The 68,854-nt window shown below is 60.7% G+C and overlaps 2 protein-coding genes across 5 annotated transcripts in view; both read right to left on the reverse strand.

The window, feature by feature from the left end:
- Positions 1-2,767, reverse strand: part of Cdh15 (cadherin 15) — a 19,323-nt gene extending 16,556 nt beyond the window's left edge. For all 3 annotated transcript variants that reach the window (XR_007212250.1, XM_048354817.1, XM_048354816.1), the window contains exon 1: positions 2,671-2,767. Coding sequence is in view for 2 of the 3 variants with exons in the window: in XM_048354817.1 (XP_048210774.1) it covers positions 2,671-2,712 (42 nt within the window). In the remaining variant the exon portion in view is untranslated. The remainder of the gene's footprint in view (positions 1-2,670) is intronic.
- Positions 2,768-23,210: 20,443 nt separating this feature from the next.
- Positions 23,211-54,885, reverse strand: LOC125358078 (malonate--CoA ligase ACSF3, mitochondrial-like). 2 transcript variants are annotated; one of them, XM_048354936.1, is made up of 10 exons: positions 54,808-54,885; positions 52,223-52,930; positions 50,763-50,918; positions 48,344-48,498; positions 45,879-46,024; positions 42,471-42,583; positions 36,952-37,078; positions 26,319-26,453; positions 25,926-26,037; positions 23,211-23,394 (listed from the first exon to the last, which is right to left on the reverse strand). In XM_048354936.1, exons 2-10 carry the CDS (start codon positions 52,886-52,888, stop codon positions 23,262-23,264), a joined length of 1,743 nt encoding a protein of 580 aa, XP_048210893.1. In that variant the 5' UTR covers positions 52,889-52,930; positions 54,808-54,885; the 3' UTR covers positions 23,211-23,261. The 2 variants fall into 2 exon arrangements, with proteins under 2 accessions (XP_048210893.1, XP_048210894.1); XM_048354937.1 differs by lacking the exon at positions 54,808-54,885 and having other exon boundaries at positions 23,212-23,376; positions 52,223-52,952.
- Between the last annotated feature and the right edge of the window lie 13,969 nt (positions 54,886-68,854).

The raw sequence follows: 68,854 nt of genomic DNA on the forward strand, positions 1-68,854 counted from the left end.
GCCCCTTGACGATGCTTTGGGGATTCAAGGGGTCTCAGGTGGAGAGCAGTGGCAAGGTGAGAGCCCCCCTCCGCCCCACAGCCAGGGCCCACCCAAGGGATCCCAGGGAGGTGCAGGAAGGAGCGACCAGAAGGCCGAGAGGACGGTGCGGAGGGTGGGAAGGGTACTGACGTGTGCATTTTGCTGGGCCCAGGAGACACTCCCCTCATACCGAAGCTCATGCCCACCACACGGCTGTGCTGCAAGCTCTGGTAGCCAGGCCCCTCTAGGGGTCCCCCCCCACCCCGATCTGACTCCTGGGCCTCTGGCTGCCTGTCGGGAGGTGGGAAGAGGAGTCCTAGCTGTCTCCACACACCCTCAGCAGGGCCCACTGGGGCCTGTGGCAGGCAGACACCCCACACCCAGAGAAGTAGGCCCTCCAGGAATGTCGGACAAGGACCCAGCCTTAGGGTGCTGCCAGGAATACCACCCATGCAGCAGGAGGACTGCAAATCCTGGCTGGGGTGTGGGAGTTTTGGGGTGTCCCTGCATGGGCGACAGGAGTGCAGGTCTTGGGCAGCTTGGCTGTGTAGAGCCACTGTTTCTACATGGGTGGGGGTTGAGGGCCCAAGGCCAGGGGTGGAGGTGGCTGGAGCTCCCCCGAGGCAGCTGCTCCGGGGTCTGGCAGGCCAGCACCTGGTCAGCTGCCAGGGACTGAAACCTGAGCCCACCAGCCAGCACGGCAGGAGATTTGTGGGAACTCAAGGGGACCGGGAAAATGCTGTGCGAGTGCTGGGAAAGGACGGACTGCCCCAGCACTGCCCGAGGGGCACCCCACGTGCTCCAGCACTGCCCGAGGGGCACCCCATGTGGTCCAGCACTGCCCGGCCACCCGAGGAGCACCCCACAGGCCCCCGCACTGCCCGAGGGGCACCCCACATGCTCCAGCACTGCCCGAGGGGCACCCCATGTGCTCCAGCACTGCCCGAGGGGCACCCCACAGGCCCCAGCACTGCCTGAGGGGCACCCCAAGTGCTCCAGCACTGCCCTGCCACCCGAGGGGCACCCCACAGGCCCCAGCACTGCCCGTGGGGCACCCCACATGCCCCAGCACTGCCCGAGGGGCACCCCACAGGCCCCCGCACTGCCCGAGGGGCACCCCACATGCTCCAGCACTGCCCGTGGGGCACCCCACAGGCCCCAGCACTGCCCAAGGGGCACCCCACAGGGACCCGCACTGCCCAAGGGGCACCCCACAGGCCCCCGCACTGCCCGAGGGGCACCCCACGTGCCCCAGCACTGCCCGAGGGGCACCCCACATGCCCCAGCACTGCCCGAGGGGCACCCCACATGCTCCAGCACTGCCCGTGGGGCACCCCACATGCCCCAGCACTGCCCGAGGGGCACCCCACAGGCCCCAGCACTGCCCGAGGGGCACCCCAAGTGCCCCAGCACTGCCCGGCCACCCGAGGGGCACCCAGCGACCAAGTATGACAAGCTCACATTGGCCTGTTGTGCTTTCTACATGGAAAGCGTAAGAGGCAGAGGGCGGGCAGAGCTCATCCCTGGATCTTGGCAGGGGACCACAGAGGCCAAATCCGCCACTCCCAGCTTCGGCCTAGGGCCACCCCGCAGTCCAGAGCTGAGGGACGTGGCCTTCTTGGGGAGTGCCCAAGGTGGGAGTGGGTGGGAGTCCTCGCATCCGTCCAGCCCATCCTTTGCTCATGTGCAGAAGCCTGGGTGCCAGGGTTGAGAGAGCTGGAACCCCAGGCCCCTTCGCCCCGGCAGCTGCCGCCGGTGGTCGAGTGGGCAGGGCACGCAGCAGTTGTCCTGGGCTGGGCCCAGCCAGTGTGGACGGCGTGTGTGTGCGGGGCGGGGTGGACGGGGTGGGGGGGGGACCACCGGCGCATTCCTCAGGGAACTTGAGTTCCCGGAGCGCAGGGCCCCAAGTTGCCCCTGCGGGGCAGGCAGGTGGCGTGCGCGAGGGGAAGGGGCAGACAGCACTGGGATGCCAGGGCCCCCCGCCCCGCCGGGCCCTGGGGCTACGTCTGCACAAGACCTGGGCGCGGAGGTCCTGGGGGGGCCTCGCGGGGCACGGCGGTGGGCGCGGAGGTCCTGGGGGGCCTCGCGGGGCACGGCGGTGGGCGCGGAGGTCCTGGGGGGCCTCGCGGGGCACGGCGGTGGGCGCGGAGGTCCTGGGGGGCCTCGCGGGGCACGGCGGTGGGCGCGGAGGTCCTGGGGGGCCTCGCGGGGCACGGCGGTGGGCGCGGAGGTCCTGGGGGGCCTCGCGGGGCGCGGCGGTGGGCGCGGAGGTCCTGGGGGGCCTCGCGGGGCACGGCGGTGGGCGCGGAGGTCCTGGGGGGCCTCGCGGGGCACGGCGGTGGGCGCGGAGGTCCTGGGGGGCCTCCCGGGGCACAGCGGGGCGCGGAGGTCCTGGGGGGCCTCGCGGGGCGCGGCGGTGGGCGCGGAGGTCCTGGGGGGCCTCGCGGGGCGCGGCGGTGGGCGCGGAGGTCCTGGGGGGCCTCGCGGGGCACGGCGGCTCTGCAGCCCGGCCGAGTGTGTTCTCGGGAAGCGTCGGCGCTCGGGCACCGTCTCCCCAGCGCCTGCGGAGCGCGGCCCGCCCGGACACCCATCCCGTCCCGGCTTCCCCGACGCTGGCGGAGCCGGGCCCCGCGGGGCGCTGAGCCTTACCTGGGCGAGCAGCCCGAGGGCAAGGAGCAGAGGGGCGCCCATCCTGGCGGCGGCGGGAGCGGGGCCGCGTGGAGGCCGGCGGCGCGGGCGGCGCGCTCGGGACCCGGAGCCCCGCTGCGCTGAGTGACAGCACAAGTGCGCGGCCGGCCGGCCGGCCGGGGACTGCACGTGTGCGGAGGGGCGGGGCCGGGGCGGGGCCGAGGTTGAGTGACAGCACGTGTGCGGCGGGGCAGAGCCGGGATTGGGGGCTGAGCGACAGCACGTGTGCGGAGGGGCGGGGCCGGGGCGGGGCCGAGGTTGAGTGACAGCACGTGTGCGGCGGGGCAGAGCCGGGATTGGGGGCTGAGCGACAGCACGTGTGCGGAGGGGCGGGGCCGGGGCGGGGCCGAGGTTGAGTGACAGCACGTGTGCGGCGGGGCAGAGCCGGGATTGGGGGCTGAGCGACAGCACGTGTGCGGAGGGGCGGGGCCGGGGCGGGGCCGAGGTTGAGTGACAGCACGTGTGCGGCGGGGCAGAGCCGGGATTGGGGGCTGAGCGACAGCACGTGTGCGGAGGGGCGGGGCCGGGGCGGGGCCGGGGCGGGGCCGAGTTTGAGTGACAGCACGCGTGCGGAGGGGCGGGGCCGGGGCGGGCCTAGGGCTGGCGGAGAGGCCGGCGTGGGGCCGGGAGGCACCCGGGTGTGGAGGAACCGGAAGCTGGGCCGCGGCCTCGGGGCCCGCAGGGTGGCACCCCCGCGGGGCGGTGGGAGGTGCCTCGTGTCCGGGCTCCTGGCCGGGCCGGGCCCAGCCAGGGGCTGCAGCTCCGGGGAGAGCTGCGGTGCGGTGTGCGGGCGCACCTGCCCTCACCGGGGCGTTCTCGAGGACCCCACGTCTGTGGATGACACAAGGAATGAAAAGTCTGCCAGGCCAGAGCGGCCAAAGCTCCCAGTTCTCTGCCTATAGAAATCCTGCCGGGCCAGGGGTCCTGGGTCCCCGGGTCTCCGGTGCGGTCCCGGCCACGCTGGCTCCAGGCTCTACCTCCCCCAGCCGCCCTGCAGCCTTAGCAATGCAGGCGTCCTGCCCACCAGCCTCTTCGAATATGACCTCTAGTTCACCCACCTCCCCGCAACCCGCTCCTCCGCCAGTGTCCCCCGTTCTGTGACTTGCAGTACTGTCCTCCCACTGTTACCTGCAGAGCTCTTGCTCCAGTGCTGCCTCCTCTTTGGGAGTCCCCACCCTCACTCAGAACCCCCCCCACACACACACCTTTTGCTGGGCATGGCAGCTAATCTATGTGTCTGCTGTCCTCTGGATCTGGGGGTGTATGCCCTCAACACTGCGCTGACTGGTGCTCGGGACCCTAAAGGCAGGCGACGCTTTTTCTCTGAGCAGATAGCCGGAGGCAGTGGCTGCTGACCAGGCCAGGCGGCATCTGAGACCCTACGCCCATGAGGGGCTGTCCATTCTGTGCAGGACCTGCAGTGTCTCTGCTCCTGTCAGATGGTGGGGCGGGGCAGGTGCGGGCACCATCTGTGCCTGGCCGGCTTGAAGGAAGGCCAGGCTGCCTGCCGGCAGGACATCACTCCCACACACAGGGCGGAGGGAGGCAAGGAGCTCCAAGGCCCTGGCTGGCAAGGAACCTGCGCCTGGGAGACCCAAGGAACTAGGGCGAGGCTCTCCAAGGCCCTCTGAGGCCTGGCCTCAGAAATACAGACGCAGGGGCTGGGGATATGGCCTAGTGGCAAGAGCGCTTGCCTCGTATACATGAGGCCCTGGGTTCGATTCCCCAGCACCACGTATACAGAAAACGGCCAGAAGGGGCGCTGTGGCTCAAGTGGCAGAGTGCTAGCCTTGAGCAAGAAGAAGCCAGGGAGAGTGCTCAGGCCCTGAGTTCAAGGCCCAGGACTGGCAAAAAAAAACAAAACAAAAAATACAGACGCAGGTTAAGCAATGCTCTTCCCGTCCCACATAGACAGGATGCTTGGGGAGACTCCTCCACACTCCCCGCCTCCTTTGGACTTGCTTCACACACACGTGACAGAAACAGGCCAGTCCTTCCTTGGAGGGGTGTGTCCCACAGACATGAGCGTGTCATGGGGTGTTCTTGGGTGGGGACCCTGCAGTGTGTCTGGAGGGTAGAGGGGCCGGTCCTGAGCCCTCTGGGTCCCTTGGGTTGTCTGGGAGAGCGGTGCCCCCTTCTCAGTTCTGCCTGAGCCTCCGTGGCTGGGGTGGGGCTGGGCGTGGATGTTGAGGAATGTTTAACCTTCTCCTTGATCAAATGAGGGCTGCCGGTGGCTTTTGGTGGAGAAGTGAGGACACCCTGCTTTAGAGGGGCATGGGCCGCACATGGACTGCTGGGAGTTTGTGTTCCCTCAGCATCCTGACGGCTCACACGCGGTGTGCCTGCAGCCATGGGGGCTGGCATTCGATCCTCGCGATCTCATGGAGCAAGGCTCGCTGCCCAGCCCAGCCCAGCCCAGGAGAGGCCCAGAGACACCTGCTGCTCAGATCCACGCCAGCCAGGCCAGCAAGGTGTGGGAACCTAGCGCCCAGGTGGAGGGGGCGAGGCCAGCCCCAGCCAGGGTCCTGCAGAAGGGCTTCCCAGGGACCCAGCTGCGGATGGAGTGGCCCATCTGACCCCTGGTGGCCATGGGGGCCACAGTGCAGGAGGTCAAGTGGGGCCCCCCAGAATTGGAGGCAGAGTGCCAGCTGTCCAGAAACCCATGGCCCCCCACAAGCATAGGCAAAAGAAGTCATTTCTTCAGTCTATTTAAAAAGTATTGTGTCTGGCATGTCTCACCCCAGCAACCACAAGTTCAAGGGCTGCCTGCCCAACTTAGACCCTGGTCAAAATAAAGTATGAAGGGCTGGAAGCCAGGTACTAGAGGCTCACACCCACAATCCAGCTACTCAGAGGCTGAGATCCAGGATTGTGGGTTGAAGTCAACCTGGGCAGTGAAAGTCCGTGAGACTCTTCTCTCTAGTTAATCGACAAAAGGCTAGAGGTGGAGCTGTGAGCACAAAAACTCAGGGACAGAGCCCAGGCCCTGGGTTCAAGCCCCATGACCAACAAAAAATAAAATAAGAAGCAAAGGGAGGGTGTGCTGGAAATGTTAGTGCAGTGGGCGAATGCCTACCTCACTTGCCAGGAGCCCTGGGCTCAATCCTCAGTGCTGCAAAACAGACAGCAGCAGCCATAACCCCCAGAAGAACACAGAAGATGGGCTTCCGGTGAAGTGCTGATGGCCCCTCCTCTCCCCCCACCACCCGTGTTCCAGGCCCCTGGCAGCTGGAGGTGGGGTTTTCCTGCCTGGCAGCCCTGATGCGACCCTACAGGAATGAAGGAACCTGCCAGACACCAGCCCCAGCAAAGCCCCAGCCCTGAGCCCATGTGTGTCCCCTAATGAACCCAGCCAGGACAAGCTGCCTAGGCAACATCCCCCCCTCAGCCCTGCCACTAGGGTGTGACAGTGCATGGCACCACAGGAGCAGATGCCCAGTGGTTCCTGCCACACCAGCCTGGAGCAGCAGGGGGCAGTGTGGCTCCAGGGATGTGGAGAGGCAGGTGGAGGAGGGGACTGGCCTGGGCGGGAGCCTTCCCGGTGCAGCTGGGCAGGTAGATGGGCTGTCTGCCGGTTCCTTCCACCTTGAATACACTTGACTCCCAGACACAGACACCCGACACCGGCACCAGCCTTCCTGCCACCTCGTCCCCCAACCAAACAGGGATGGAGGGAGCCTCCGTACCCGCTTTTCCTCCCTCTGGCTGCAAGTCCTTTGGCCTGGAAAGGCTGGGCAGGAAAGGCTGTGAGACTCTTTATTTCCAATTAACCACCAGAAAAACTGGAAGCTATGGCTCAAAGTGGTAGAGTGGTAGCCTTGAGTGAAAGAGCTCAGGGACAGTGCTCAGGCCCTGAGTTCAAGCCCCAGGACCTACATAACAAAACAAACAATAACAATCAAACCTCTTACCAAGATGGGCTGGGGCCATCCGCAGACCTCAAAATCCCTTGTGCCTGGGCCAAGTGGGAGCAGACAGTGCCTGAGCCCCAAACTGCCCCGTAGACATGGGTGGCTGGGGGGACGGCCCTGACACGCAGGTGGGCCGCAGGTGGTCTCTTCCACAACGCCCTGGAGCAGTGGCCGATGAGCCTGGCACGGAAGGCGGGGAGGCCCCCTCCACAAGTCCTCCCTGTCTAGCAAACCACCTGCAGGAGCCGGGGATGCACACAGTCAGGAGCACAGGAGAGGGTACACAGGGGAGAGCGCCCAGGGCCAGACCACGCCTCCTCCTGAGAGAGAATCTGCACAGCTGGAGCCAGGCAGGGGAGGTGGAGGGGCAGGGGAAGGGGGAGCAGAAGGCAGGTGGCGCTGCCACAGACCTAGAGCAGGAGAGCTGTGTGGCCTTCACACCAGGCCAGGCTTGCCCCAGGGCTGCCACTCCACCCCCAGTGGCTGGGCATTGCCGAGGGCTGTGGTGGGAACTGGCCACCTGGCTGTGGCCATCAGACCCCTGTGGTGCTGGGGCGGGGCGCTGGGGCAGAGCTGGGGGTCACGGCCCTCAGGCCTAGCTGTGTGGAAGTTGTGATGGGGTGTGTGTTCCATAGGTGCTGTGTTGGGTGTGTTCAGTGGGTGCTGTGGTGGGTGTGTGTTCAGTGGGTGCCGTGGTGGGTGTGTTCAGTGGGTGCTGTGGTGGGTGTGTTCTCAGTGGGTGCTGTGGTGGGTGTGTGTTCAGTGGGTGCCGTGGTGGGTGTGTTCAGTGGGTGCTGTGGTGGGTGTGTTCAGTGGGTGCCGTGGTGGGTGTGTTCAGTGGGTGCTGTGGTGGGTGTGTTCAGTGGGTGCTGTGGTGGGTGTGTTCTCAGTGGGTGCTGTGGTGGGTGTGTTCAGTGGGTGCTGTGGTGGCTGTGTTCTCAGTGGGTGCTGTGGTGGGTGTGCTCAGTGGGTGCTGTGGTGGGTGTGTTCTCAGTGGGTGCTGTGGTGGGTGTGTTCAGTGGGTGCCGTGGTGGGTGTGTTCAGTGGGTGCTGTGGTGGCTGTGTTCTCAGTGGGTGCTGTGGTGGGTGTGTTCAGTGGTGCTGTGGTGGGTGTGTTCTCAGTGGTGCTGTGGTGGGTGTGTTCAGTGGGTGCTGTGGTGGGTGTGTTCTCAGTGGGTGCTGTGGTGGGTGTGTTCAGTGGCGCTGTGGTGGGTGTGTTCAGTGGGTGCTGTGGTGGGTGTGTTCAGTGGGTGCCGTGGTGGGTGTGTTCAGTGGGTGCTGTGGTGGGTGTGTTCTCAGTGGGTGCTGTGGTGGGTGTGTTCTCAGTGGGTGCTGTGGTGGGTGTGTTCTCAGTGGGTGCTGTGGTGGGTGTGTTCAGTGGTGCTGTGGTGGGTGTGTTCAGTGGGTGCTGTGGTGGGTGTGTTCAGTGGGTGCTGTGGTGGGTGTGTTTTCAGTGGGTGCTGTGGTGGGTGTGTTCTCAGTGGGTGCTGTGGTGAGTGTGTTCTCAGTGGGTGCTGTGGTGGGTGTGTTCAGTGGGTGCTGTGGTGGGTGTGTTCAGTGGGTGCTGTGGTGGATGTGTTCTCAGTGGGTGCTGTGGTGGGTGTGTTCAGTGGTGCTGTGGTGGGTGTGTTCTCAGTGGGTGCTGTGGTGGGTGTGTTCAGTGGGTGCTGTGGTGGGTGTGTTCAGTGGTGCTGTGGTGGGTGTGTTCTCAGTGGGTGCTGTGGTGGGTGTGTTCAGTGGGTGCTGTGGTGGGTGTGTTCAGTGGGTGCCGTGGTGGGTGTGTTCAGTGGGTGCTGTGGTGGGTGTGTTCAGTGGGTGCTGTGGTGGCTGTATTTTCAGTGGGTGCTGTGGTGGGTGTGTTCAGTGGGTGCTGTGGTGGGTGTGTTCTCAGTGGGTGCTGTGGTGGGTGTGTTCAGTGGGTGCTGTGGTGGGTGTGTTCTCAGTGGGTGCTGTGGTGGGTGTGTTCTCAGTGGGTGCTGTGGTGGGTGTGTTCTCGGTGGGTGCTGTGGTGGCTGTGTTCTCAGTGGGTGCTGTGGTGGGTGTGTTCTCAGTGGGTGCTGTGGTGGGTGTGTTCTCAGTGGATGCTGTGGTGGGTGTGTTCAGTGGTGCTGTGGTGGCTGTGTTCTCAGTGGGTGCTGTGGTGGCTGTGTTCTCAGTGGTGCTGTGGTGGGTGTGTTCAGTGGGTGCTGTGGTGGGTGTGTTCAGTGGGTGCTGTGGTGGGTGTGTTCAGTGGGTGCCGTGGTGGGTGTGTTCAGTGGGTGCTGTGGTGGGTGTGTTCAGTGGGTGCCGTGGTGGGTGTGTTCAGTGGGTGCTGTGGTGGGTGTGTTCAGTGGGTGCTGTGGTGGGTGTGTTTTCAGTGGGTGCTGTGGTGGGTGTGTTCAGTGGGTGCCGTGGTGGGTGTGTTCAGTGGGTGCCGTGGTGGGTGTGTTCAGTGGGTGCTGTGGTGGGTGTGTTCAGTGGGTGCCGTGGTGGGTGTGTTCAGTGGGTGCTGTGGTGGGTGTGTTCAGTGGGTGCTGTGGTGGGTGTGTTCTCAGTGGGTGCTGTGGTGGGTGTGTTCTCAGTGGGTGCTGTGGTGGGTGTGTTCTCAGTGGGTGCTGTGGTGGGTGTGTTCTTGGTGGGTGCTGTGGTGGGTGTGTTCTCAGTGGGTGCTGTGGTGGCTGTGTTCTCAGTGGGCGCTGTGGTGGGAGTGTTCTCTGTGTGTGCTGTGATTGATCAGGTCTCATAATGGCTGTCTATGTCCTTGGTCATCCCCTACAGTTCTTGTCGGGTAGCCAGAGTGTGCGTGCTAGGGAGGAGCATGCTTTGTCCAGTGCTTGCCTGCTCACCAGCCTTGGGCCTGAGGGCCTGGGAGGCCTGGAGGTGCTCCTAACCCCGCCATCAGCCCCACAGGTCTGTCCTCTGCCTCATTTGGTGTTCCCTTCCCAGGACCCCTGGCACTCTCTCCTCCTCCCTGTTGAGTCTGGTGTTGGGGATTCATCTTGGCCTTAAGGGGGGAAGGGCAATAAGAGCGCTCCCGAGTTGCTGCCCTTCCCCCAGTCCTGGGGCAGTGTGGAAGTGAGCCACACCTATCTCCTTCTGGGTCCGGAACCAGAAGGGATAGCTTTGAGACCATCCCCCACCTTGCGCCAGCAAGCACATGTGCTCCCCTTTTCGAGGGCTTTGCCCAGAGGGCAGTACTATGGGAAGTGACATTAGCCCATGAGGGAGGTCCTTGGGAGCTGCTCTTGGACGGACAAGCTCGCCAGCCTATCGCCAGCTCCTGCTCAATCCTCCTCCTCCTCATTATATTACTGTAATCCCCTCCCGAATAAACCGGATTGCTCTCCGAAGCGTCTCCGAGATCCGTGTGCACCTGGCTTCCTTGGTGGGTAAGGAGGGAGGAAAAGGGGATCTCGTTCGGCCGCGTGCACTTTAGGCTTGCCCGGGTCTCTTCGCTCCACCTTGGCTGCCCGCGGGTCGGGCGCCCAGGGGAGAGGGTGAAAAGGGGAGCACTGATAAGGGAGTAAGCTTAGCATCCCCGCACCAGGGGAGGTGAATCTAGCCCGGCAGTCTGGAATGTCGGCTTGGCTCTAGCCCGTTTGTTTGCATTTTGAAGGAGAGCCTGGGCAGGTCTCCATCTCATCGTTCTCCTGCCTCACCTCCTGGGGAGTTGGGATGGCAGGAGTGGCTATCAGGCCAGTTGGGGCCTCTTCAGGGAGAGCCACAAAGGAGGGTGGGAGGCACTGGGCTCCTGAGTCAGCCCCTGCACTGCCTGCTTCCCCAGATCTCCATACTCCAAGCTGGCATCATCATTTTTCTATTAATATCAAGTGGACGTGTGACAAATTTGGGCACAAAGAACCCCAAACAACCATATAAATCACATTAACGGTCACTGTGGTGAAATCAGCCACGAATCCACTCAGCTGTGGCCTGTCACCTGTCTCCAGCCCCTGGTGGCTCGAGGCTGACCTTCTCCATGTGGACAGACTTGGGCCATTGGAAGGGGGAAGAGGTCATGCTTCAGGGCAGCCCTGGGTCAGCAGATGGCACTGGAACCTGGCAGGCCCAGGGTTCTGGGCAGTGGAGCCAGGAAAGGCCATGAGCCAGATCAGGCCAGCAGACGCAGCTGAGGCACTGGCATCAACAGCGAGGCCCTCGAACCCCACCTGGCCTGGCACCGACCTTGGCACCTGCCTGGCCAGGATGTAGAGAAGCTGGAGCCTGGCTCCCCTTGAATGCCAGCTCCAAGCCTCCCCCCAGCATGCAGCCTGCCTTCTGCTCTGAGTGTTAGCTGCCCACACCTGCATGGCCATGGTGCCGTGGGAGCCACGCAGTCCCGCTGTGTGTGCAAATGTGGTTGTGCCACTTCCCCACCCTCATTGTGTCCCTGTTTCCTTAAGGTCCTTATCCAAGCCCAGGCCAGAGGCCCGGACAGTCCTCTTTCCTGGGTCCACGCACCTGACACCTGCACTGAGGCAGTCTCCAGGCCGCCATGCTCGACCCCATCCCCCCTCGGGCCCCCTGGGGGAAGTTGGCCTTCCTGTAGACAGGCTTGCTGGCCTACCATGGCTCTGCAGTCCCTCGCTGGGTGCTCCCGGCTCCTCCCCTCCCTCGCTGGGTGCTCCCCGCTCCTCCCCTGCAGGGCCTTATTACCTCCTGTGTAGTCCCCTTTCACCCTCACGCTTAAGCCGCCCATCCCGCAAGTGGCAAAGCTGGAGTGAGGTCTACGTGATAACCTTGGGGTGTGTGTAGTCGCGAGACGCCCCTCCTCCCCTCGCACGCTTAAAGAATGACACGGGACACGCGCGGGCGTCTCGGGGTAAGCTTCTGGAACTTCCACCGGTTTTACTCAGGGGAGGGGTTTATATGACAGTAATGGCGGCAGGAAGAGGAGGGACTAACTGGATACTAGCAGTAGGCTGATGAGCTGTCCATCACAGTGATGTCTCAGAACTTCCCCCAGAGGCGGAGACCACAGCCCACAGGACCGACCCCTTGGGCTCCCCTCGGCGCCATTATGATATCCATGTGCTCCCAGCCAGACGGGAGGCGGGGCTGGTTTGAGCCTCTTCCAGTTCCGACCCGGAAGAGAGTAGGAGTGGCTAACAGCCACGCAGCCCCAGGGCGGGAGAAATGGGTGGTCTCTCAGGACCTGCCAAGCCGATGCCCCAACACTCCCCTCCCTCGCTGGGCGCTCCCTGCTATTCCCCTCCCTCGCTGGGCGCTCCGGGCTCCTCCCCTCCCTCGCTGGGTGCTCCCCGCTCCTCCTCTCCCCAAGAGAACCTGGAGGACACTGCTGCGTCACGGTGTCACGCTGGCTGCTGCTGTTGTGCTGCTTTAACACGAAGTGGCACCGGCCCCTGGAGGCTGGTGAGCTGGGGGCAGAACCCCCTCCACAGGACTTGGCTGTTATTCTGGGCTGAGCGGTGTGCTCTCAGCTGGTGTTCTCCCCACCAGGATCCTGTCTCCCTGCCGCGGCCATGTGCTCCCAGGCCCTGAGCAGTGCCTGCTGCTTCCCTCGGGCCCCTGTCACACGGCTGGTGTCCTGGCACCAGGCAGAGGCGCTGTGAACACGGCTGACCTCACAGGCGGCGTCTGGTGCGAAGTCAGGGATGGATGGCCACTGACGCTCCAGGCTGTGGTGGAAGTGGATTCTGGGTTTCCCCCAGGGCTGTGGTGCTGGGTGGCCCATGTGGGCCTCCACTGAGGGCCAAAGATGGCGGACGGGGTGCTGGCAGCTCGGCTCACAGCAGCCATCCTAGCAACTCAGGGGGCCAAGTTCTGAGGATCACAGTTTGAAGCCAGCCCTGTGAGTCCTTTTCTTTTTCCTTCCGGTCCTGAGATTTGAACTCTGGACCTGGGCACTGACTCTGAGCCCCAGAAATGGCACGTAGACAGACTCCCTCCTTTACAATGTCCTTTTTTGCCACTCCCAGCTTCTTTCTATTCCTGATTCATCTCACTTGCTAGATCGCCTGCCACCCACTTCTTTTGTTGTTGTTTTGCCAGTCTTTGGGCTTGAACTCAGGGCCTGAGCACTGTCTCTGGCTTCCTTTTTGCTCAAGACTAGCATTCTATCACTTGGGCCATAGTACTGTCGGGGATGGCTATACCTTTAAGACCTGGGACTGCTGGCCATTTTCCACTCCTACCTTCCCCCGGGTCTGGAACCCTCCCCACCCTCCATCTGTAAGCACATGTCTCGTAATGGCGCCGGCCTGACCCCAGAGGACCAGTCCTGGGGGGACTGTGGTGTCCGCCTCTGCGGGAAGTTCCGTGACATCACCGTGATGGACAGTTCATCAGCCAATCATTAATACCCAGTTAGTCCCTCCTCTTCCTGCCGCCATTACTGTTATATAAACCCCTCCCCTGAATAAAACTTTGGGAAGCTCCTGAAGCTGACTCCGAGATGTCCATGGGTACCCGGCCTCCTTGGTGAGTACGGGGGGGGGGGGAGGGCATTCTCGCGGCCACACCCAGAGCTTGTCCGTGGCCCTCACTCCCGCATTACTTCCTACTAGCCAGAGGCTATGTGTGAGAGCGAAAAGGGAACACACGGAGGGGGCAAATAGGCCCGGGATCCACACGGAAGGAGGTTTAAAGCTAGCCCGGCAGCACCACTTCTGACTTTTTCTGTGTCTGTGGTGCTGAGGAATCAAACGCAGGGCCTCATGTATGCTAGGCAGGCACTCTACCACCAAGCCACATTCTCAGCCCCTGGGTGCATTCTTTAGTAAGAACGGTGTTATTTGGGTAATAACTAACTCACTGAAGCTGGATTTTCTTTTCTTTTTTTTTTGCCAGTCCTGGGCCTTGAACTCAGGGCCTGAGCACTGTCCCTGGCTTCTTTTTGCTCAAGGCTAGCACTGGGCCAACTTGAGCCACAGCGCCCCTTCTGGCCATTTTCTATATATGTGGTGCTGGGGAATCGAACCCAGGGCTTCATGCATACAAGGCAAGCACTCTTGCCACTAGGCCATATTCCCAGCCCCTGAAGCTGGATTTTCTAGGGACAATGAGCCATGGTCATCTTACAGCTGATATTTACTTCTCTTGGGATTATAGACACAAAGTCAGACTTATGAGACCCTTATATTTTAACTAGCTAAAAGCCAGAAGTGGTGCTATGGTTCACATGGTAGAGCACCAGCCTTGAGTAAAGAAGCCACACAAGAACATGAGGCACTGAGTACTAGCCCAAGTAGTAGCATAAATAAGCCAATCAATCAATAAATCCCTTATATTTGCATACACATTCTTCTAAAAATTACAAATCTTTGCTTTCCTCACAGACACCTTCAGTTCAGGAAGATGTGTGTGCATGTGGTGTGAAATACAACTGTGTTCCCAGTGTGGGTAAACGGTTCTTCCCAGGGCTGCCTGGGGCTGGACCCCCTGCACCCCACAGCTCCCTGCCTCTTTTTTCTTTTTTGCCAGTCTTGGGCCTTGGACTCAGGGCCTGAGCACCGTCCCTGGCTTCTTTTTGCTCAAGGCTAGCACTCTGCCACTTGAGCCACAGTGACACTTCTGGCCGTTTTCTTCATATGTGGTGCTGGGGAATCGAACCCAGGGCTTCATGAATATGAGGCAAGCACTCTACCACTAGGCCATATTCCCAGCCCCTCCCTACCTCTCTTCTGTGCTTCTCTGCCCATCCGCATCTGTACCTCTCCCTCCCTCCACTGGCTCTGCTGGGTCCCCCTCCCTCCCTTGCTCCCTCCCTCCCTCCAGTGACTCCCCCCTTACCCATCTTGCAATTTGGTAGGACAGATACCAAACCGTGTTCGCTTCCTCAGGGCACTGCTGGCTGCTTCTGTCCCTCCACTCTCCCATTGGAATTTTAAGAGCAGCTAAGGTCCTTTTGTGAGAGACCTCCTTGGCATTGCGTTGGAGTGGATGGAGTCTGTGGGTTAGTTTGCGGGTCCTGGGGCCCTCCCCGCCCACTTGGGTTGAGATGTCCCCCTCAGGGAGGAGCTCTCTCTGGCCTTGGCCGTGCTAGGTTCTGCTTTCTTGCACACCGCCCTTAGCTCCAGCCAACTCACCCACTCGAGACAGGGCCAAGACAGGGCCATCCTGCCCGGCTTGCCGCTGGGTGGGACCTGGGCTAGAGCTGCCGACCTCAGAGACCCCGGCCCGGCTCAGGGATGGGGCCGGCAGCTGTGTCTCCAGAGGGTGAGTTCCCGTGACACTTTCACATAGGAAATGTCACTTCTGGGGACCCACAGGAGGGAAGGAGTCCCGGAGAGCACCAACCAAGGCTGGGGGCACCGCTCCTCTGGAGGCCCCTGCAGCCCCCCTCCCCCACCGCCTGACGCTCCCCACCCCGTCAGCCCCAAGGCAGCACAAACGCCACTTTCTGGAGCCAGTGGAGTCCGCCCCATCTTTCCGTGGCAGCTGGGCCCAGCCTGCTGTCTCACGGTCTGGCTTGGCTGAGGCTGAAGGCTGAGCACTCCCGGCCCTGCGGCAGGGTCTGTGCCCTCGCCCTTGCTCTCCCAGGATGTGACCGCAACGGTGGCTGCTGAGCCCCAGTGGCCTCTGGGGCACAGGGACAGGGTGCTCCCTCGGGGTGGGGCCCATGGCAGGCACGTATGTGCAGGGCACACGGGACCTGAGGCCGCCCAGGTGCGGGGCCAGGGCCGGCTGAGGGTGACTTCACGCCCACCTCCCGCCGGTGTGGGCGAGTCACGACTGCGCCATTCCCGTGGGCTTTATTGACGGCCTTGCCAGCGCTCAGCCAGGAGCCATGGATGTCTGGTGATGATCACGAAGGGCCTCCGTGCTGTCCAGTCCCCGGTGCCGGGCCTCCTCCTGTCGCCTGCCCCCGGCGGTCAATGTGGGTGTGACAATCTGGTATTGATCTACGCGGTGAGCTGAAGTCTGCCATATTGCTGTGTTAGTACAGACATGCTCTCCTCCTCCCAGACAAGGCTGGGCCCTGCCGACCCGTGCCCACAGCCAGGAAGCAGGTGGGCAGGGCTGCTACTCCCAACCAAATGAGAACGTTCTGGAAGCCACAGGGTGCTTGACTTCACAAAGGGTCTGGTGCCTGCAAAGATTCTCAGTCGCAGGGCAGTGAAAGCCCACAGTGGGAGGAAGCAGTGAGCACCCTCTGGGGCCCCCCTTGACAGTGGGCAGAGGCCCCCCCCCCAGCTGGGGCCCCCCTTGACAGTGGGCAGCGGCCCCCTAGCTGGGGCCCCCCTTGACAGTGATCAGAGGCTCCCTCCCTAGCTGGGGCCCCCCTTGACAGTGGGCAGAGGCCCCTCCCCTCCCTAGCTAGGGTCCCCCTTGACAGTGATCAGAGGTCCCCCCCAACTGGGGCCCCCCTTGACAGTGGGCAGAGGCCCCCCCAGCTGGGGTCCCCCTTGACAGTGGGCAGAGGCCCCCTAGCTGGGGCCCCCCTTGACAGTGGGCAGAGGCCCCCTCCCCAGCTGGGGCCCCCCTTGACAGTGGGCAGCGGCCCCCTAGCTGGGGCCCCCCTTGACAGTGGGCAGAGGCTCCCTCCCTAGCTGGGGCCCCCCTTGACAGTGGGCAGAGGCTCCCTCCCCAGCTGGGGCCCCCCTTGACAGTGGGCAGAGGCCCTCTTCCCCCCTAGCTGGGGCCACCCTTGACAGTGGGCAGAGGCCCCCCTCCCCCCTAGCTGGGGCCACCCTTGACAGTGGGCAGAGGCCCCCCCCAGCTGAGCCTCAGCATGGGAGAGGAGGGCCCAGGCGACAAGGCAGTGTCCAGCTGCACCCACTCAGAGCAAGGACTCCCTGGAGCAAAGAGACCACAGTTAGTGGAAAGGGCACCGTATTGTTTGTGGTATTTGACACACATGATGGCATTAGATCCAAGTGTAAAGTCAATGGACTTAAGTAACAGTCTTGCGGTGTTAAATTCAATTTTCTCCCAGCAGGAAGTGTTTCCTTAGCTACTGCAAGGCCCAGATGGGCTGGAGAGGTGCTGCCTTTGGAAGGAGCGGGGGATGCCAGGGGCCCAGGAGGGGCTGGGGAAGCCGCACCCACACCCCGCAGGAGCGTGCTAGGATAGGGGTGTCTTGGGGCCCCGCCTGGAGGCTTTTAGGCCTCAGTGGCAGCGAGGCGCCTCATCTGTCTGTCTCCACTAGGGTCTGTGTGGAACGTTCCAGAGGAGCCTCGGCATGGCTGTCTTCACAGAGGTCAGGTGGGCAGCGCATCACCCTCCAAAGCCAGCAGTGCCTGTTTTCCACAGAGCCCAAGTGCAGAGGTCTGGGGGGTCCTGAGCCTGTGCCGTGGAGGGGCAGGTCAGACACTTCCGGCAGCTCCTGAGGTGTTTGCACTGTGGGCTAGGAAAGGAGGAGGGACGGGGAAACTGAGGTAAGACACAGCACCAAGAAAGCCCAGAGGGGAGGGTCAAGGGTCAAAGGAGAGCGGCTGGGGGTCTTCTGGGCACAGCCTGGGTTGGCCTTGAGGACACCAGCTGGTCTCAGGTGGCAGCCTCCCCCCCCCCCCCGCCGGGCTACACGGGTGTCGGGCTATACTGATTGTGGGGGACAGCCCTACACGCTTCTCCTGCCCAAAGGAGGCCAGAGCGTGTCCCAATTGGGGCTAAGCCAAGATGGGGTAGAGCCAGCGAAACCACCCGTCCCAAAGCCCCCCTTACGTTTAAGAGCAGACACTGGACACGGAGATTTCGGGGAGCCGTCTGATGGACTTCCGACTTCTGTTTATTCAGGGGGAGGGCAGTAGCATTTATTACAGTGATGACGGCGGGAAGGAGAGGGACTTGGGGTGGCCAGCTGGACGTTAGCGATTGGCTGATCCGGGCTGTCCGTCAAGAGTGGCACCTTGGGAACTCCTCCACGGGCTGATGTCATACCCCAACAGAACCACCCCTGGGCCCCGGCGGCGCCATCTTGGAGGCAGACACGTGGATCCAAGACGGAGACGGGAGGCAGGGCTGGACCAGAACTACTCCTTTCAGTTCTGGACCCAGAAGGAGGTGGGAGTGGTTAACAGCCAAGCAGCCCCAGGGCGGGAGAAGAGGCAGGACTCTCGGGACTGCCCCTTTAAAGGTACATCCAGAGCCCAACATCTGCCCTTTTTGTTTTTTGTTTTTAAATAGCAGGGGGCACTATAAACATAAGGCACATGTAGACATGAGGCAAATGTTGACATAAGATATATGTGGGGCCTCTTCCACAAAAAGAGGTAAGTGAAGGGCCACCCATTTGGCTCAGTCCGGAGAAATTGGAGTTCTTAGCCCGTTTTTGCGCCACTCAAGATAATGCAGGCATCGTTCCCCTCTTCTGGCGGTGAGGTAAAAGCCGGTCGAAGCTCTGGCAACCCTGTTGGTCCACAGCAGCCAAGGCGCTGGTAACTTTAACACATGTGGTTAGTAAAACATTTTATCGTAAACATTGGAGCAAGGTGCTAAGCCCTTACACCTATTTTGTAAACTTTTTTTTTTTATCACAAACACTGAACTAAGGTGTCTAAACCCTCAGCTCCTATTTCCCTCCAACGGGACCCCCTAAATCAACCAGCAGGGGGAAAGCAAAAGGAGAAACAATGGTGCAAAACTTCTCTTTGGTTTGTGTGCAAGGCTGCGGGTAATATTGCCACAGCAAAACATTGTGCCGAGGACACCAGAGTCCAGGAAGCAAGCAGGGCTGGCGTTGGTCCATCGCTGATGTACAGAGGCAGGCTTTCTACACTTTCATGGAAGAACAGGAAAAAAGTCCACCACGATCTCTGTTTTCCTAGAGAGAGAGCAAGGAGAGACATTTCTCCAGAGCGAGTGCTCCGGGCTTAATTTCCCAATCTGGAAAGGCACATACAATGCTCCTTTCCTGCACTGTTTTGGGAATATTTAAAAATTTTTGTGTAAATTTAAGATGTTTAATGTAAGCATAGCTGTCCTTAACTAGTCATGGGGGCTGTTCCCCCCCTTTTTGTTTTTAAAAATGACACAGGAGGGCACCAGGCTGGAAGTATGGACGAAGGTAATTTCTTCTGGAACTACTTCCTGCTGAAAGGGGGCGAAGTTGTCAGGGGCCCCTTATTTGCCTGGCACCATCTAGTTTGGTTGGTTAAGGTCCTCATCATTACTGCGAGAATGGTTATTAGGGCTAGAGGGTGTCATGGTCTCCTCTGGCCAGCTCCTGTAGCTTGGGCATACCAGGAAGTTTCTAGGGCTGGGGCCTCCAGGGTCCAGATCTGTGTTGGGCACAGCAGTGTAGGAGGATGATGGCCTTGAACTTCAAGTTTCCAGGTGGTGACCTCAGTGAGGGATGTTATCCTGTTAAAAGAAACTTTTGAAAAGGTCAGGCAAAAGACTGACAAGTTCATAGGGCTAGTTAACATGAATGGCATAGGAGAACATACCCTGGGCATAAGCCAGAAAAGTTCCATTTAGAACATAAACCAAATTGTGGCCAATTACAAGGAAGGAGGGATAGCTGAAGGAAGTGTTTAGGGATAGTGGTCCAGTTTGGAGTAGCCAGTCAAAGGTTGAAATATATATATATATATATATATATATATATATATATATATATATATATATACACATATATACAACTGGCAGGAAAAGGAAAACGGACAGGTATGAGCATTGGGTGGGTACAACTGTTCCTCCTGATCTCCCGGCTCTGATTAGTTTTCTTTCTTTCTTTTTTTTTTTTTTTTTGGTCAGTCCTGGGCCTTGGACTCAGGGCCTGAGCACTGTCCCTGGCCTCTTCCCGCTCAAGGCTAACACTCTGCCACTTGAGCCACAGCGCCCCTTCTGGCCATTTTCCATATATGTGGTGCTGGGGAATCGAACCGAGAGCTTCATGTGTAGGAGGCAAGCACTCTTGCCACTAGGCCATATTCCCAGCCCCTCTGATTAGTTTTGAAAAGGCGAGACAAGGCGGCTCCATTTAGGATGTGACATCATTCTCCTCTTATTCCTCTCCATATCCCTGTTGCCTGGACTGGCTGAGTCCCAGGAGTTCAGGCACTTGTTGCTGGAATGGCATGCTCCCATCGGCATTCACGGGGTTTGAACTCAGGGCCTGAGCACTGTCCCTGAGCACTTCTGCTCGAGGCTAGTGCTCTACCACTTGAGCCACGGTGCCGCTTTCAGCATTTCTCTGGTTCTCTTGAGCCAAGCTTCCAGTCTAGCTCTTTGCTGGTTAATTGGGAGATGGAGTTTTAAAGAGATTTTCTTTGCCCGGGCTGGCTTTGAACTGTAATCCGAGGAGCTCTAGCCATAAAAGCCCTTTTTATGTCCAATTAAAGCAACAAGGAGAACAATAGGAACAGAGTTTCACCTGAAGCTTGTCAAGAATTGACCAACAACCACTTGTCATAGTTCTGTCATAACAGAGAACAGCCGACTGAATGAGATCCATGTGCCATCAAATCAATTTATCATTTAACCTTACTGGAGGGTGGAAGAGAACACAAATGAATAACAATCGAGAGGGAAAAGGTTCAGGATAACGTAAGTCTCAGCCTCAGCAGTGGCTGTGTCCTCCATCCTGGATTAGCAGGCTTCATTAGACACGTGTGATGGAGCCCGGCAGGAGAAATCTGGGCGAGGCTATGGGGGCATCTCTCGGAATCCTCTGGATAGACTGTCACACCTCCTGCAAGATTTTACACAGACTGTTTAAAGACATTTGACTTGTCGAGAATTGACCAACAACTGCTTGTCAGAGTTTTATCATAACACTTAGAGAACAGCAGACTGAATGAGATCTATGTGCCATCAATTTAAATCATACCATTTGATCTTACCGGCAGGCGGAAGAGCGCACAAATGAATGATAATTAGGAGGCCAAAAGGTCAGGACAATGTAAAGGTCTCAACTTTGGTGGATCTGAAGTGGCTGTGTCTTCCATCCTGGCTCAGCAGGCTTCATGCCATGTGTGATGGAGTCAGGCAGGAGAGATCTGGGCAAGGCTGTAGGAGCAGCTCTCAGAACCCTCTGGGTAGACTGTCACCTCCTGCTGGATTGCCTGCAAAATTCTACACCAACTGGTTATTTGAAATCTCCCAGTAGTCCCTGGTTGATTGTTCTGAGTATTCTTTGGCTTTTGGAGGCTGATGCCCCTCTGGTTTAAGCAGGGTAAAAGGATTTTCTTAATCACAAAATCCACATGACTAGCACACATTTTTTACCCTGTATTCTGTGAAGCAAAATGTTAATTTTGGGTAAGGAAAATTTAGGTTAATAGTCACATTTGTATAAAACGATTCTGATTCCTTGATCTTAAGAGTTTACGAGAGCACAGGAGAGAAAAATGGAAAAGTAAAATCTTAATTTATACCAAAGAATTGTCAGAATCAGATGTACACTTGACTTTTAACACACTGGTTTTACATCTTAGACACATTTACTTGTACCCAAACATGACCAGTTTGGGTTTAAAACCTGTTTTTGTTTTGTTTTGGTAAGTACCAATAGATACCAACAGGTACCAACAGATAGACATAGACATACAGACAATGTGCATAAGCTTTGAGCGCTCTTAAAATTGTTTTTGGATTGGCCATATAAGTTTTCTGGAATTCCAGTGGCAAATGATATTATTTTGCCTATATTCTAGAACCACGTGGTTAAATAGTAAACGAAAAAAACCTTTTCAGCAAACCAAAATTTTCACAGATTATCCGAGAAGTCACATTTTGAAAGAACCAGTTTGGAGACAGGACATGAACAGAACACAGACACATGGCGCGGCTTAACATAGCAAGATATCTGTAAGCCCCTGCTCAGCCTAGGGGAATTTGGCACGCCCATCACCTGGGGTGAGGGCAAGAGGAGGCCACCTCAAACCTATCGCCCATGGCCACCGAGGGCTCCGGCGGCAGTGTCCCAGGGTGCAGGGCTAACGCGCCGAGGCGGCTGTGCCGCTCCAGAAGCTGTGTGCGCCCCTCGTCACCCCCGCACCCACATCCATAACCCTGGCTCCGCTTTTTTTTTTTTTGGCCAGTCCCGGGGTTTGGATTCAGTGCCTGAGCACTGTCCCTGGCTTCCTTTTGCTCAAGGCTAGCACTCTACCACTTGAGCCACAGCGCCACTTCTGGCCGTTTTCTGTATATATGGTGCTGGGGAATCGAACCCAGGGCCTCATGTATACGAGGCGAGCTCTCTTGCCACTAGGCCATATCCTCAGCCCCCTGGCTCTGCTTTTGCCGCGCCATACTTTTGCCGCGCCATACAGCGCCGCCGGCCTCCCGCTTCTACCGCTTTCCGGGGCTGCCCGGGCAGAAAAGGGGAAGGGGCCCGGATCCATGTGGGAGCCCATCCCCCCAGGCGGCGGGAAGCATGCTTCTCTCTAGCAGCCAGGCTGAAAAGGCCAGCAGTCTCCCCCGAGGGCGCGGTACGTTTCAACATTTTCCAGGCTCTCCTGGCTCGAGTGTGCTTAAAGTCCAATCCAGTATGGAGCATGAGTCTTAGTATATCAGTGGGTCGCTCCACTGATTGTGAGATTACCCCGTGTGAATGAGGATGCCCTTCCCCCATAACAGATTGCTCAGCTTAGCCGGTGGGGCTTCTAAGCCCCAGGTTGGTCGGCTGTGAGTTCGTTCGCCCCGCATTGGGCGCCAAATCTGTCGGGCTATACTGATTCTTGGGGACAGCCCTACACGCTTCTCCTGCCCAAAGGAGGCCAGAGCGTGTCCCGATTGGGGCTAAGCCGAGGTGGGGTACAGCCGGCGAAACCACCTGTCCCAAAGCCCCCCTTACGTTTAAGAGCAGACACTGGACACGGAGATTTTGGGGAGCCGTCTGATGGACTTCCGACTTCCGTTTATTCAGGGGGAGGGCAGTAGCATTTATTACAGTGATGACGGCGGGAAGGAGAGGGACTTGGGGTGGCTAGCTGGACGTTAGTGATTGGCTGATCCGGGCTGTCCGTCAAGAGTGGCACCTTGGGAACTCCTCCACGGGCTGATGTCATACCCCAACAGAACCACCCCTGGGCCCCGGCGGCGCCATCTTGGAGGCAGACACGTGGATCCAAGACGGAGACGGGAGGCGGGGCTGGACCAGAACTCCTTCTTCTGGTTCCAGACCCGGAAGGAGGTAGGAGTGGTTAACATCCAAGCAGCCCCAGGGCGGGAGAAGAGGCAGGACTCTCGGGACTGCCCCCTTAAAGGTATAGCCAGAGCTCAACACACGAGGAGCAGCCTGGGGGGCAGCAGCCCCTCACTGCAGGGAGGGAGATGGGGCGGTTCCTGTAGGCGCCTGCATGCAGACACAGTGAGACTGCACAGCACAGACACTTGTCCTCTCTCACCTTTATTTCATCTCTTTTCTCAGCTGCCACCTGGGGACCAGCCTTGGGTGGGGACAGCCTTGCTTGGACGGTCTCGTCCTCACCTCACCGTGTCTGGGAGGCTGCGAGGCCACGGGGCTGGGACAGTGAGGTCCCCACGGTGATTCCGTCAGGACAGAGCAAGATCCTGTCCACTCGGGGAAGCTCCTGACTGTCCACCTGGCCTGGGCTTCCATCGAAGGTCTCGCCTGCTGCGGCTCCCGCAGGCCTGAGGAGTGCCCGCCGCCAGGGCTGGGCCTGAGGAGTGCCTGCCACCGCCGCTGCCGCCAGGGCTGGGCCTGAGGAGTGCCCGCCGCCAGGGCTCGGCCTGAGGAGTGCCCGCCGCCACCGCCAGGGCTGGGCCTGGCTGCTCCCCCCGCCCCCCCAGTCATGAGTAGAACTGCCTGACCAGGTCCTTCTTGTTGACCTTGCCCATCTGGTTCCTTGGGATGGCTTCCACCAGCAGGAGCTCGGAAGGCACAGCATAGGGGGCCAAGAGGCCTCTGTGGGACAAGCACAGCCTGGGTCGGGGAGGGCTCGGGGGTGGGGGACAGCTAATGGCCCCACCGTGAAACTCAGGACGCTGCCCCCCCCCCCCCAGTCTCCCAAGGGTGACTGCAGGGCTCTAGGCATTCTCCTGCCTTGCATCTCCACAGAGACCCTTCCTGAGATAGGACACCTCGCCCCTGGCCCAGAGAATCCCTGTGAGGAGTGGGTGCTGAAATGGCCACCTGACTTCCCTTCAGTGAACTTGGAAAAGTGCACAGGCGGTGGGCTGGGGATATGGCCTAGTGGCAAGAGTGCTTGACTCATATACATGAAGCCCTGGGTTCGATTCCCCAGCACCACATATATAGAAAATGGCCAGAAGTGGCGCTGTGGCTCAAGTGGCAGAGTGCTAGCCTTGAGCAAAAAAAAGCCAGGGACAGGGCTCAGGCCCTGAGTCCAAGGCCCAGGACTGGCCCAAAAAAAAAAAGTGCACAGGCGGATTTGTGTGTTTCGCCTTGTAATCTGGTATAAATACACCTGATTATGATGACTGGCTTTCCTGTACATCAACAGAACCGAGTTCCCAGCATAGTGTGACAATTGTGTGTCTGTCTGTGTTCTGGTATCAGGACGCTAGTTCCACCGAGGTGGACGAGTCCTCTCCAGGTTGTGGCTGGCCGGCCTTTTCCTTAAATGGTCCACACCACCTCACTGGAGCCTTCTGGATCTGGCATTTGCTCTGTGGTAAAGTTTTAAACTATGACTTCAACTTAAGAGAACACCAAACTCCTGTCTCTGGGTTTCTGGTTGGTTGTGGCAGTTGGTTCCTGTCCCTTGCACTGCTGGTGGGACAGGGAGCCTTCAGGGCTGCAGGGACACTGTGCCCCCTGCCCCTGGCTGTGGTGATGGCCTTGTGTTTGGCACTCACACTTGGGTTCTCTCCTCTTTCCTCGACTCCCTTTCCATCTGGGTTTCGGTTGGGGAAGCTCGGCTGTTTGTTGTTAATTCTGTCCTGAAATCCTACGTGTCAACTGTGATGCTCGGATTTATCCTCTCCGGCAGCTCTGGAAGGACGGGGTGCGGACAGGGAGAGGGCGTGCCCATCACCAGCCCTGCCTGGTCCAGCTCCTCGTACTGGGGACTCGCGGACACCCCATGCCATCTGCACACAGCTCCTGTCTGAGATCACCCTGACACCATGGCCTCAGGTGCCCCACCCAGGCCCTGCAGGGTGCGGGGGGAGCCTGGGCTGCACCCGTGGGAGGCCAGCGGCGACACAGAAGTGAGGCCACGGGCCGGGCTCTCAGGGACGCAGCTGGGGCCTGAGGCTGCCGTGTCACCTCAGCCCTAACAATATAATGTCCGTACTTCCCCCCTCCCCGTCCTGTACTGGAGTTTGAACTCTAGGCCTCGTGCTTGCGAGGGTCTCTTTCCAGTGAGCCCTGCCTCCAGCCTGTCTTTAGTATTTTTTTCCCCTTTTAAACAAAGCAATTGTTTAATCAATGCAGCAACTGGCCAAGCATACTCTTTTTGTGCCTCTGCTAAACTGCAGAGCGCCAACTGTGATTTTGCAAATCCAGGGGAATCTTTAATCGCCCAGCTGTGCTGCCCTGATGAAACAAGGCTTCCTACTGTTTGTGAAACTGTTGGACGAGCCAAAAATATCTCCACGCAAGGAGAGGAGCAAGCAGGGTGGAGGCGGGTGGAAGCCGGGAGGGCGGGGGAGATAGCGAAGAGAACGCTCAGACCCGAGAGGAAGAACCTGGGGTGTGCGCAGCGGCCGCGGGAAAGCTAGACACGGCCCGGCCACCAGGTTCCCAGCGGGACCCGTGCGCCCGTCTGGCCTTGCGCAGGCCCACGGGCGCCACGCGGGGCCCGGGCCGGAGGAAGGGCGGGAACGGCTGGGAGGGTGGCCGCCGGGGACGGGACGGAAAGAAAAGACCTGCCCAAGGAGGGAGCTGTGGCCGCGGGCCCAGGTGCGGAGGGACAGCAAGGGGCAAAGGGACGTGCCGGGCTCCATCGGAGGCAGGGAAGGGTGCGGCCTCCCAGGAAGCCACCTCGGGGCAGGAAGCGGAGAGAGCTGGGGCTCTGACGGAGGCAGACCGAGTCTGCAGAACAGTAGCTCAGTCCAGTTCCTGTGGATTATCTGGACCTTCCTCATGGTATCCAGCCCTACCTGGCCCTGGACTCAGGGCCGTCCACCCCTCCCCCAGCCCTACCTGGCCCCAGACTCAGGGCCATCCACCCCTCCCCCAGCCCTACCTGGCCCCAGACTCAGGGCCGTCCACCCCTCCCCCAGCCCTACCTGGCCCCAGACTCAGGGCCATCCACCCCTCCCCCAGCCCTACCTGGCCCCAGACTCAGGGCCGTCCACCCCTCCCCCAGCCCTACCTGGCCCCAGACTCAGGGCCGTCCACCCCTCCCCCAGCCCTACCTGGCCCCAGACTCAGGGCCATCCACCCTTCCCCCAGCCCTACCTGGCCCCAGACTCAGGGCCGTCCACCCCTCCCCCAGCCCTACCTGGCCCCGGACTCAGGGCCGTCCACCCCTCCCCCAGCCCTACCTGGCCCACTCCTTGAGATCTCCATGGGACAGTGAGTGTCCCTCTTGAAGGGACACCACAGCTGTGACGCGCTGGCCCCATGTCACATCTGGAACTCCAATCACAGCCACATCTGAGGAGAGAAGGAGGATCGTGGAGAAGTCCCTGGTGTCCACTACAGGCTGGGACACAGGCAGGAGGGGGGAGCCGTGGTCCAGCCAGAGTCCGCACTGTTTCCTGACCCCGTGTGGGAGCCGGGGCAGGCTCAGCCTCCGGAGGCTCTGAGCCGGTGTGGCAGGTGGGGGCCCGGCCAGGCCTGGAGGCCACCTGGGTGCGGTGGGCAGCAGGTGTCCATCAGAGCCCGCACACGGGGCCCATAGCCTTTGGGGCGGCAGGCAGGGCAGGGCCCCTTACCAGTGATACTGGGGTGGGCCAGCAGGTGCCGCTCGATCTCCAGGGCACTGACTTTATAGCCTCCCGTCTTGATGATGTCCACTGAGGTCCGGCCTCGAATCCAGTACCTGCCGTCCTTGAACACAGCGGTGTCCCCTGAAAAACGGGCTTCTGAAACACCCTGGACACATGTGGTCGCCAGCGGGCAAACTCTGGGGCCCTGGCAGTGACGATGGGCGCTCTAGAGGGTTGTGCACGCGTATGTGCATGTGCACGCGTGCACATTCTCGTGGGGCCCACTCCAGTCCCCCCACCCCATCCCCTTTCCACACCTCTCCCGCCAGGACTGGGACCCATGGTATGCCAGCTGCTAGCCGGATCCCTGGGGTCTTAAACACCTTGGACTCAGAAGCCAAGTGCGTTGTTTCTGTCAAAGCCATCAATACCACTAGGATCAGCACCATGTAGCACTCTCAAAGCATGGTAGTAAACGCCACGTTTGGTGGGTCTGGCCTAACTTAGGGTGAGCTACACCAGTACCCCACACAGCTTCACCAGACAAGGGCTTCAGGGGACCCCCGTGAGGCGCGGTCAGGTCACAGCTCGGCGCCCCTCCTGCCATGCCTCAGGCCCGTGAAGACTTCCCTACCGAGTGCTGGGTGAACACAAGTGAACCGGCCAGGCACCAGTGCTTCCTACCTATAATCCTAGCTGCTCAGGAGGCTGAGATCTCAGGACTGAGGTTCAAAGCCAGCCTGGGCAGGAAAGTATGAGATTCCGCCATTAACCACCAAAAAGCCAGAGGTGGCGCTGTGGCTCAAATGGTAAAGTGCTAGAGCCTTGAGCAAAAAGGCTCAGGGACAGCGCCCAGGCTCTGAGTTCAAGGCCCAGGACCAGCACAAACAAGTGAACCATGACCTCCTGACCTCCCACAGTGGCTCGGTCCTGCCAGGGACAGGGGGACTGCCGGGGACAGAGGGACTGCGGGGACAGGGGGACTGGCAGGGACAGGGGGACTGCGGGGACAGGGGGACTACTAGTGCCTTTCCCAGCAGGAAGGGTGTGCTCCTGTGCCTCTACACCCAAACCAGCCCTACACTCTTCTCACTAGGCAGTGGCGCCCTCTCCCTGCCACGCTCCTTCCACGTGAGCCCATGGGCAAGCCTGCAGTGCTGGGCAGAAACGTGGGAGGCGTTAGTGGGAAGGTGGCAGGCAGGGTCCCCCTGGGGCCCCCCGCCCCGCCCCTCAGGGCTGCATGAGCTTGTGACCCAGCCCCCAGGCCTCACCCTGTGGGAAGATGCCATCTCCCCCCTGGGACCTGCAGCACGGGTGTGACCATGGGGCCAGGGCCCGCTCCAGGCTTAGTCCTGGTGTGAGGGGGAGGATGGGCTGGGCTGGCCCGAGGCCAGGGGTCCGGGTGCAGGCTATGGCACAGGCCTCCCATTCTCAGCACAGCCCTGGCTCCCGCCGAGTCCCTGGGGCTGGGCACCCTCGTGGTCTTGTAATGACCCCTCTTAAGTGCACCCACAGGCTCGGCGTCCCGTCCCTTCCGGGGCTCTGTTGGGGCTCCCGTGGCCTCCGCTCACCCTGCCTCACCCTGGGTGCAGCCTCCCAACCTGTCCTGCAGGGTGGCCCCGTACCCCCAGCACCACCCTGGGCCATCCCAGAGTGGCCTGAGGGGCTCTGGTCTGGACTCCGGCACGCTGGGCTCCTGCCCTCGGGGTCCCCTCCCTCCCCTGGCACAGCGGGGTTGGGCCCAGGCTGCTGCGGGGTCCAGAAAGTATCCCCAGCCTCAACCCCCATCTCTCTTGTCCCAAAATGCAGGTGGAAACGTGGAACGGCGCCGCCCCTGGCAGCAGCACAGTAGCTGCTCAGGAAGCTAAGCAGACCCAGGGCAGAACCGGGGCAGATGTCCTGGTGAGGGCACCTGGTGCGAGCCGTCAGAAGGGTGCCGGGCCTGGCTGCCACGGCCGAGAGGCAGATGGGCGCAGGGCCGAGGCCCGGTGCAGGCCGCCAAGGTCCAGGAGGGACACCCCGACAGCTGTCCAGTGTCTCTGGGCGTCCAGGGTGGCTAAACCCGGCTCTGCCAGCGGCCGCTGTGGGTGGCGTGGCATGCGTGTCACTGATCCTCACCCGTGAGACACAGGGTGGCAGGCCGGGCAGCTCCGCATCCCACGACGGGGCCCGGAGGCCCAGGTGCCACTGGCTAAGGGGACCCGTGGAAGCAGTCCCACAGTCGTGGAACTTCAGTGACTTCCTGCTCCCTTGCGGCCTGCCCGGCCACAGGTGCAGGGCCCCCCGCTCTCCCGCCAGCCTGCCTGGCCCCTGGCACAGAAGCCCCCCCTCCCCGCCCCCACAGCCCTGGCAGAAGGGCAGAGCGGTGGTTTTGTCCTTCTGGCTCCAACTCCATCATCAAGGGCCAGCGGCCTTCACGACACGGTCTGCATGAAGCCTACACAGAGAGGCCGAGGGCGGGACTCGGGGAGGCGGCTCTGCACGGAGGCTTCTCCAGCGTGCCAGGCTGCCGAGCGGGGAGTTAAAGTCAAGTCTTTGCTTTGAAACATACATCAGAAAAGTTAAATAACACTTAGTTTTCATAACAACATATTTATCACAATGCATTGATTCTGGTTTCAGAGTCTCCTGCCAACGTAGCTCCACAGCCTCTCATGCATTAAGGGCATCTGTCCTGACACATACAATGTAGCAATCAATAAAACCTTACTACATAGATTTGTGCACTGCTTTCAAATACAGGGCTATTCTGTGTCTCTGCCTTGGATTGTAATTGAAAATAAGTGTCTCCAGTACTCAGGTTCTAATTTTCTGGATATATGAGCAGAGAAGGTAAAGGCCTTGTCAAGGTGATGCCACAAGAGCTGCCATCCACAGAAGGTGCCCTCCATGGGAGTGTCTTGCGGGCCACGGGCTGCCCTCCACAGAAGCTGCCTCGCTGGCACGGGCTGCCCTCCACAGAAGCTGCCTCGTGGGCCATGGGCTGCCCTCCACAGAAGCTGCCTCGCTGGCAAGGGATGACCCTGACTTGAGCCAGGCTCTGGCACAATGCCAGGAACCTGTAGGCGCCCCAAGATGCGCCTGGGCCTTGAAGCCCTGGAGACTCCGGGGCCACCTCTGAGGGTCTCTCCTATCCTGCAGGGGAGAGGCGGGAGCTGGCTAGGGGAGGCACTGGCACCCGCCAGCCCCTCCTCTGGGGCTCATCAAGAGCCACCCTGCCAGAACAAGATAGACCCAAACACAATCATAGTGGGTGACTTTAATACCCCACTCTCTCCAAGAGACAGATCCAACACCCAGAGGATCAGCAAGGGAGCTGAGGACCTAAGTAACACCATATCCCAAATGGATCTGACAGATCTATACAGAATCATGGGTAGGCAGAATCAATATAGTGAAAATGGACATATTGCCCAAATTGTTATACAAATTCAATGCAATCCCCATCAAAATCCCAGCCACATTCTTCACTGAAACAGAGAAAGCAATCCATAAATTCATATGGAACAGCAAAAGACCTAGAATAGCCAAAGCAATTCTAGGCAAAAAAAGCAGTGCAGGAGGTATCACAATACCAGACTTCAAGCTCTACTATAGAGCCATCATAACAAAAACAGCCTGGTATTGGTATAAAAACAGACCTGAAGAACAGTGGAATAGAATGGAAGACCCAGAAATAAAACCGCACTCTTACAGTCAGCTGATATTCAACAAAGGAGCTAAAGACATAGAATGGAATAAACAAAGCCTCTTCAACTACTGGTGCTGTGAAAACTGGGCAGCCATATGCAGAAAACTCAAAGTAGACCCAAGCCTATCACCATGCACCAAGATCAACTCAAAATGGATCAAAGACCTCAATATCAGGCCTGAATCTTTGAAACTACTGAAGGACAGAGTAGGATAGACGCTAGAACTTATAGGCACAGGAAGAAACTTCCTGAATAGAGTCCCAGGGGGCACAACAGATAGGGGAGAGACTCAACAAATGGGAATACTACAAATTAAAAAGTTTCTGCACAGCTAAGGACATAGCCACCAAACTAGAAAGACAGCCAACCATATGGGAAAGGATCTTTACCAGCACAGCAATAGACAAAGGCCTAATATCTGTCATCTACAGAGAGCTCAAAAAACTAAGCCCCTCCAAGCCCAATAAACCAATTAGGAAATGGGCAAAGGAGCTAAAGAGAGACTTCACAAGAGATAAAAATGGCAAAGAAACATATGAGGAAATGTTCAACATCCCTGGTAGTAAAGGAAATGCAAATAAAAACAACCCTGAGATACCACCTCACTCCAGTTAGAATGGCCTATACTCTGAACTCAGGAAACAACAAATGCTGGAGGGGGTGCGGGGAAAGAGGAACCCTTCTCCATTGTTGGTGCGAGTGCAAATTAGTACAACTACTTTGGAGAACAGTATGGAAGTTTCTCAAAAAGCTCAATATAGACCTACCCTATGACCCAGCCATACCATTCCTAGGCATCTATCCTGAACAACTGGCCCCAAGATATCAAAAAGACATTTGTACTTCCATGTTTATCGCTGCACAATTCACAATAGCCAAAATATGGAAACAATCCAGATGCCCCTCCACAGATGAATGGATCCAAAAAATATGGTACCTATACACAATGGAATACTACATAGTGATTAGGAATGGTAAAATATTGTTATTCGCAGGGAAATGGTCAGAACTCGAACAAATAATGTTGAGCGAGACAAGCCTAGAGCACAGAAAACAAAGGGGCATGATCTCCCTGATATATGACTGTTAAGGTGGGGGGAGGGGGAGACAGTAGAGACCAGGTCTGTGAAAACAAAAACTGCTTGTCAAATGGTATTTCCCACAGGATTGGGTAAGTGACCCTACACTATGTAACTAAAACCAAACAACTACTCAACATATAAAGGTCAAAAATTGACCTCTCAGTGGATCACAACAGATCAAAAGCTATGTATGTACGTTCATATAAGCCTATTGTTGACATAATGTCTATTGTCAACATTACATTTAAAGCCCTAGGTGAATTTTCTTGGGCGTGGCCACGTGGCTACTGTATATGTTCTTGGTACATTGTGTATTGTATATATGTCTACCGACCTAGGGAAGGGAAAGAAAAACAGGGTGTAAGATATCACAAGAAATGTACACACTGCCCTACTATGTAACTGTACCCTTTTGCACAACACCTTGTCAAAATTTTTTTTCTTTAATTAATAAATAAATTACAAAAAAAAAGAGCCACCCTGCCAGCAGCTGTCTTCAAAGTCAGGAAGGGCTGTTCATGGCTAAGAGCAGCCAGCTACCACTGTTTGCCACAGCACAAGTCCTCTGGGACCCTCCTGGGGGTTTAGGGCCAAGGAACATCAGAAGGAACAGGAGATAAAAGTTAAACAGTTGGGTGCTGGTGGCTCACACCTATAATCCTGCTACTCAGAAGGTTGAGATCTGAGGATTGTGGTTCGAAGACAGCCCAGGCAGGAAAGTCCCCGGTGAGACTCTTATCTCCAATTAACCACTCAAAAACCAGAGTGGTGCTGTGGTAGGGTGCTAGCCTTGAGCAAAAGAGCTCAGGAACAGTGCCCAGGCCCGGAGTTCAAGCCCCACAACCAAACAAAAAAGGAAAAAGAAAAAAAAGAGAAAAGTAAAACAAAGATGTGGCAACTTTGCACAACTGTCAACCTCACCAAACCCTGCCCAGGACTGTGGCAGAGCTGGCCTATCTGAGCGTTCCCTCTGGAGAGAAGAATCAATAGACAATTTTTCTTTCTTTTTCTTTTGAATAAAGGTACAGTGATTGAACTTGGGAGAACAGAAGAGGAGATTGTTAAAAGTGGAAAAAGGAAAGCAGAGGACACGTGGTTAGGAGCTAGACGGAGCCAGAAGGTTGCCCTGCATGGAACAGAAGGGTGTGGTGGGAGGTAGATTTCCCAAGGCTGGCCACACTCGCGGCATCTGCCCCAGGAGGAAGGGCTGGGGCCGCCGGCGGGGCTCTGGCCTGGTCAGCACAGCCAGGCTCCATCCACCAGCCTCACGCTTACTCTCAACTACAGGTGCGGGGGCACTGCAGAGCAAAAGCAGACATGAAGACTCAGGAAGTAAGGCCCACACCGCCCTGCTCTGTTGGGAGAGTGCTGTCTACGCGGCTTAAGAGTCTGTGGAAAAACTATCAGGACTTAAAGGAAATTTCAACCAGATTTCTAGCTACCATACTCATTAAAAAAAAAAATCAGTAGTCTCCCAATACACCATTGATAACCCCTTGAGGGAGCGCTGTAGGTAGAAACCCACCCCGCACAGGAAACAACACACAACCGCAGTACTCGATGCTAAATCTGAGGAAACCGGGGAACTTGGAGAGGAAGGCCGAGGAGAGGAGGGGTGCGTGAGCAAGATGGTGGTGGGCGTGTGGGATGCCGCCCCTGCCGGCCATCTGTGGGGCCTGGGGTGGGTCGTGGGCCTCCTGCACCCCAGGAGGGCAGGGCTGCGGGCCGCACGGCCCATCTGCGGGCTCAGTGCCGCGGGGCCAGCACCTCTGGAGCTTGGCTGCTCTTGCAGCGGGCACACCGGTGCCCACCGACACACCCGCGGGGCAGCTCGCTCCAGTGAGGCCAGGCCCCTCCCCGGCTCGGAGCCCGGGCCCAGCCCCTGGCCCCCACACAGACACGATTCATCCTCGCTCTGAAGGAGGATTAGGGGGCCGAGGTTGGCGGGTCACGTGTATAAACACGTCTGCTGCCACGTGTTGAAGCCTTTCTCAGCCTTGGCCTCCGGCGGCCTCGGATGCCTGATGCAGACCGGGGAGGGGCAGCCGAAGCTCGCTGGCCACACCGACAGGCGTGGCACACAGCAACGGCGTGAACGCTGCAGAGAGGGCCCGGCGCACAGCAGGGAGAGCGATGGCTGCTCTGGAGCACAGCCAAGGCGGTGAGCACAGTCCCTCTTGGAGCAGGAGCCGGCCTCCACCTTCTCCCCTCTGCTGGTGTCTGGGGGCTGCTGAGCAGGGGCCATGAGCTTATGGCCCTCTCGATGGCTTGTTACTCTTTTTGTTTTTTTTTCCAGTCCTGTGGCTTGGACTCAGGGCCTGAGCACCGTCCCTGGCTTCCTTTTTGCTCAAGGCTAGCACTCTGCCACGTGAGCCACAGCGCCACTTCTGGCCGTTTTCTGTATATGTGGTGCTGGGGAATCGAACCCAGGGCCTCACGTATACGAGGCAAGCTCTCTCGCCACTAGGCCATATCCCCAGCCCTGGCTTGTTACTCTTAACTACACACAGTAATGTACACACGGATGGGTTCGTGGTTAACCCCACTCGTGTTCGGGCCCAGGACAGTCACCCCTCCCCTGAGCCCTGTCTGCCTAGAAAGGAGCTGCCGTTGTTCTTTCCCCTCTTGCGGGAAAGACCCTGCCTGCCTGGCTGCCTGGGGCAGGCGCTCAGCTCACCTGTCTGCCTGCCTGAGCCCCAGGCTCACCAGGATCATCTGGGCAAGTGGACACCCCTGGGCGTGCTCGGAACAGGCTTGTGTGGCTGCCAGGGCCTGAGAGGCCGGGACCCTTGCAGGCCGTGAGTCTCACTGCACGCTCAGCGGTCAGCGGCAAGCAGGGCAGAAGAGGCAAGAGTGGCAGGCATCGAGCTCCCGAGAGCTGGGGGCAGGGGAAGCTGGTGGACGGGGTGACCCCTCTGAGGGTGGGGGGAGGAGCTGGTGGACGGGGTGACCCCTCTGAGGGTGGGGGGAGGAGCTGGTGGACGGGGTGACCTCTCTGAGGGTGGGGGGAGGAGCTGGTGGACAGGGTGACCTCTCTGAGGGTGGGCAGGGGGAGGAGCTGGTGGACGGGGTGACCTCTCTGAGGCCCTGGGGGGAGGAGCTGGTGGACGGGGTGACCTCTCTGAGGCCCTGGGGGGAGGAGCTGGTGGACGGGGTGACCTCTCTGAGGGTGGGCAGGGGGAGGAGCTGGTGGACGGGGTGACCTCTCTGAGGGTGGGCAGGGGGAGGAGCTGGTGGACGGGGTGACCTCTCTGAGGGTGGGGGGAGGAGCTGGTGGACGGGGTGACCCCTCTGAGGGTGGGGGGAGGAGCTGGTGGACGGGGTGACCTCTCTGAGGGTGGGCAGGGGGAGGAGCTGGTGGACGGGGTGACCTCTCTGAGGGTGGGGGGAGGAGCTGGTGGACGGGGTGACCTCTCTGAGGGTGGGGGGAGGAGCTGGTGGACGGGGTGACCCCTCTGAGGGTGGGGGAGGAGCTGGTGGACGGGGTGACCCCTCTGAGGGTGGGGGGAGGAGCTGGTGGACGGGGTGACCCCTCTGAGGGTGGGGGGAGGAGCTGGTGGACGGGGTGACCTCTGAAGCCCTGGGGGGGGAGGAGCTGCTGGGCAGGGGGAGGAGCTGGTGGACGGGGTGACCCCTCTGAATCCCTGGGGGGAGGAGCTGGTGGACGGGGTGACCTCTGAAGCCCTGGGGGGAGGAGCTGGTGGACGGGGTGACCTCTGAGGCCCTGGGGGGAGGAGCTGGTGGACGGGGTGACCTCTGAAGCCCTGGGGGGAGGAGCTGGTGGACGGGGTGACCTCTGAGGCCCTGGGGGGAGGAGCTGGTGGACGGGGTGACCTCTGAGGCCCTGGGGGGAGGAGCTGGTGGACGGGGTGACCCCTCTGAGGGTGGGGGGAGGAGCTGGTGGACGGGGTGACCTCTCTGAGGGTGGGGGGAGGAGCTGGTGGACGGGGTGACCTCTGAAGCCCTGGGGGGAGGAGCTGGTGGGCAGGGGGAGGAGCTGGTGGACGGGGTGACCTCTCTGAGGGTGGGGGGAGGAGCTGGTGGACGGGGTGACCTCTCTGAGGGTGGGGGGAGGAGCTGGTGGACGGGGTGACCTCTCTGAGGGTGGGGGGAGGAGCTGGTGGACGGGGTGACCTCTCTGAGGGTGGGGGGAGGAGCTGGTGGACGGGGTGACCCCTCTGAGGCCCTGGGGGGAGGAGCTGGTGGACAGGGTGACCTCTCTGAGGGTGGGGGGAGGAGCTGGTGGACGGGGTGACCCCTCTGAATCCCTGGGGGGGGGAGGAGCTGGTGGACAGGGTGACCTCTCTGAGGGTGGGGGAGGAGCTGGTGGACGGGGTGACCTCTCTGAGGGTGGGGGGAGGAGCTGGTGGACGGGGTGACCTCTGAAGCCCTGGGGGGGGAGGAGCTGGTGGACGGGGTGACCCCTCTGAGGGTGGGGGGAGGAGCTGGTGGATGGGGTGACCTCTCTGAGGGTGGGGGAGGAGCTGGTGGACAGGGTGACCTCTCTGAGGGTGGGGGGAGGAGCTGGTGTACGGGGTGACCTCTCTGAGGGTGGGGGGAGGAGCTGGTGTACGGGGTGACCTCTGAAGCCCTGGGGGGAGGAGCTGGTGTACGGGGTGACCTCTGAAGCCCTGGGGGGGGAGGAGCTGGTGGACGGGGTGACCTCTGAAGCCCTGGGGGGGGAGGAGCTGCTGGGCAGGGGGAGGAGCTGGTGGACGGGGTGACCCCTCTGAATCCCTGGGGGGAGGAGCTGGTGGACGGGGTGACCTCTGAAGCCCTGGGGGGGGGGGAGGAGCTGGTGGACGGGGTGACCTCTCAGAGGGCGGGGGGGGGAGGGGGAGGGGAGCTGGTGCACTGGGCTCTCCCAACCACGGGACCAGAGCTTATGTGGCAGCTAAGGCAGGAGGGGCTGTCCAAGGAAAGGGTTAAGTTTAATCTATCCTGATTTCTACTTAATATCATGCTCTCCCTGTAGGAGCAGCAGCTGCGAGCTGATTGCACACTCTCATTATGCAGTCTGTATCACTAATGGCCTGTGACAAAGGCTTGCCGGCTTCCAGGCCTTCCCCCCGAGAGCCAATTAAACACACACTCCCTTCCTGTTTGCAGCACATTACAATGAAATTAAACTGAATTTCAAAATCATTCTCTCCTGAAGACATCTCTTTACGATAATTAATGCATGCCACTCCTGTGCTGCCGTGGGAGCCTTTGGCAGCGCCCACTCCCACGTGGCACCGGGGCACCCGGGGCTCTGGAGCCCCACACGGGCAGAGCCTCCCTCCCCCCACCCCGTGAGGCTCCCGGCTTCTCAAAGGGAGAGCAGCCGCTTCCTCTCTGAACTTAGAAATGGGAGACGGCCGTCCCAAGGCCAGGTGGGGGTCAGTGCAGGCGACCGGAGCGGTGCGCAAGGGAGCCGCCCGGCACGACCGGGGCACGCGCGTGCCGGACGCCAGCCCGGAGCTGGCACCGCAGGGGTGTTTACAGAGGGGCACCGGGCAGGTGTGTGGCAGCGCTCCTTCACAGGCCATGGGGACACGGCCCGTCATGGGCACGCCTGGGTCCCCGACCCCGTGACGTCTTGGCGGGCCGGCCCCGCGGGACCTGCTCCAGGCCCCGCTGCCACCCTGGGCGTCGGCTCTCCACACGACCCCGCGGCCCGGCTCACGCTGCCTGCCCTTGCCCGCCGGGGGCTACCCGGCGGCGGGGTGCCCCGCTTGGTGAGGGCAAGCCCCTCCCTCGTGCCCTCTCAGACGCTCTACCTTCCTCCCACCTCCCCTCAGATGCTCCTCAGGTATGGGGATGACACGGATGGCCCGGGGCAGCCCTCGTGAGCCCCTCTTGCCCCCGCAGAGTCGGGCCTACCTGTTCTAAACCAGCCATCTGAGGTGAACGCCTTCTTCGTTTCTTCTGGCTTATCCCAGTACTCTCGAAACACAGAGGGACCCCTGACCAGCAGCTCCCCTTCCTTCTCTTCCAACCCTGGGGTCACCTGCAGGTGAGAGAGACGTGTGGCCAGAGGGGAACCCTCTCAACACCGGGTGGGAGCTCCACCCCAGAGCACCCTGCCTGCCGCCTCTGCCGCCTCAGGAGTCACAAGCTCCGAGATCAGACACCGACACAACTCGGCCCCGCCAGAGCTGAGCGCTCCTCCTCGGCCTGCACGGGCACGACTCACGACCCCGCCACTCACGTCAGCGCCTGCTTCACGTTCTGCCCACTGAGCATGTGCCTGGCCTGGCCTTGGCGCTGAGGGCGTGGGGTGGAGCAGACCCCGAGGTTTCCCCCTGCCCCCCCACCCCGGGACTTCCAGGGTGAAGCAGACCCCGAGGTCCCCCCCGCAGGGATTTCCAGGGAGGAGCAGACCCCGAGGTCCGCCTGGAGCCCTCAGCAGGGATTTCCAGGGTGAAGCAGACCCCGAGGTCCGCCTGGAGCCCTCAGCAGGGATTTCCAGGGTGAAGCAGACCCCGAGGTCCGCCTGGAGCCCTCAGCAGGGATTTCCAGGGTGAAGCAGACCCCGAGGTCCCCCCCGCAGGGACTTCCAGGGAGGAGCAGACCCCGAGGTCCCCCCCGCAGGGATTTCCAGGGTGAAGCAGACCCCGAGGTCCCCCCCGCAGGGATTTCCAGGGAGGAGCAGACCCCGAGGTCCGCCTGGAGCCCTAAGCAGGGATTTCCAGGGTGAAGCAGACCCCGAGGTCCCCCGCAGCAACAGCACCACACCTTGCTGACATGGAGCCCTATTTGGGGCGAGGCCCTATAAGCAAGCCTGCTGGTCAGGTGAGAGGAGAGCACAGAGCCACATGAGATGCGAACCACGTGAAAATGGCAATAACTGTGCTATGCATTTACCAGAATTTCTTTTTCTGACCTATTTATCTGATTCATTGTTGTTGTTGTTTTCCAGGACTGAAGTTTTGAACTCAGTAGGTGCCTGAGCCATATCCCCAGAAGATATGCTTTAATTATTTTAGAACATACGCCTTCCATTAAAAAATAGAGCTGACTGACATACTCAGGCAGCCCCCAGAAACTGCTGAGAGGATATCACTGCAAAGGCCTCCCGTAGGGCCAGGGCCAGCGGGAGAGGCCTTGGTGACGTGTTTGTGTCTTGTTTATGTCCCCAGCCTGTATGGGGGGGTGGGGGGGCTGAATTCAGGGCTTCATGTTTGCTAGGCAGGTGCTCTACCACCTGAGCCATATCTCTATTTCTGGCATTTTGCCAGTTAATTGGAAATAAGAGTCTCACTGTTTTTTTTTTTTTTTTTTTTTGCTCAGACTGGCTCTGAACTGTGATTCTCAGAGCTTCACTTCATGAGTAGCTCTGACTACAGGTGTGAGCCACCAGGACCCGGCTTCCACTTCTTTCTTCCTCTTGCCTAACTGCTCTGGGTAGATCTCCCGGCACTATGCTCAGCTCAAGGGGCAAACGTGGCCATTCTTGCCTTGTTCTACATCTTTCCTCATTCAATATGGTGGGAAGCCATGGGTTTGTAATTTAATTAACTTATATTTTTGTGTCGGTACTGTGCTTGAACTCAGGGCCTGTGTTCTCACTCGGCTTTTCTGCTCAAGGCTGGTCTTCTACCACTTAGGCCACACCAACACCTCCAGGTGAGGTCTTTTCTACGTTGTGTTATATCCTTTCTCTACCTAAGTTGTTGAGAGGTTGTTTGATCACAAACATGTCCTTTAAAAATCATTTAACGGGCTGTTGAATTCTGTCAAATTCTTTCCCTGCATCCACTGGAATGATTCTAGAATAACAAAATAGAAAGTCAGAAAGTAGGCAGGTGGCTGTTTGGGGCCAATGGCGAGGTGGGGTGAGGGGTGACTCCAGCGAGGATGGAGTTTCCTGGGCAATGGTGGTGTTCTGACACTGTCTGTGACGACAGGTGCACAATTCTGCAGATGCACTCAAAGCCACTGAACCGTAGACTTCACATGTGTGAGCTACATAGAAATCATATCTTGATAATAATGTTCTTAAAGAAAAGACCCGGAGCCAGCAATGAACTCTACATTTCAGTTCCTTGAACCCAGGGTAGAAACCTCATCTCTAGGGAGGAGTCAAGGCTGAGAGCAGCTGCTCAGGACCAGGGCAGCAGGCGGGGGTGGAGGCAACAGGACATGCGCCGGGGGCGGCTCCCCGAATGCCCACACTTCCTGTGCGTGCCTCCGAAGGGCATCCGGGGAGAAAGGCCCCGCGGACTGGACAGGCACGGAGAAGCCAAGCTGCCTGCAGACATTCACGCAGCCAGAGTGGCCAGTGACCAGCTCCCCTGCCGGAGGGCTCCCCCTCGGGGTCACGCCCTCTCCCTGCCGGCCCTTTCTAGAGGGGAAGCGACCCTGCCACAGCAGGAGGACACAAGGCCTGGTGGCGGTGTGCCACGCCTGCGCAGCGTGCCAGGAAGGGGCACGAGGCTCGGCCCTCCTCCCCAAGGAAGGGGACACGGACACTGGTGGCAGCGGGAGAGGCAGCAGTAGCTGAGCCGTCTGCTGGACGGAGTGGCAGCTTAGATGTGGAGAATCGTGAGGTAATTAATATTCTTCATGGAGGAAGTGAAGAGAATGGAGCTTGCCGTGGCCATGGCCGCCAGCCCCAGCCCCACCCGCACAGGCTCTGCCGCCTCAGCAAGGGCTACAGGATGGTGGTACGCACAGCTGTGCAGCCCTTTATCTGCTGATAGACCCCTATTGTCACTGGCTGCTGTTTGGTTCTCATGGAAGCAGGGCTGACAGTGGGAGCCAGCTGGGAGCTGCAGCACAGGAAGGAGGCATCTCGCCAAGCGCACAGGAGTGGAGGTAACCCCTCTGGTGGCCAGGGAGGCAGGCTGAGGAGGCCCCCACCAGCCCTGGCCTGCGGCAAACCACGAGGGGGGAATGAGTTCAGAGGGAGTGGTGTCCCCTGGAGTATGCCTGGCCACAGAGCTGTGGGCACCTGGGAGGCGGTGATAGAGAAGCACAGCACGCAAGGCTGCGGGCCACGGGGCGGGACGAGGGCACAGGTGGTCCCACCGGGTAAGGACCACGACCCACGGCACAGGACGAGGGCACAGGTGGTCCCACCGGGTAAGGACCATGACCCACGGCACAGGATGAGGGCACAGGTGGTCTCACCAGGTAAGGACCACGGGGCGGGACGAGGGCACAGGTGGTCTCACCGGGTAAGGACCACGACCCACGGCACAGGACGAGGGCACAGGTGGTCCCACCAGGTAAGGACCACGACCCACGGCACAGGACGAGGGCACAGGTGGTCTCACCGGGTAAGGACCACGACCCACGGCACAGGACGAGGGCACAGGTGGTCTCACCGGGTAAGGACCACGGGGCGGGACGAGGGCACAGGTGGTCTCACCGGGTAAGGACCACGACCCACGGCACAGGACGAGGGCACAGGTGGTCTCACCGGGTAAGGACCATGACCCACGGCACAGGATGAGGGCACAGGTGGTCTCACCAGGTAAGGACCACGGGGCGGGACGAGGGCACAGGTGGTCTCACCGGGTAAGGACCACGACCCACGGCACAGGACGAGGGCACAGGTGGTCTCACCGGGTAAGGACCACGACCCACGGCACAGGACGAGGGCACAGGTGGTCCCACCAGGTAAGGACCACGACCCACGGCACAGGACGAGGGCACAGGTGGTCTCACCGGGTAAGGACCACGGGGCGGGACGAGGGCACAGGTGGTCTCACCAGGTAAGGACCACGGGGCGGGACGAGGACACAGGTGGTCTCACCGGGTAAGGACCACGACCCACGGCACAGGACGAGGGCACAGGTGGTCTCACCGGGTAAGGACCACGACCCACGGCACAGGACGAGGGCACAGGTGGTCTCACCGGGTAAGGACCACGACCCACGGCACAGGACGAGGGCACAGGTGGTCTCACCGGGTAAGGACCACGGGGCAGGACGAGGGCACAGGTGGTCTCACCGGGTAAGGACCACGACCCACGGCACAGGACGAGGGCACAGGTGGTCTCACCGGGTAAGGACCAAGGGGCGGGACGAGGGCACAGGTGGTCCCACCGGGTAAGGAGCACGGGGCGGGACGAGGGCACAGGTGGTCCCACCGGGTAAGGACCACGACCCACGGCACAGGACGAGGGCACAGGTGGTCTCACCGGGTAAGGACCACGGGGCGGACGAGGGCACAGGTGGTCTCACCGGGTAAGGACCACGGGGCGGGACGAGGACACAGGTGGTCTCACCGGGTAAGGACCACAGGACAGAAGGAAGGCACAGACAGCCTTGTGGATAAGGATCAGTGTGGGGGCCCTGCTGTGTGGTGGGTTTCCCTACCCAGCCACATGCTGTCTTTTGGAAGGGCTGAGGAACCCATCCTCATGTCACACAGGGTGCACACACACTCATTTTCTGAGGACCATACAGGATCACTTGAGGACTGGGACAGGATCACCTGAGGACCCGGCAAGATCACCTGAGGACCCGACAGGATCACCTGAGGACTGGGACAGGATCACCTGAGGACCCGACAGGATCACCTGAGGACCTGACAGGATCACCTGAGGACTGGGACAGGATCACCTGAGGACCTGACAGGATCACCTGAGGACCGGACAGGATCACCTGAGGACCCCACAGGATCACCTGAGGACCATACAGGATCATCTGAGGACCTGACAGGATCATCTGAGGACCGTACAGGATCACCTGAGGACCTAACAGGATCACCTGAGGACCCGACAGGATCATCTGAGGACCCGACAGGATCATCTGAGGACCGGACAGGATCATCTGAGGACCGTACAGGATCACCTGTGGACCCGACAGGATCACCTGAGGACCCGGCAGGATCACCTGAGGACCCGACAGGATCACCTGAGGACCGTACAGGATCACCTGAGGACCCGACAGAATCACCTGAGGACCTGACAGGATCACCTGAGGACCTGACAGGATCATCTGAGGACCCGACAGGATCACCTGAGGACCTGACAGGATCACCTGAGGACCGGGACAGGATCACCTGAGGACCGGGACAGGATCACCTGAGGACCGTACAGGATCACCTGAGGACCCGGCAGGATCACCTGAGGACCCGACAGGATCACCTGAGGACTGGACAGGATCACCTGAGGACCCCACAGGATCACCTGAGGCCCTGAGGAGCTGAGTCAGGGTGCTATCCTGGGATCTTCCACTGTGAGGAAAATGGAGAGGCCCAGAACAGGCTTGCTCTGCAGAGCCCCGAGGAGGTTGTCAGAGCAGCATGCAATCTCAGGCCAGGCCCCATCACTGTCTCGGGACACACACATGTGCCCCCGTCTCTGCCGTCCTGAGCCAGCCCCGGCACAGTGAGGACGGGGTAACCCTGCCGCGGCATTCCAAGTGAGCCCCACCCCACTGACTCACCTTGGTCCCCAGCTCATTTCCCTCCGCGTAGATGGTGTAGGAGAGGCCCTCCTTCTGCGGGCTCTCTGAGACAATGCGTACCTCCACTCCTGGCAGTGGAGACCCCACGGAGCCTGAAGGAGAAGGAGAAAAGAGGCAGGGGCTGAATGGTTGTGAAAGAAAGAGCACGCCTGGGCTTTCATGTGTGTAAGTCTACATGTGTGCTCACGACACCCAGGAGTCAGGGGGACGTCAGCCAGAGGCTGATGGCATGGCGAGTCCCATTGGGTAGCATCACCCAGTGGTTCATGGAAGAGGCCCCTATGGCCACCTCTAGGTGAGATAACCCCAGCCCCTCGCAGGGTCCTTCAGTGCTGACGTGGTTCCTGTGCTCTAGGGGTCTGGGAGCTCCAGTTCCTTCAGTCTGCAGTCCCTGCCCGCTGTCAGTGTGTATGTGGCATGCATGTGTGTGCGAGCACATGTGCATGGATGTGTAGGTGCATGTATGTATGCATGTGTACGTAAAGCTGAAGAACCAACGTTGGAAAGGAATACATGAGCAGACAGAGTACAGAGGGGAAGTGCCATGCGAGGCAGGCAGGGGCCCTTTTGCCACAGGACACTGGAATAAGGTGGGGTGCAGTGCAAGAAGGCAACTGGCCAAACCCCACCTAATGACCCTCAGAGATGGTCAGCCAGCTTCCTGCAGTCCCCAGCAGACACAAGGAACTGCACAAGTGACACCAGCAGGCAGGACCAGCTCACAGCATCAGAGACCACTGCCAGCCTCAGACTCCTCTGCAGGATCACCTGCGCTCCTCAGATGAGCCCACTCGCGGTTCCTTGCTGTCTGAGCTCCGGCTCCGCTTCCTTGCCACCGGAGCTCAGGCTCTGATTCCTTGCCGTCTGAGCTCCAGTTCCGCTTCCTTGCCATCTGAGCTCCGGCTCCAGTTCCTTGCCATCTGAGCTTAGGTTCCAGTTCCTTGCTGCATAAGCTCCAGCTCCAGTTTCTTGCCATCTGAGCTCAGGCTCCAGTTCCTTGTGTGAGCTTGGACTCCGGTTCCTTGCCGTCTGAGCTTGAACTAGCCGCAGTGATACCTTGGGCTCTCAGCCTTCTCAGAAGCCAGTGGTGCCCACCTGGGAGTCACCAGGAGGTACGCTGAGCAGGCCTCAGTGCTGTCCTCAGGTGGAGAAGCCCAGTGCAGAGATCCGTCTGCCTATGGCACTGAGAGGCTCTGGATTCATCTGGAGTCTGTCCACACTCACAGTGACACTGGCTGCAGGAGGTGGGGCAGCACTGTCCTTCTCAGATAAAGGATTGTCCCCGGCCTGGGGAGCACACAGCCTCTGCGGGGGCCAGAGCGAGCGACACGGGGGGCAGGCCCCAGATCCCTGTCAAGACCGGGACCGGTTGCTGCAAGAGCCTCAGTGCCTGACCCCAGTCCCAATTAGTGTGTCATCAGGCCCAGTGAGAGCGAGGCCATAAATTATTCATCTTTCTTTGTAGCAACCAGGGGGAGAAGGGGAGCAGAGACCCTGACACAGGCAACACGCCCCCTACCCCCCTCACGCCTCTGTGGACTCTCAGCTGGGCTGACCTGGGCCCCCTGCCCCCCTCACGCCTCTGTGGACTCTCAGCTGGGCTGACCTGGGCCCCCTGCCCCCCTCACGCCTCTGTGGACTCTCAGCTGGGCTGACCTGGGCCCCCTGCCCCCCTCATGCCTCTGTGGACTCTCAGCTGGGCTGACCTGGGCCCCCTGCCCCCCTCATGCCTCTGTGGACTCTCGGCTGGGCTGACCTGGGCCCCCTGCCCCCCTCATGCCTCTGTGGACTCTCGGCTGAGCTGACCTCAGCCCCTCACACCTCTGTGGACTCTCGGCTGAGCTGACCTCAGCCCCTCACGCCTCTGTGGACTCTCGGCTGAGCTGACCTGGGCCCCCTCACGCCTCTGTGGGCTCTCGGCTGAGCTGATCATGGCCCCCTGCCCCCCTCACGCCTCTGTGGGCTCTTGGCTGAGCTGACCTCGGCCCCTCACGCCTCTGTGGGCTCTCGGCTGGGCTGACCTTGACCCCCTGCCCCCCTCACGCCTCTGTGGGCTCTTGGCTGAGCTGACCTCGGCCCCTCACGCCTCTGTGGGCTCTCGGCTGAGCTGACCTGGGCCCCCTCATGCCTCTGCAGGTTCTCACTTGAGCTGACCTTGCCTTGTGTCTGACAGGTTCCAGATTTCAAATGAACCTTATGTAGGTCTGGCCCCACCCGTGGCTGAGACTGCGCAGGTAGAAGGCAGGGCCGGCAGGAGAGAACTCCAGCTGGAAGCAGTGGGGGCGGGGGAGGAGGGGCACAGGTGCTTCCCAGGCAGAGAGGACAAAGTCGGCACCCAAGTCCAGTTGCTGAAGCTGAAACAAACCACAGGACTGGAAGCTGGGGTGGCCCAGATCTGGGGCGGCAGGGCGTGGGAAGGGGCAGGGACGAGCCCTCTCTACCCGCTTCCCTCCAGGACATGGGCTTTCAGGAAGCATTTCCAAGGTTAGGGATGGGAGCTGCGCTGTGCTGGGCCTGGCCTCTGCCGGGACCTGCATGCCGGACGGCCACGGGTGTTTGGTTCTGTTCTAGAGACCAGTACCCATGTCTAAGAGGCTGTCGTGTGTTAACAACTCTGGACGCCCTTCCTCCGTGAGCAGTAGGCGAGGAAGGATGTGCAGACCCCTTTGTACAAGTAAGGATAAAAAGGAGTAACTTATCTAGTGGCTACTGGAGAAGTGAGACTCAGGCGCGAGGCCGCACACCACGTGAGTTGAGGTAGCGGACAGTGTCCAGGGCGCTGGAGGACCCTGCGGCGCCTGTCCCCTCTGTCTGGGGAGCAGAGCAATGTGGGGTCTCTGGTGCCAAACTGCCCAGTGTGCGCACGGCCGGGCGTGCGGAGGGACAGAGGCCTTCGGTCAGAGGAAGCCTGACACACAGCTCGTCACAGAACTTCCCCACGCCAGAGGGAAGCTGAATGTCCTTTGGCCAGAGGCCAGGCTGACAGCTGTGCGAAGCACACGGATGCCGCAGACGGCTGGAGCTGGAAGAGAGCGACGGTGCGGGGCGGGCCCGCGGCACTCCACGGGGCACGCAGCGGGCGGGTCAGTGTGATGCGCGGAGCACAGAAGCGCGGAAAGGACCACAGGTCTGCGGCTGCCGCCCGGGGTAGAGGAGGGATCGCCGCAGGGGGACCATCGCCAGGAGGCTGGGCGCCGCCGAAGGGCACCTGCCACTCACGGGAGGAGAGGGAAAGGCGGCCAGTCCTGAGGAGGAGGCCCTGGCTGGGTGGCCTGTCCCCAAGGGTAGCACACACTGCCCCTCTCCCAGCAAGTGTGGGTGACCAGGAGACCCCCTCCCCCGGAGCTCAGAGAAAGCAGGGCGGGAGGGCACATGGGCCGCAGGTACCTGGCAGGCGAGCCGCGGCCAGCGGGTTGGACAGGGCCATGCCGATCTCGGTCATGCCGTAGCGCTCCAGCAGCGTGTGGCCCGTGGCGCTCTTCCACCTCTCCAGCACGGGCACGGGCAGGGCAGCCGAGCCCGACACCATCAGCCTAGGGCACCAGCACAGGGCTCAGCTCTGGGGGGACCGCACGCGAGACGCGCGCCTCTCCCCGGGACACAGAGGACTGCAAAGCGCACAGTCCCACAGCGCTGCGTTTGGAATGTGTGATGAAAACGAGTCTGGGCTAAAACTTAAGTGTTTCTTGAGAACAATCTGTGGGATACGCTTTAGGGTGTGCAGCACTCTTCCAAAGGGATGAGAATTAAAGGCTACCTGCAGAGTTTTTGGTGGCACTCTGCTGTGACTCTGCCTATGACCGAAGTGACTGGTGGTGGCAGCTTAGCGGCCAGCAGAGGCCACACGCCCGAGGGCGAGGGCACGATGGCACGGGAGGGGGGCTGGCCATACCAAGCTCCCTGGGATGACAGCCCCTAGGCTGTGCTCTGCTGCTTCCTGGGCCCAGGAGCCCAGGCCCCAGGCACGCCTGCAGGGCTCAGGACGGGCAGGCGCCCAGGCCCCAGGCAGGCCTGCAGGGCTCAGGACGGGCAGGCGCCCAGGCCCCAGGCAGGCCTGCAGGGCTCAGGACGGGCACCCAGGCCCCAGGCACGCCTGCAGGGCTCAGGACGGGCAGGCGCCCAGGCCCCAGGCACGCCTGCAGGGCTCAGGACGGGCAGGCGCCCAGGCCCCAGGCAGGCTTGCAGGGCTCGGGACGGGCAGGCGCCCAGGCCCCAGGCAGGCCTGCAGGGCTCAGGACGGGCAGGCGCCCAGGCCCCAGGCAGGCCTGCAGGGCTCAGGACGGGCAGGCGCCCAGGCCCCAGGCACGCCTGCAGGGCTCAGGACGGGCAGGCGCCCAGGCCCCAGGCAGGCCTGCAGGGCTCAGGACGGGCAGGCGCCCAGGCCCCAGGCACGCCTGCAGGGCTCAGGACGGGCAGGCGCCCAGGCCCCAGGCAGGCCTGCAGGGCTCAGGACGGGCAGGTGCCCAGGCCCCAGGCAGGCCTGCAGGGCTCAGGACGGGCACCCAGGCCCCAGGCAGGCCTGCAGGGCTCAGGACGGGCAGGCACCCAGGCCCCAGGCAGGCCTGCAGGGCTCAGGACGGGCAGGCGCCCAGGCCCCAGGCAGGCCTGCAGGGCTCGGGACGGGTGCCCAGGCCCCAGGCAGGCCTGCAGGGCTCAGGACGGGCAGGCGCCCAGGCCCCAGGCAGGCCTGCAGGGCTCAGGACGGGCAGGCGCCCAGGCCCCAGGCAGGCCTGCAGGGCTCAGGACGGGTGCCCAGGCCCCAGGCAGGCCTGCAGGGCTCGGGACGGGTGCCCAGGCCCCAGGCAGGCCTGCAGGGCTCAGGACGGGCAGGCGCCCAGGCCCCAGGCAGGCCTGCAGGGCTCAGGACGGGCGCCCCAGGCCCCAGGCAGGCCTGCAGGGCTCAGGACGGGCAGGCGCCCAGGCCCCAGGCAGGCCTGCAGGGCTCAGGACGGGTGCCCAGGCCCCACTTGGAATCTCCAACTCCAGCTGGCCGCACACACCCACCAGCCAGCCTGGGTCCAGTTCCTGTGCATGCCGTCACCCTCTTTTCTGGCAGCAGAGCAAAGACCTCCCCTCACACCTGCGGGGACAGGGGCATGTCCAGGGTGCAGATTCACTAAGCCAGGCAGTGTTAAACCTCTAGCTAGGAAGTCAGTTCTTTTCCTGGCAGTACTGGGGCCTGGACTTGGGGCCCCTTGCTTGCCAGGCAGGTGCTCCGTCACTTGGACATGCACCAGCCATTTTTGCTTTAGATTAGTTTTCAGGCAGGGCCTGGTGTTTTTGCCTCCTGGTGGCCTCGCAAGTGGCTGGGGTGACAGGCAAGCACCCTCTATGCCAGGCTTATTTCTGAGATGGACTTTCCAGCTGGCCTTGACCTGTGATTCTTCCCATCTCTGCATCCTGATTGGCTGGGATTATAGGTGTGAGCTGCCACGCCCAGCAGTGTCACATCTTAACATAAGGTTGAGAAGGAAACTGTGTCCACGGGTTCAACAGAGAACACAGAACGCGGTTCGTGCCACTGAAGGACACAAAGGACTCAGCTTCCCGTTGCGAGGGAAGCCACAGGGAGCCAGGCCAAGGCAGGGCGGAGGGAAGGCGGCAGCAGGAGGGCTCGGAGAGCCGAGACCGGGCAGAAACAGACCAGGTGGGAGGACCACTCTGCCATAGGCAGCGAGCGATGGGAGACGGAGGTGCAGAAGGCCCTGGGGAGCAGGAGAGGGAAGAGCCACAGAGGCATGCAGACACATCATTTCAGGGGAGGGGAAATGCGGCACTGACATGGCAGGATGACTTCTACCTGGCAATCACTAAGCCTCTCTAGACAGGAGAGTGAGCTTTTTTCCATTTACCTAATTCTTTCTTCACAAACTGCACGCACAAAGTCCTGGACGTGAGGCTGGGTGAAATGTCTGTCGTAGTACTCCATCAGTTTGCTGTATATCGTAGGCACTGCCATAAACATATTAATCCGTGGAGTCTCAGAACTTAAGAACTTCTCCCAGACCTAAAGAGAGAAAGAAGTACCCAGTAGAAACATCAGGAAACACACAGCTACATCCCACAAGCTTTCGAGTTCTAGGCGCGTCCCCTAGCAAGGCTGACGGGCCTTATCCACGGCTCCCAGCCCGAGCCACGTCCCCAGAGTCCACAGAGCACGGCCCGCGTGGGGATATTTGTGTCTGGCCTCGAGCAGGAAGAACAGTGAGGATCGGGGCCTGGGAGTTCCATGTCTGTGGCCTGAAGCGTGGTCAACTTTCTCGTTACTTCAGCAGGGGTGGCTTGCACCTTGGGAAGGAGGCAGAGGCCCCAGGCAGTCCCTAACCAGAAGCCAGCCCCACGGCTGGCACAGACAGAAGAGCAGTCTCTTGTTATCAAATAAGCTCGAAAGTCAACACAGACAGAGGTGTTGAGAACATTAAGACACCCGGGGCTGCCCTGAGTGCTGTTTACCACTAAGAACAACTTCTTAGGCAGCAAGACCGAAACGTCTCCCGAGTGGGCACCACAGCCCCCGAGCAGAGCAGACTGCGGGCACACCGGGCCTTCCCAGGGGGCCTGAAGTCACGTGGAGGGATCTCCTCTCAGACTGCCACAGCAGAGCTCAGAAAAATAACCTGATCCCAGGCCCTGGGTGCCAAACCCACAGACGACTCCGCTGTGCAGAGCGGGTGCTGCCACGCGCACGGCACGCAGGGCCGACCGCCGCTGCCCGCCTCGCTGCCTGCCGCGCCCAAGGAGGGTGCCCAGAGCTGCCCCAGGAGGGCAGAAGCACCACTGCCGGCTCTGTCGCCAGGGCTTTGGCTCCATGCCCAAGACCTCGCCACACCTCCAGACACTGAGGCTGAGAGCAGACTTCACAGAGGTAAGTTTCTTATAAAGATCAAAATATAAACTCAGGGATTCCGACAGCTACTGTCTTTTTTAGCCATGATATCATTACCAAGGTTTTCAATATCGAGTTTTTACTGGACAGTATTCCAAAGCTCTCGTATGTTAAGAACTATGAAGTTACAAGATCTCACCCACATCACAAGCTAAGGAGTTGGCCCCTAGGGTCACAGACCTTGGGCCAGAGATCCAGAGGGATGTCGCCCCAGGGAGAGACCCCAGCGCAGCGACACAGGAGAGATTCCACCCCAGAGACCCCGGCGGCTCCAGGGCTCAGCGGGAAGCAAGCAGAGCTGTGCCGTGGTCCTGGGGAGGAACGTGCAGGAATGCGTGGATCCGATGCCCACAGCTGCTCTGACAGCCGTCGGGACTGTCCGCCATGTGCCAGCAGCGGGTGGTCTGAGGGGAGCGCCCAGGCTGCAGATGAGGACCCAGGCCTGGGAAGCCCGGGGAAAGGAAGATGGGTCAGGAGAGGGAGCGCTCGGGGCAGGGTGGCCAAAGGCAAGGCCAGGAGTGGCAGAATGGACCCCACAGGACAGACAGCACCTCTGGCCAGAGCCAAAGGAGGAAGGCGAGACCCCAACTGGCCTCCGGCAGGAAGAGTATCACCCGGGCCAAGGCAACGGCTGCTGGCCCCACTGCTGTCAGGGAAACAAGACCCACGGGATCACATCCTAGCCCAAGGCCAGCGTCCGAGTTTGGACATGGCTCTTTTCCCCTCCAAAGCAGTAGCTCTGATCTGCTGCACTGCACAGGTGACAATCGCAGCTGGCTTGCTGAGTAGTGCATGGAAGGAGAGAACTCTGGAGAGACAAGAGCGCAGGAGCCTAGAGAAGCCCACCGCCGGGGCATCCACTGAAGATGACAGCCTGTGGGGCCCCTGGGCTCCTCCCTGGGCTCTGAGCAGCCCCAGTGGAGAAAGGGACACTGCAGGTGGAATTCAGTTGTGGTCTAGGGGGAGGAGACCATCCTGGATGATCCCCACCAGAGGAGGCAGAGGAATGGCTGTCTGCCATGAGATCCCAGCAGAGACCAGAAGGGATGGCAGGAGCAGCACAGGGCCTCCAGGAGCCAGGCGGGGCCAGCGGCCGACCCCTGGGCCACAGGGCCTCCAGGAGCCAGGCGGGGTCAGCGGCCGACCCCTGGGCCACAGGGCCTCCAGGAGCCAGGCGGGGCCAGCGGCCGACCCCTGGGCCACAGGGCCTCCAGGAGCCAGGTGGCTCCATTTAACTCACTTCAGACCCTTGATCTCCAGAAAGCTGAGAAGAGCCCTGCGACGTTATATCCCCCACCTGCGGCCCTTTGTCACCGCGGTCCCCGGGACTCACACACCTGCAAAGCCAGCCCACGGCGGGTACTGAGACCCGATTCCCGACTGACCTGTTGGGCACTGAACTCGGGCAGCATCACGCAGGTGGCTCCCACCCAGAGTGGGCAGAGCAGCTTGTTGACCACACCGTGGACGTGGTGCAGGGGGAGGACATGGAGGATCACGTCATCTTTCGTCCAGGCCCAGGCGTGGACCAGCCCAGTCACCTGCAGGAGACACTGGTAAGAACAGGAGCCCAGTCCTACTAGGGACACACCCAGTGGACGTGGGGCTTCACAGGGAGGGAGAGGAAAGTCAACTCTCTTCCCTTCAGTGACTCCTGACAGAGATGAAGGCAAGATGGCTAAGGGTCACTGCTTACTCAGGGGATGGGGCCACGGCCAGTCAGCGGCTTTAGTGGCCCTCAAAGCAGCAGACCAGCGCCGCAGTGTTGTGACTGCGGCTCTACCACCTGCGGGTGGTTTCCAGCCCAGGCGCACGTGTGCAGGACGTAGCAGAATTCCGGATTTAACTGGATCCGTCCAACTGCAGCGTCGGCACTAAGCTCTCTGTGATCCCTGCACGATCCCACCCATCCAGCGAGATGGGAACCAGAGTCAGGCTTCCAGTGGGTTCTCAGCTCACAGGGAGAAGCCGGGGGGCCCAGGCCCCTCGAGTGCCCGGCGTAGCCACGGCGAGGATGCTGTCCTGCACACGGCGGGACCACTCCGTCTCGTCATGGGAATGGAGAGGCCCAGAGGTGACCTCACGGGCGAAGGCGTCCACCCCTGGTGACCTCGCAGACGCACACGTCCATTCCCGGAGGCAGCTGCTTCTGAGGGGTGCCCGTTCACCCGGCAAAGCTCACTACTCACTCACTCGGCCACACTGTCGGCTCAGAATCCCTGTGCTTATTCCCTGCCTTCCTCTAGTGCTCTGAACTTCTGTTTTTATTTTATTTCTCCTACCGTATGAGAGACTTCTTTCACTGTAAATACCAACAAGTACTTCCTGCAAGTATTTATCAAAGACAGGCAAAGTGGTTGAAGAGTTTTGTCACAATGGCAATTAAGGTACAGAATACAAAATAGGACAAGACAGGGGTAGACATAAAGGAGGTCCCTGCTCCCAGGCTGCCCAGATAAGTCTCAGGTCCCAGTCACACATCCTGGCTCTAGCTGGGGGTCTCAGCCTGGGTCAAGCACCCAGCATGCCGTGGTCTCTTCTGTTCTCTCTGGGTCTGTGGTCCCTGCAGGTTACCTAGGAGGTGTTGGATAGCGCCACACCCGAGTGCATGGCTGTGCTGCCCTGGCCAGCGAGGCCAGTATCACACGTCCCCCTCACCCTCTGTCACGAGGAACTTCAGGAAGTTGGCAGGTGTGTGACAGTTATGAAGAGCCCCACAGAGGGATGAGCAACAAGCCTCCCCCGGAAAGTGCTTTGAGACGTGCTGGGGGCTGCCGTGACAGGCGCTGCAGTGGGAGGGAAGGGCACAGAAGGACAAGCTGGCCCCGGAAGGCCCCACACTCACCACAGCTGCAAGGTTGCGGTGGGTGCTCAGGACACCCTTGGGGCTCCCCGTGGTCCCACTGGTGTAGAAAATCACGGCTCCACGGTCTTGCCATACCCGGTCTGGCACCTGCGCCTCCGTGGTCCCTTCTGCGGCCTCGTGGTAGACGGCAGGAGTCAGAGTCAGGAGCGGGACCCCCAGCCTCCTGACCACTGGGCCTAGCAGCTCTGAGTACTCCTGGCCCGCCACGACGAGGCTGCTCCTTGAGTCCCGGATGAAGTACTCCAGCTGGGCCGCAGGGTGCTTCCGGTAGAGAGGGACAGCAATGCCACCGCTCATCCATGACGCCCACTGGGCAATGACGTAAGAGGCATCGTTGGAGCACAGGAAGGAGACTCTCTCCTCCCGGAGGTCGCCATCCACACAGCCCCGGAGTTTGCAGATCTCCTGGGACAGGTGAAGGCTGCGGGTATACAGGTCCCTGTAGGTGTGGCAGCCATGTTGGTCAACCAGGGCGATTCTGTCCCCAAACGCCAGGGCTCGTGCAAACACTGGGGCAGCCCCCTCCGGGCGGGCAGCGGGGGCTGTGTGTAGGAGGCCACATCCTCTGTGTCTCCAAGGGGCCTGTCGGCAGGAGGCCAGACACCAGACCAGGTGCCGGAAGGGCAGTGTCACACCAGGTCGCATCACAGTAACCAGCGCAGGCTGCCCTGGTGTTGCTGGGCCCCACTGCAGAGGGGAGGACACAGCGTTAGTGCCACTAGCCACCTCAGCCTCACCTATAGCAAGACCTGACACCCACCGCCCAGCCCAGCCCGGCCTGGCCCGGCCCACAGCAAGACCTAACACCACCACCCAGCCCAGCCCAGCCCACAGTAAGACCTAACACCCACCACCCCCATGGCTTGGCCCACAGCAAGACCTAACACCCACCACCCTCATGGCCCGGCCCACAGCAAGACCTAACACCCACCACCCTCACGGCCCGGCCCACAGCAAGACCTAACACCACCACCCAGCCCAGCCCAGCCCACAGCAAGACCTAACACCCACCACCCCCATGGCCCGGCCCACAGCAAGACCTAACACCCACCACCCCCCATGGCCCGGCCCACAGCAAGACCTAACACCCACCACCCCCATGGCCCGGCCCACAGCAAGACCTAACACCCACCACCCCCATGGCCCGGCCCACAGCAAGACCTAACACCCACCACCCCCATGGCCTGGCCCACAGCAAGACCTAACACCCACCACCCCCCATGGCCCGGCCCACAGCAAGACCTAACACCCACCACCCCCATGGCCCGGCCCACAGCAAGAACTAACACCCACCACCCCCATGGCCCGGCCCACAGCAAGACCTAACACCCACCACCCAGCCCAGCCCGGCCCACAGCAAGACCTACCACCACCACACCCACCACCCAGCAAGATTCAACATCCACCGCCAAAGAAGTCCTAGAGAAACTCCCTCTACTATGAGAAGCTAATGACTCCAGCACGCAACATCTTTAGACTTCAAGTATCCAGCTTGCTTGCTTCCTTCCTTCCTTTTGTACCTCTCCTGTGGCTTGAACTCAGGGCATGGGCACTGTGCCTCAGCATTTTTTCCTCTCTCTCAAAGCTAGCACTTTACTACTTGAACCACAGCTCTACTTCTGGTCTTCTGGTAGTTAATTGGAGATAAGAGTCTCATGGACTTTCCTGCCCCAGCTGGCTGTGAACTGTGATCTTCAGATCTTAGCCTCCAGAGTATTTTACTTAATCTTGTTGGCTTAAAGATTTTTTTTAAAAAAAGAAATCACAATATTCTAAAACAATGAAATAATTTAGGTAAAACCAGAGAAGCAATACTCAATACACTTAAGGTAAATCTAGATGAGACTGCAAGACTTGCCACCGAGCTGGTGTGACAGTGACTCCTCTCCACACGTGCCACTGACTTGGTGTGACAGTGACTCTCCACGCACGTGCCACTGACCTGGTGTGAGTGATTCTCCACACATGTGCCAAGCAAGCATAGGAGGGGCACCTCTTGGCACAGTGCTTGCCAGAGCTTGCCAATAAGATAAGGATGATACTTGCATTCAAATGGATGCAGGTTTCTAACTGAATGACACGGGGCTTCCACACTATGCCACACGTGACCCACTCACCACCAGACCCTGGATGTCAGTGGCCCCAGAACTTAGGATCTGTGGTCTGGATAAGGGGTCCCATTAGTGGGCAGTGGAGGGGACTGGATCCCACACAATGCTGTGCGGGTTCACTAAGAAACGTGGGCCGGACTGCAGGTGGGGGTGCACGCCTGGAACCTCGGCGGTCAGGAGGCCGAGGCAGGGCTATCTCCAGCTCGGGCCCGAGCGGGCCGCGGGATGAGGCCTGCCCTCAGCCGGCCCGGCAGCCGAAGCCTGGGCTGTCAGCGCGCGCCCGGGCACACGGTTGCGTCTGCTGCGATGGCGCTCAGGCGCGGGGCGCGGCGCCCCGTGCGGGCTCCCTCCGGCCCCCGCCGGCCGGCCGGCCCCGACCCTGCCGCCCGCCCCGCCCCCGCGGCTGCCCGGCGCGCGGCGCCTCCCGGGCCGGGCCGGGCCGCGCGGGCTCACCTCGGGCCTCCGGGTCAGACTGGGGCCACGGGGGCCAGGCGCGCGGCCGGGGTCGGGCAGTGTGGGCGGGCGGGACCGGAACTGGGTCCGCCGCCGATAGCGTCCCCCCGGCGTGAGGCGTCCTTCCCCCAGATGCGTCTCCCGCGCAGCGCGACTCTGGCCGCAGGTTCCGGGCGCGAACGTTCCGGCCGGCCCCCACCTGCCGCTCTCCCGGCCTCGCTGTCCACCACAGCGGGGGCTGTAGGCTCGCTTAGGATTCCTGCTATCCCGTGCCGGCTTGAAATCGGTGTTCATTTTAATAGCCACCGAGGCCACTGGCAACTGGAATGAACCGCGCAGCTTCTCGAAATCAAGGTAACTGGGTAGTGGCGGTGGTCAGCCCACAGTCCCTCCTCCACAGGATCTGAGGCGGGGTTCCTGGGCCCCACACCCCGGATCTTCCTCTTAACCTCCCCGGGTGATTGCATACAGACCCAAACGGAGGGTCTCTAGGGTATGGTCTTAGAGTAGATTGTTGGGGGGCTTGCCTTCCTGTACAATAAAAGAACCCATTGAAAGCCAGACACAAAATTCCATCCAGTCGGCAAAAATGTGTGATTTTTTTCTCTAAAATAAGACTTAAAAAAAATACAAAAATGTGTGTTGGCGTGCCTCGGAACTGCGCACGTCCATTCTGGAATAAGCACGCGTTGTTCCTGCCCTCGTCGCCTGGCAGGGAGGAGCAGCTGCAGGTCGGGAAGACATCCCGGGAACCTACGGGTGGTAATCCTGGGAGAAATAGCTCAGTCTTCAGGAAGTTTGTCACACCCGGCACAGGCCCAGTCCTAAACTTCTGGGGCCCAGGTTGCCACTTGATCAGTTCCACCCAGAAAAGACTAGAGTCCAAGCAAATGGCCGCCAGCCAAGCAGACAGTCAGAAGGACCTCAAGCTAGCACCGACTGCTTTGAGCACTTGAGAACGCTATTTGACAGCTGCAGCTGCTTGCGGTCAACGCAGAGGTCCTGCAGGCGCTGGCACCGCCCTACTGTTTCAGACCGTTTGTGTGGGATTTTCTGCCATCAGCCTTGCTAAACTCTACTGTCATAGATGACCCTACTGCCATTTCTACCCAGGCCAGCGAAGGAGCACTTTCCCCCATGTCCCAACAGAAGGCCTGGGACTGTGTAAATGCAGCCCTGCGTTTGCGTGAAGGACTGAAGAGACTGGTGCGGGCACCTGGCCGCACCCCCTTCCTGCTGTAAAAGCTGGTTGTTTGGTTCATCTGTGAGTTAGCCAGGGAGACTTCCTCCTCTGTTGCCCCCGGTACGTTAGGCTCAATACAAGCTCTCCTCGAGTAGTCTTTTCTTAACTACTTTTGATCTTTACATTAGGAGTGCAGACAAGGCTGTTGACAGAGGAGAGGGGAAAAAAGATGGTGGAGTGACATCAGGAAAACAGCAGTGTTGAAGGTGGTGGCGGCTGCTGCCCTGGCAGTGTCGGTGGTGAAGATGGTGACAGTGGTAGAACCACCAGCAACAGCTCAGAGTTCCAGACAACAGGCAGGGCAGAGATGATGGACAGGTGAGATGGTGATGACTCAAGTAGAGAGGAAGTGGGAAGAGGCAAAAGGCCGAGGCTGAAGGAAAACCAAAGTGTAAGAAGCTACCGAAGGGAAGCTGTGGGTCCTGGTGACTGAGAGTCCAGGGGGTTCAGACACCCTCGTCCTGAGAGCTGTGAACGCTTCCCACTGTAGGACTGAGGGTCCCAACATGGGAGCTTGTACCAGAGCTGCGACACTAGAAGGTACAGCTTTCTGCTTCTTGTTGCTAGTTTCTATCATCACTGCTTCTGGAAGCTACGGATCCTAAAAACCGCCAAGGCCCTTGGCCACGGGTGGCTTAAGTCGAGATCAGTCAGCTTCCAGCCTAAGTGTCAGTAGCCATAAATCTACCGTTGAAAGCCTGGAGCAATTGGACCCTAGCTGCCAGACCTTGAGGCTGTCAGGCCTCGGAGTCGCCAGTCCAACGTCTAAGCCCTGGGGACCCAAGTGCTGGGCTCTGCCAGTGCTGGAAGGGCTGCTGCTTCCCACCAAGAATTCTTACCCAAAAGGTTCCCGGCTACCTGTAGCCGGTGCAGGTCAGCTCCGCTGAGCTGGGTCTTGGGGTGACAAGAGCCTGCACATTTGGATAAAATATGAAGAATGGTGGCACTAGTGGTGGTCTAGGCCAATCACCTGCAGGGAATCCCAGCACGGGTCCCTTGTGTGCCTGTCTTCCAGGTGTCCAGTCCTGAGCCTGAGCAGCCAGGAATGAGCAGATCATTGAGAATGACCCCTAACATGGGAGATGCCCAATGAAAAAGTCAGTGGAAACAACCTATGCGAGCAGGAACAGCTGAGTGACAAAAACTCACAAAACTCCTGAAGCCAAGGTTCTGCTGCCCCCACAAGCCACGAGTAGATGCTGACTTTGTTCATTTGTTGGTTGTTTGTGAACCTAAGGGGATCTCAGGGATTGAAATCATGGTGACCAAGTGCAATCCTCAGTAGGAGGGCTAGAAACCTTCCAGAACAGAACAAAAAGACAGATGGAATCTAGAAGTAGAAACAAGAAAGCTAGGAGGCCTGTGGGAAGGTTCAGCAGGCAGAATACCAGTTTCAGGAAGGGAAAGCAGAGAAGACAGAACAGAGAAAGTCCTCAGAATTTAAGACAATCAGCAGAGTCAAAGGCACAGAGCACTTGACAGTAAGCAGCCTGACCTGCACCAGCGTAGATATCTGGGACATGATGACATGTACACACACACACACACACACACACACACACACACACACACACACCCCTGCCGGAGCATCCTGCCACAGGGCTCCTGCCCCACTCCATCTGATGCTTCACACCTCCCGTTTAATGAGCCCACGCTGCTGGGGGCCTTGGGGTCTCACCTCCCCCGCCCCCGATTGGAGTGCTGCATGGCTCTGCTGGCAGCAGCTTGCTCATGAAGGGAACTTGTGCAAGCTGTGAACACATTACACACGTTTCTCTGCCGCACGCTCTGGAGTGGCTGCTGTGTTGGGAAGGGAAGCCCCGGCCGGGCCCAGCCTCAGGGGTGTCGCAGACAGCTTGCTCTCTGAGGTGACTGGGTCAGCTTGGCTGAGATTCCAGTCACGCTTGCGAGCTCCCCGCCCCGCCCCCCGCTCTCGGCCCCGGGGTAGAGTGGGGAGGCTAGCCCCCAGGACTTCCTGCCTCCCGTGGTCCCTGTCATCCTGTGGGGAGTCGGCTGGCAGGAGGACAGACGCTCAGGCAGCCTCACGGAGGGTCTGAGTGACAGGGAAGTGAGGCCTCCTGCTCACAGCTGCCAGAGGAGAGGAGAGGAGAGCCTCCCCTAGCCCTGCTCCCGCCCTGCCTCTCCCTTTGCCGTCTGAGGCCGGGGCAAGGGAATGGGAACCTGAGAACTCTGCAGAGACCCGCCGAGGTCCTGCCCTAGGCTTTCCGGTCCCCTGGACCCCAGCCTTGGGTGAAGCCCCAGGGGCTCACTCCTTGGAGCTCTGCATCAAAGCCTTGCGGGGTGAAACGGCCCGGCCACGTGGGTGCCAACCATGTGGGTCTCGGCAGCTGGTGCCAGCTCGTGCTCTCACGCAGGGCACAGTGGCACAGCTGCCAGCCCTCGGTGAGGCAGCTGCCAGAGGTGGCCCTGGCCTCCTCGCCCTTCCTGCTCCTCCCCCTCCCGTCTCCCCTCCCCTCTCTCGTGACAGTTGAGATGAAGCCTATGTCACTACGCCCGCTGAGGTCCCCGTGCCAAACGCCGTCACTGCCCTGGCTACCTGTGTCTGGGCATGCGTCTCTTGGAGCCTGGAGAGGTGGTTTGTTTCCAGATCTTCAATCTGCTCCCTGCCTGTCCTTCTGCCCCCTCTCCGTCCTCTGCCTCCTCCAGCAGCGCCAACACCACACCTTTTGTCCCCAAAGGCGTTGAGCCATGTTAGGGCAGACGCGATGCTGCGTGAAGGCCATGGCTGACGGTCCCTTTGCTGCCGGGTCCCCAGGGTCTCGGGCCTCAGTGTCGTCCCTCAGAGGACAAGCCACAGCGCCAGCGCCAAAAGGAAAACAAAGCTGGGCGCTGGTGGCTCTTGCTGGCACTCCTAGTTACTTAAGAGGCTAAGAAAACCAGCCCGGGCAGGAAGTGAACCACCAGAAAACTGCACACGGAGCTGTGGCTCAAGTGGTAGAGTGCTAGCCTTGCTCTCAGCACGCAAGCCCAGGGCGAGGCTGTGGTCTGGGGCCCCTCCGACCCTGAGCCTGGGACCCACACTCATGGGGCTGTGGGTTACTTCTGTGTGAACCCTGCCCTGGGGGAATGTTTCTCCTGGGTTCACGGGGCTCAGCCCATGGGGTTGGGTCAGCCGACGGCATCCCTGAAATCCTGGTGCTGGTCATGCCGTCCCCCCGTCTCAGAAAAACCTGGTCGCCCACCCCATTGGAGTATCGGCCCAGAGGACCCAAGACCTCTCACCAGCCACACCCAGCAGAAACTGGTGATTTCACTTCCCAGCTGCTTGGGCAGGTGGCGGCCGTCCCTTTGTGTGGAACGTTCCGACTCCCACACAGTGCATGCTTCCGCTCTGGGGCGCCTGGGCCCCTCGGAGCCCCCCAGCTTCAGGGGCTGGCTGGGAACTGCGCCTCTGCATTCCTGGGCCACATCCCAGGTCCCCCAGGTCTCGCTCTGGCGTGGAGGATGAGCCGCAGAGCTCTCAGGACCCTTGGCCAGGGCTGGGGCCAGGGGTCTCCTTGCCAAGTCTGACTCCGTGCCACCCCTGGCACTGTAATGTTCACGGTGGAGGGGTGGACGGCACGTCCCCACCTCCAGGACCGGCAGGACCCGGCTGAGGCGGGGCCTCCTGTGGGCTGTGCCCTGGCCATGCGCAGGCCCTGTGTCTTCCTAGAGTGTGGGTCAGGGAACCTCTCCCACAGCTGGGCCAGATCCCAGGCAGGGCAAGCAGGCCTCGTGGGCGACTGGCCTGGGAGAGGGCGTGGAGGAGGGGCAGGCGTGGGAGCTTCGTCTGCCTGAGAGGCCGGGGCAAGCAGAAACCAGAACAGGTAGAAAGCATGTTCTCCCTGAACCACCATGTGCCCCGGCCCAAGGGAGCGTGTGCCTGGGGAAAGGAGGGAGGGAGCGCCCCTGGCTGGGAGGGGACAGGAGGCTGAGGTCAGAGGGGAGCGCGGGAGCCCTGGCCGCAGGCCTGGGCCTGAGCGCTCCGTGCTCCCTGACCGGGCCAGCACTGCTCCTGGTGGCTGAGAGCACGGATGCCAGCCCTGTAGAGGCAGAGGAGCCGGGAGACTGTAGGGCTTGGTCCCACGATGGAGTGGGAGGGTAGCCGGGGCTCCCTGGCTCAGCACCACAGCGAGAACCAGGGCTTGGCCCAGCTGAGGCCCAGAGAAGGCCTCTACCCTCCCCTCCTGACCTCCGCTCTTCCCGGACCTCCCATCAGGTCAATGAGCCCTTGGGCAGAGTCGGGGCTTCCTGCAGGAGGCCCCTGGGTGACAGAGGCCCTGCTGTCCTGCGGTCTGGGGTGGGTGGGAGGGTGGGTGGGGAAGGTCAGAAACTCCGGTCCCCTGGGGTGCCTAGCAGGGGGGCTGGGAAACTCCCGGGGCCGGTCTGCTCCCAGCCCAGCCTCCCTTCCTCTTTGCTCCGGCCTGGCTGGACCACACCTGCAGCTGTGTCCTGTGGCCTGCACTACTGTCTTCTTGATGGAGTCTCTTCCAGGGACTCCATGGTGGTTCCAGGCCCTGCCCAGGAGGAGCGACAGGGACGGGGCGCACCCCCTCCCCGGGCCTCTGGTATGTCATCTAGTCTGTGTCTCCAGTCTGCATGGGTTGGGGAGTGAGCTGGCAAGTAGGACTTGATACTTCCTACCACCTGTGCAGGGGTGGGGCCCAGAGCAGATAGCAGGGCAGTATCGACTAGCGGCCGTGCCATGGTCCTGGGCGGGGGCGGGGGGGGGGGAGAGGACGATGAGGGAACAGTCTCAGCTCTGCCTCAGGCTGAACAGTGGCCGGGGACTTCAAGACTGAACATCTGTGTCACATAGAATTTACACTCTAAGATTATACACAGGCACATGCACACACGCGTGCACACACACGTAACGCACACACACACTCCCATGAGAAGCTGCGTAAACCTCCAAGGTTTGCCAAGCCAAGTGGTGGGGGGGGGGCGGCCTCTAACTTTGCATGTGTGTTGGGGTATAACCTTGGGGGAGGCAAGGGGGGCAGGTGGGGGGGGACCGAGTGTGGGTGTGGTGGGGGCCGAGCGAGTGGGCGCTGCTGGCGTCGGCACAGGGAGGAAGACGCACTCTGTGGTCCCTCCGGGTCCCTGAGCGGCCCCGTTGGTGGCCGCAGGCCCGGGGCTCTGTGGCCTGCGGCCCTGCCTGCTCCTGGCCTAACCTCACCTTGACTCTGCTCTGCACCCACTTGTGCACAGGAGAGTCACCCTGGTGACCTTTACGTCACATATGTTTCACCGTACTAACAACAACAACAACAGAAAAGGAGTGGTTGCAGAGGGTGCCTGGAGAGCTCTGCCCGGCGGGCCCCGAGACCGTGTGCTGCTCCGGCGCCTCCCCCTCCCCACACCGGCGTCTGTCCCTAGGACGTCGGCCCCAGCTCCAGGCTCCGGATCCTCAGGAAGGGAGGGGGGCAGGTGACCACCGGGCCTGTCCCCGTCATCGGAACCACCTTGTCCCTGGGGCCCACGGAACCCACTCCCGTTCTGGTAGGAAGGCTCTACAGGGTGAACAAAACTGGACTTCTACCCAGGAAGGAGAAGACAAAAGCACGCTGGGTGGGCGGCTGGCAGCGGCCCCGGTGCCGCCCTGGGGTGACGAGCTTGGTCTTCTCCTGCGTGACCCCGTGACCTCCTTGGCCTCCCTGGACTTAGGTCAGACCCTGGAGTGGCGCCAAGGCTGCCTCTGACCCGCGTCCTGCAGCCCCAGCCCGGCCGCAGGGTGGGCAGGCCACGCTGGCCCTGGCCACCCATCCCCGTGTGCTCGGCACAGAACCGTCCTCCAGCGCAGGGGTGGGGAGGTAAACGGCTGGACCGGAGCCAGGGCGGCCGGGGTGGCCAGGGCAGCCCGGGCTAGAGCATGCTCAAAGGGATCAGGCCAGGGAAAAGGTATGCCCAATCAGGAGGCTCCAAAATGTGACACGAATTGGAGTTTCCTTCCCCCCCCTTCCTGGTGGCTTACGTAGAGGGAGCGCGGTGGGCACAGGAAGGGACCGAGCGCGGCGGAGCTTCCCGCCTGGCACAGCCCCGGCTCTGCCCCACCCGCGCGGCGCTTTCTTGGCTGGGTCTGTTCTCGACAGAAGGGGAGAGTGTTGCGGGGTGGGGGGCTCAGCGTGTACATGTGGGAGGGTAAGTGTGTGCGTTTAAAATACAGAAAAAAGAAGCCTGGCTATCCTCAGCCGCAGGGGCGGGTGCCGTCCGTGCCAAGCCTCCTCTGCGCGGGCACCGCGGGGACTCTGGAGGCACCGGGAGGCGGCAGAGGTGAGGACCGGCGTGGGGGAAGATGGACGCTTGCCACCAGTACGTGCCAGCGGCTGCGTGGGGCCAAAACTCACAAGCAAAACCCGCAGAAGATCGCCGGCAGTCCGTGTCGGGAGGCGGCAGCCGGTGGGCGGCGCTGCCCGGGGACCGGCTCGGAGCGGGAGGACGGAGGAGCGCGGGCACCGCGCAGGTAACGCGGGGCGCGTGGGCGCCGGGGGGGGGGGCCGGGGCTGCGGCACAGCCGCTGTGGAGGGGCCGTGTCTGGAGGTGTCCGGGCTCCCTCACGGCCAGCCCATTTCTGTGGACAGGGGGATCTCCAGGCTGCTGGCTGGCTCTGGAGCCAGGATGCCCGCTGGGCCCCGGGCAGCAGGGGCAGGAGGGCTGGGTGAGGGCAACCCGGGATCGGTAGGGACCGGAGCTGTGCCCATGCGGGGCTCCAGGCGGCATCGCCTCTTCCGCACGCCCTGCTGTCTCCCAGGGACAAGGCTTCCTGCTTGGTTTGTTTTTCAAGGTCCCCGAGGATGAGTTCTGCATGCTCTTGCGGGCTGGGTGGGGGATGGACTGGGGTTGCACCCAGAGGCCCCTGGAGCTTCCAAAGCAGCCTCGCCCCCCCCCCCCCGCCCGCCGTCTTCCCAGAGCCCCAGCCTTGCCCAGCCTGGCTTGGCACCTTCGCAAGTGTGTGCAGATTGATGGGACTGGAGCCAAATGTGCCGTCACAGGCAGCGCCGGTGCCGGTGCCAAGGAGCCAGCTGCTGAGGGCCCCAGCAGGCTGGGCTTGAAGGGGAGGAGCGGTGGCTGGGGCTTTCCCAGGGGCTCCCAGGATGAGGCCCTGTCCACTCCCCAGGGCCACTGGGGGGCAGAGCATGAGACCGGGGGACAGACACCTTCCACAGGTCGAGGCGTGCTGGCCCCAAGGGAGCTGCTGTGGAGCAGCAGCGTGGTGGGTGTCGCCCATGGGCCTAGCTGCCCCTTGCTGGGTGGGAGCTGTGGTTAGTGTGCCAGGCCAGCGAGCCCCCCCCTTTTCCTTCCTCTTCCACCCTTGTCAGCCAGCCAGGCTGGCCCAGGCGTGGGGACGGGCCCGGGGCTGAGTGGCAGCGGGGGGACCCTGGGCTGTGCTGGGTGTGGGCTGTGTCCCCGGAGAAGGCTCTGGCAGCCAGGCTAGTCACAGAAAGAGGGGGTCATTCCAGAGAGGGGCTGGGCACCCAGGCAGATTGGGGGGGTGCCCCCTGTGCGGAGTCCAGGCTGGGCTTTAGGATCATGGGGGATGGAACCTCGAGGGCAGGGCCTCCCCAGGAGAAGCACAGAGGGTCTTGGGATCGAGGTCAGTGGGGCTGGAGGAGGTACAGACCAGGGGTCTGGAGTCAGGCAAGTCAAGGGGCAGAAGAGCCTCCGAGGCCTAGTAGTGGGCCAGATGGAGGTCCCCTTGGGCCTCCGGAAGGATGTCCAGGGATGAGCCTCCCCCAGCCGTCCAGGTCACCATCTGGAACCTGTGTAGACTGTCTCGTCAGGCAGGCTCTCATCTCCTTCCATGCTGGCTTTAGTCCCCCGTATCGGACTAGCGCCTCAAGGCAGGCAGCTTCCCCATCAAAACCCCTGGGAGGTCCTGAGGCCCGGGGGTTCTGGACAGGAAGCACCTGTGCCTTAGGAGACCCGGGGTGGGGGGCCATGCCCGAGGCCACGGCCCCCGGAGGGTGCCGGCCGAGGGACTTCTCCCTGATAGAAACGGTCGTCTGAGGGTGTCCAGCCTTCCCTGCCCCAAGGCCCGGGACCCGGCAGCATCCCCAGATCCTTCTCCAGGACCGGTGCTGGCAGGAAGCCGACCCAGGTCTGAGCTCCGTTTTGTGGATGGTAGCCAGGGTGGGCATGTGGCCTCGCAGGCTCCCAGGACCAGGTGGATCGTATGTGGAACCGCCCATGGTGGCACTCCTGACCACCCTTGGGCTAGTCTGGCTTCTCCCTCCACTCATCTCACCAAGGTGCCCTGGTCCAGTGTCCTCCCAGCGGGGATCGTGTTGGCCCGGTCAAGGGGCCCTGGTCTGGGCGCCCAGAGGCTACAGGTGACTCTGATCACCGTGACCTGGCCCCACTGTCTCGCCCCACAGCCGTGGGTGGGCAAAGCCCCCTGCCCTCTTGCCTCCCCACCCAGCTACTGCCCTGGCCAGCCTAGGCGAAGCATCCTGCCTGCCACCTCCGCCCTTTGGGGAACTGGCTGGCCACAGTCCCTCCAGGGGCAGATAGCTCAGGAACTGCTCCCCACGCCCCCTGCCCCAGGCTGCATGGCCTGCAGGGGACCCTGAACCGCTGAAGAACGGGCCGCCCTAAGGCGGGAGGGATTGAGCGCCGCCCTTGTGCTTCCCTCTGCCCAGTTCTCAGAGCGCCCCAGGAGGGGGACGGCAGGGAGGCTGGCATCCCCCCCTGCCCTCCCCTCCCTCTCCGCTCCCCCATTTCACAGAGCCTGCTTCCCGGGCTGGCTGCCGCTCCCCGGAGACTCTGCCAGATGCTCCCGTGCCCCACGCTGCTCCCTGATGAAATATTCATGGAGCCATTCTGCCTCTCCACTTGAAAACCGTCTGCAGCGTCCACAGCACGAAGAGCCCAGGTGCTGGCCACAAAGCCGGGGAGCGGGCAGTGCCCACCATGCACTCCCCAGTTCCCGACCACGCCGGTCCTGAGTGGACAGTGTCCTCCCACACTCCAGTCCCGAGTGGACAGTGTCCTCCCACACTCCAGTCCTGAGTGGACAGTGTCCTCCATGCTCCCCCGGCTCCTGACTACACCAGTCCTGAGTGGACAGTGTCCTCCATGCTCCCTTGGCTCTAGGCGATGCCAGTCCCGAGTGGACAGTGTCCTCCATGCTCCCCCGCTCTAGGCCACGCCAGTCTGAGTGGACAGTGTCCTCCATGCTCCCCCGGCTCTAGGCCACGCCAGTCTGAGTGGACAGTGTCCTCCATGCTCCCCCAGCTCCTGACTATGCCAGTACTGAGTGGACAGTGTCCTCCCACAGTCCAGTCCTGAGTGGACAGTGTCCTCCATGGTCCCCCGACTCCTGACTACGCCAGTCCCGAGTGGACAGTGTCCTCCATGCTCCCTCGGCTCTAGGCGACGCCAGTCCCGAGTGGACAGTGTCCTCCATGCTCCCCCGGCTCTAGGCCACGCCAGTCCTGAGTGTACAGTGTCCTCCATGCTCCCCCGGCTCTAGGCCACGCCAGTCCTGAGTGGACAGTGTCCTCCATGGTCCCCCGGCTCTAGGCCACCCCGGCGAGCTGAGTCAGCCCTGGGGTTCTCCATTCTACACTGAGCACATGGAGTCGGGGAGGCCAACTCCTCCACCCCAAGGCCAGCACAGCCTGACCCTCCCAGGTCCTTCTTGTTGAAGGCTGAGTTCCTCAGCCTGGAGGGGATGCCCGGCCCTGCCTTTGGAAGTCACCCTGGCCACCCTGGCCCTGTGTCGCCCTCGGAGAACCCCAGCCACTGTCTGCAGCTGGAGGAGCCCCAGCTCTGGTGGCCTCAGGCTTCCTTACCAGGTCCGGGGACACTGAAGGCAGGCAGTGACTAGCCACACATCCCTGAAGGCTGTGCCCACCCACCTTCCCAGCGCGCAAACAGCTGGCACGGGCTGGCGAGTGGAAGAGGCCATGGGCAGACCTACGTACTGAGGTTGTAGCCTGTGGTCAGCCGGCTCTGCAGCTTGCTGGCTGACCCTCATTCTGGGCCTGTGTCTCCTCACCCACCTGAGGACTCCAGCCACACTGTGTGGACGGCACTTGCCTTGATCCCTGGTCAAAACTCACGAGCAGGAAGACAACTTGTCTAGACGCCAGAGATCTAGGCAGACTCCTGTGCTACCTCTGCCCCGAGACCACGCTGGCGGAGGACCAGGAGGTCCGTGCAGCTGCTGAAGCTTCTAGTGCAGGTGCTGCTGGGAGAGTGGCCTGCACCAATGGCAGCAAAGAGGATGCAGAGCCCTGAGCACCCAGGCCTGGCCTGATGGCTCTTCCCTGAAGAACGCAGACCACGCCTGGCTAGCCGGCCTGCCCCCACGGACAGGCTCTGCCCAGTCTTTCTCGGGACATAGATCCCGCTGGACTGTCTTCCCTCCAGAAGTGCTGGGGCTGCCTGGCCCTCCTGCAGGGTGGTTTCTGCTGGAGGAAGCAGCTGTGGGGTTCTCAGGGCACAGCCCCACTCCGTGCCCACCGCATAGGTAAGTATGGGGGACAGGGCCATGAAGCTAAGGAGAAGGCCAGGTGCACAAGACAGAGGGTGGCCTGGGAAACCAACAGCAGGAGGCCAGGGCGGCCTGGGAGGAGTGGGAAAGGGCCAGCATCCCGGAGGGGAGATCCAGGTGCCTCTGCATCAAAAGAGGAGGAAACTGGCCAAGGCAGGTCTCAGTGCACTCTGCACTGTCCCAGACCAGCATGCCACGATGCCCTGGTCAGTAGAGAGGCATGGGGCCGGCAGACCAGGTCTGTAACTGCAGGGGGCAAGCGGTGATTTACCACTGTGAGCCCCTGAGCTGAGGGCTGGGGGTGGAAGCCATGAAAAGACTGAGCTGAACTACACAGCCTGGGTGCTCCCTCCCTCCCTCCCTTCCTCTTCCCCTTCCTCTTTGCTCCCTTCCCTTTCTTATTCTTTAAACATTTCCCCCCACTTCCTCTTTCACACACATGCATTTGGCACTAGGACTCCATGGCTCCAGCAGCCCTCTTTCCGTGCATCTGTCCCCTCCCCCCCGCCCCTCCGTGGGGGATGTGTTAGCTTCCTGGTGCTTGTTAGACCATTTGCTAATTGTTCAGAGGGTTATGGTGCAGAGCTTCCCCCTGCACATACTGTACTTCAGTCGGGTCTGTGGTCGTGCATGTGGCGAGCCTTCCTTAGCCTCTTCAGCACCTGCCAGGTGAGAAGCCGCCCTCCCAGCCCTGGCGGGGCCAAGCCTGGCCTGCGGCGACTCTCCTCACCTGCCTCCGTCTGGGCCCTAGGTTGAGTCTTTGTCTCTGCACTTGCCTGACTTTGACGCTTGTCGGCTATGGCAACACAGCTGGAAAATGGCCAGCTTCCCCGTGAGCTCAGAGCTGTGCTGGTGTTTGCTCTGAGCCCCGACCTCCTCATGGGACGAGACCGGGAGGGTCACCGAGGACCGTTTTCCTGGCGTAGACTTGCAGCTCTTCCAAGTTCACGGGCCAAGAATCTGGGCAGATGCCCTTCCCCGCAGACAGCAGACTTAAGGACCTGTGAGAAGGGGTGCGGGTGGGGTCCGGGCCCCACCCCCACCCCCGGCCCCATGCTGCCAGTGCGGTGGTAAGCTATGCACGTCGTGTAGAAATGAAACATGCTCTGCAGAACAAATGGTGTTAATTTGCAGTGAGCTCCGCAGCCCAGCATTACCGAGCGCCTGGAGGGCCGCCGCGGCAGCTGCGCCAGAATTAACAGCCTCGCACAGCGGATTAGCGGGGCCGTGCATCACCCTCAGAGGGACAAAGCATCCCGCACTCGCTCCCAGCCGCCGGGGCCCGGGGCGCCGGTGGGCGCCGTCTTGGGGTCTCCTCTCCCCTCCCGGGGGCGGCTGCCCAGAGCGGCCCGGGCACGCTGGGCCCACCTGCCAGATGGGGCTGGCCTTCGGTGAGCGTGGTCCGCTGGCACCCAATGCCAGCCTTGGTGGGAGCCCCAGCTGTCGCTACCCCCCTCCTGGCAACCTCAGGACCTCCTCCTCTTTCTCCTCACCCACCATCCAGGCCTTTCTCCAAACCCTACCCACCCTGGGCCTAATTAACCTGCCTGTCTCTTTACGTGTACTTATCGCTGGCCCTGGGCTGCTCAGGGCCGCCAGTGTCTATCGATCGGCTCCAAGACGCACCGACTCCCCGGCGGCGATCCGTCTTCCCCTTCGGCCTGCCGGGCAGCCCCCAGCCGCTGATGAGTGTCTGCCCTGGGTGTTAGCAGAAAGCTGCAAATCACACATTACAGCTTAATGGGCAATTCCAGTGACTTCATTGCTTCTGATGAATATTTAACATCACCCATCCGTCCGTGTGGTTGGCTGGCCACTGGTGGGGCAGCAGTGCTTACACTTGCTGCCTTCATCCTTCTGGCTTTGGAAACAAGAGCCACTCTCCCCGCACGGGTGGGGGAGGGTGGGCCGCGGCTGAGCGCCCTGTGGGTCTCCTGGACTGTGGCACTCATGCCGGGCGCGGCGCTGTCTCGCGCTGTTCCCCCCAGTGTTTGCCTTGTTTGGGCCGAGCCCCTGCTCGCCTCTCCTCTGTGGGTGGGAGGGTCATTCTAGAATGTATGTCTTCTCTTGGGGCCTCTCATGAATGCTCTGGGGGTGATGGAAAGATGGATGGATGGATGGATGGATGGACGCACGCCGGGCAGATGAGCTGGTAGGGTTATAGACTCAAATCACAGCACTTCATCTGAGGATCTTTGGGAAATAATCCAGCCCAACCCTCAGCCATATAAATGGGAATCGGGCCACTGGAGAGGATGTAATTTGACCAGCAATACAGCCTTGGTCATCTAGACCTGTGGACT

Source organism: Perognathus longimembris, chromosome 10, assembly GCF_023159225.1.
Source record: "Perognathus longimembris pacificus isolate PPM17 chromosome 10, ASM2315922v1, whole genome shotgun sequence".
NCBI classification, from domain to species: domain Eukaryota; kingdom Metazoa; phylum Chordata; class Mammalia; order Rodentia; family Heteromyidae; genus Perognathus; species Perognathus longimembris.

Excerpts from the sequence above, each read along its gene's own strand:
- LOC125358078 (XM_048354936.1), bottom strand. The coding sequence starts at position 52,888 with ATGCGACCTGGTGTGACACTGCCCTTCCGGCACCTGGTCTGGTGTCTG. Across the intron at positions 42,584-45,878 it reads GGCCGCGGCTCGCCTGCCAG|GCTCCGTGGGGTCTCCACTG; the intron begins GTACCTGCGGCC and ends CTTCTCCTTCAG. Across the intron at positions 37,079-42,470 it reads GAAATGAGCTGGGGACCAAG|GTGACCCCAGGGTTGGAAGA; the intron begins GTGAGTCAGTGG and ends TCTCACCTGCAG.